Source organism: Euprymna scolopes, chromosome 40 (assembly GCF_053919585.1).
Source record: "Euprymna scolopes isolate OS-2025 chromosome 40, ASM5391958v1, whole genome shotgun sequence".
Taxonomy (NCBI): Eukaryota; Metazoa; Mollusca; class Cephalopoda; order Sepiida; family Sepiolidae; genus Euprymna; species Euprymna scolopes.
This window is the reverse complement of record NC_136521.1, coordinates 14576230-14648318: the sequence shown is the minus strand read 5'-3', so window position 1 is coordinate 14648318 and position 72089 is coordinate 14576230. Positions and strand designations below refer to the sequence as shown.

At 33.8% G+C, this 72089-nt stretch overlaps 1 protein-coding gene across 1 annotated transcript; it reads left to right on the top strand.

The window, feature by feature from the left end:
• Nucleotides 1–13375: 13375 nt before the first annotated feature.
• On the top strand, nucleotides 13376–59877 carry LOC145265718 (S-crystallin SL20-1-like). The gene is made up of 6 exons (XM_080121773.1): nucleotides 13376–13508; nucleotides 30955–31050; nucleotides 44522–44641; nucleotides 45988–46013; nucleotides 49286–49393; nucleotides 59713–59877. The coding sequence occupies exons 1-6, from the start codon at nucleotides 13376–13378 to the stop codon at nucleotides 59875–59877; spliced, it is 648 nt and encodes a 215-aa protein (XP_079977899.1).
• The last annotated feature ends 12212 nt before the right edge of the window (nucleotides 59878–72089 follow it).

Below are 72089 nucleotides of genomic sequence, written 5' to 3'. Positions count from 1 at the left end.
AAATTTTCCAGCTAGAAGGGAACAAATATTTAGGCATTTTTGTAGAGTTTGGATAGAACAGGAGCTACGTTAACAGAACATTTATGTATTAATATAACAAGAGTATGATCAAGAACGTATGTTTATGTGTAGGTTCTCAAAGGGAAATTTGGGAGGGAGTAGTTTGTGAAGATTAAGGCGAAGTTATAAGCGAATCGCCGGGAAAACAGTTCAGCCGTCTTAGCTTTTGTTGAATATTGTTTACCATTTCGATAAACATATTTAGTCATCCATCCTCCAACATTTTCAACCAGGTTCAAGTTTGGTGAGCATGCAGGATGTCCCAAGAGTTAGACCCAATTTTCTTGCAAAAATATCAAAGTCTGTCGTGCAGCGTGGATTGCAGCATTATCCTGTTGGAATAACCATCCATCTCCACGCAAACGATGGCCCTCCGTCATCAATGATGCTTTTTATAGCATGCTAACATAATCAGCCGCTCTGACAGCCATGCACCACCTAGAGCTCCAAGGCCATATAGATTGAATTTTTTCTCATCAGAAAACTAGAGTTATGATTGTTTGAGTGTGAAGAATTTATTTTTTTATTTATTCCATTTTCACCCTAAACAAGGCACAGTGCCACTTTGATGTAGGGAGCTATTGTCTGGGACAGTAGTTGCAGGGATATTATGTAGTGAGTCGACCATAAAGATGTCTATTCATATTAAAGTTGAACTTCTGCATGTCAGTACAGTTGGGAAAACATGAACGCGGAAGGGATTTCCAGAGTCTAGTTAGGGGAAGAAACTATTAGAGTAGAATGCCTTCTTACATCTAGAGATCTCTACTGTGCAGGAGTGGGACTTGACTGCTTGTCGAGTTTGTCTGGGGTATTTACGTCGAGGGGGTACAAGTGTCTGTAGTTCGTCAGAGAGTCCACCATTAAAATATGTAATTTAAATTTAAAATTTCTGTAAGAAAAGGCACCCTATATCATTAGAAACTATTACGCGTGGATAAAATGTTAGGAGGCATGTTTTTGTTATGCCAATATTGTTGGAAGCCAGGACTATCTAGATTAAATTTTTTCTCGTCAGAAAACAGAACCTTTTTCCACTTCTCAACGTCCCATGTTTAATATTCACGACCAAACCTTAAGCGGTCTATCTTGTGACGTGGAAAAAGCGAAGAATTTTTACACTTTCTATTTACTATGCCTTTTTGTCATAAGTGTCGCCTGATGGTTACTGGACTGCAATCAGCATCTGTGACTGCCTAAATTTGACAAGAAGAAAGTTCCGTGCCTTTCACAACAACCAGGTCTTATAATTTGGATCAAGTATAAAATGCCTCATTTTATATAAATTTAAATTTCTGAATTAAATATTTAGAATGTAGCTTTTTTTATAACCTTTTAGGTTATATTGGTTATATTGGTGTGGTTATATTGATTGTGTTAGGTTATATTGGTGTGGTTATATTGGTTGTGTTAGGTTGTATTGGTGTGGTTATATTGGTTGTGTTAGGTTATATTGGTGTGGTTATATTGGTTGTGTTAGGTTGTATTGGTGTGGTTATATTGGTTGTGTTAGGTTATATTGGTGGGTTATATTGGTTGTGTTAGGTTATATTGGTGGGTTATATTGGTTGTGTTAGATTGTATTGGCAACATTAAGTGGAAGGAGTTTAAAAGCAATCCTTAAAAAAAGGTTTCTTTTAAAAAAATTTTAAGTGGTATTAAATTTTTGATCAGGTGTGTATAATTATTTACGGATATAAAATTTATTCATAGGCGTGCGTTTCTTGCTTACTAGGCGCATGAGTAGACTTTGGCAAAAATCGAACACACAAGTACATTATCCGTGTCTGATCTTTTACCACAAGGCCGTACTGATGACAGCAAGGAACACGCATGCATAGATAAATTTTATACACGTTATAATTATTATATATATGAGTGCGACGACTACTAACGAAAATGAAACACGAAAAATTCTGTATAACCTTATAGCCATATATATATATATATATATATATATATATATATATATATATATATTCAAAACTTACTACCTAGCTCTACCTTTACATATTCAGTACTGTTGCAGTACATAAAAAAATAAATACATAAACTATAAGTACATGAATTATATATATATATATATATATATATATATGAAATTGTATGTTTGTGTGTGTACGTGTGTGTGTCTGTGCGTGTACATTTCCATTACAAACTACTCTGTCAATTTTCGGTCTACAGACTCGCGATTTCCAGCTACTATGGAACAAATATTCAGGCATTTTTGTAGGGGGGTATTGAGATTTGGGAAAATCTTTTTAGCCGGTTTTCGGCGATAAATGTGGCCATCAGGGGGTCAAAGTTCAACGATTTGACCTTAGAAAACTCTATCAAACCCCTCCGCCAATTTTGCGTCTAAACACTAGAAACGTTTGATGTAGGTTACTTGGACATGGATCAAACGCGCTTGACCTCCATAGAGTGGAAATATATGATAAAGTTTAACAAGGGTTTTTAATACAGATCCACATAAGACTATTTTTATAAGCATGTTTCAGTTTGAACAGGTGTGGTATAATAAAATTATGGGGCTTGCATCTGGCTTCCATAGAATAGTTTAATTTTTTTTTTTTTTTTACTAAATTATAGTTTAAGAAAAATAAGTTGTTTGTGAGTAATGTCCAAACCAATTTAGGTGACTGAAATAGGATTTGACTAATATTCATATACTTTATAATAAAATGGAAGGGTAATATTTTATAATAAAAATAGAAGGGTTTAAATTTTATAATAAAAATGGAAGGAGTGAGAGACTACTAGCAGATGCACCAGCGCAAATATGACTACAATACTCCATACATGGGCGAATGGTGGCCTTATGGAGGTACAGGATACTTTCGGACGTTAGTAGCTTTCTAGCACGGTAGAGATAATCTACCTTTTTCGCAACGGGGCTGGCAATGCTTTCAATGTAATTTTTCCAACTCATGTTTCCTGTGAACGTTAAGCCAAGGAGTTTGAAAAATGTACCCCCAGATAAAGAGTCTTTGGTCATTGCTATTGGTGGTAGAGAAGGTTTCTTGTAGTTATTGAAAGTAAACAAGTTTAGTCTTGGCAGCATTGAATGTGACCATCCATTTGTGTCCCCATTCTACTACAGATTGGAGGTCGTCCTCTAGTGTTTCTGCCATTTCTTTAGATATGTGTTCATTTGTTTTTAGAGCGAAGGTGTTATCAGCATATATACCCATTTCAGAGACAATTTTGTCAGGGAAGTCATTTATGAATATTAGGAATAATAAAGGTCCATGGCTAGACCCTTGAGGCACTCCCCCATTTATATCATATTGTTTAGATGTACGAACATCGAGGACAACCTAGATTTTTCTCTTATCTAAGAAGGATTCAATTATATTAAGTATTCTTCCAGTGATACCGTATGATACCCTGTCAAAAGCCTTAGATATATCTAGAGCTACCGCTCTACCCTCCCCTGCTTTTCCAAGTAAATGCTATATACGCTCAGAGATTACGGTTAGGATGTCTGTCGTGGAACGGCTTGCCTAAATCCATAATGTTGGTAAGTCAGAAGTTTAGCATCTGTAAGATTATATATATATATATATATATATATATATATATATATATATATATATATATATATATATATAAGCAAGGAGACCCGACGTTGTCCGAGATTGAATGATGATCAACAAATGTTACACACGCCAATACTTTTATTGTCATCAAACTTGGTTTAATCGCCCATTTTTAATAAAATCGATTGTCTGCTTTATTTAGGAACCCCCTCACAATGTACTGAGAAGATGTTTGACATGACTCCCTGCAGTGAATTACTTAACACTGCACTGTAGTTTATATTGCACAGTAGAGAACCTACTGTTGATATTATAAATTTATCTGTAAATATTTTAAGTTTTGGTGGTTATGTATTTTTGGTACCGCGCTATTTTTAAATAGTTTAAATTCAAATTTCACGATATCTTTTTTTTTTATCAAATTGTTGGGTGGAAGCGTAGAATAGTTACAAAACAGCCTCCTCTCCCCATGTTAAAAATGTCTTTCGAAATAATAACGTTATTATTTCAGCGCGACACCAAAGATACATAAGTACCAAAGTTTGAAATACAAAAAATCAAGTATCATGGTTCAGTTATGCTCTAAACAGAAACATCCCTTTTCGAACGCGCCCCTGTCTTACCAAAGAATCAACTGTTGATTTTATGAAATTATTTTTATATAATCACTTGAATTTAAGTTAAATGTACAAAATCCAAGTACCATGATTCAATTGTGCTTTTAGATACTTTAAATTCGAACGCGTCCTTGTCTTATAAAACAATCAACATTTGATTTTACAAGTTGGATCTTTATGCTTGAGCAATGATAAAACTTCTCAAATACACTTGTAATGTTGGGTTGTATAAAAGTGTTAACTCTGCTTAAAATCGGCCTTTCTTCTTTAATCGCATTTTTTCGATTATCGATTTCCGATTCTTATCAAACGCATTCCGATACAAAACCTACGTAAGAACACTCTCAGGCGCATCAAGTACATTCGTGTGAAATTTTAAAAAATCAGCCCAGTTGTTTCCGAGTCCATAGGGAACGGAGTCACATACACACAACGTTCCTTAGATAGATAGATAGATAGATAGATAGATAGATAGATAGATGATTGTAACGTCTTGTCAGACGAGTGCCACTCCCTCAGGTACTGAAAGTCCATGAGCCGAAAATGACTTTAGTCCTGCCGGCAAAATTCACACGCGCAAGCAGACATGACACTGAAGACGGTCACTGGTGTATATATATATATATATATATATATATATATATATATATATATATATGCACGCATGCATACATATATACACATACATACACATACACACATAGAAATAACCCACATATATGCATACATACACATTACATATATGCATACATAGACATACTTATACATACATACATAAACATACACAAGACGGTCATTGGCATACATATATATATATATATATATATATATATATATATATATATATATAAATGCAAATATACATATCTACATATACACACATACATATCTGTAAACATACACACATATATACATACACCATGAATAATACACATGCATACGTATACAGACACACATGCATACATACAGATATACATACATACATATATACAAATACATACACACATATACAAACATATACCCATACGTACACATATGCGGATCTTTGATCTCGAGCGCGTGGTTCAGTGGGGGAAGGCGTGGCTGGTTACCTTCAATGCATCTAAAACCAAACTCCTATCCTTACATCATCAACGCTCTGATCCCCATCTGGCATCAATTGGGATGGATGGCTCTCGTCTGGGAGAGGCCCCGTGTTTTGACACGCTTCTGGCTTTGACCTTTACTCCTGATCTGAAATGGAACACGTACATCAAGTCTGTTGCCAAGGTCGCTGGAAAGATGGTGGGATCCTTCTACCGCTCCAGAAGATATCTCACTGCTGATGCAATTCTCTATCTATATAAAAGCCAAGTACGTCCAAGGATGGAATACTGCTGCCATATCTGGACAGGAGCTGCTAAAAACAGCCTATCCTGCCTTGACAGAGTACAAAATAGACTTCGTAGCTTAGTGGGGGATGCCCTTTTCTCTACCCTGCTACCTCTCTCCCACAGAAGAGACGTTGCGAGCCTATTCTTGTTTTATCGTTATTTCCATGGCAGGTGCTCGTCTGAACTCCAATCTCTGGTCCCCCCTCGCCAATCTTTCACGAAAAACACCCGTCTAGCCGAATCCACTGTGAAAAGCTTCCCCCACTCTTTATCTGTGCCTAAATCAAAACGTGGATTCCATAAACAAGCTTCTTTCTTAGAACTACACGCCTGTGGAACTCTGTTCCGTCTGCCTGCTTCCCACCTGACTACAACTTGAATGTGTTCAAGTCCAACGTTAACAAATTCCTAATGAACCGCCCCCTTAAGTAAACACTTAATCAAATCTCCACACTAACGTAATGTACTTGCAATAATCCTTATCCCTGAGTGGCTTCCGGTCCTTGATAAGTGGTGACCACTGTGTAAAAAAAATCAATCAATCAATCAATCAATCAATATTCCTTAAATTTAAATTCCTTTGGAATATTTTAATGGATTTCACTAGGCATAAGCGTAGAACACTGTTTATATAGCGGCGTGCGTGTATATAAACAGCGCCAATTTAACAGATGTCTCTTTAACGTTATGATATATATACAGTGAGTCATCAAGTGGTTAGATTGTAGGAGTGTATATACGTTTGCATAATCACGTTGACACACCAGTTCTCACCGGATCACCCAAGTTAAGCAACGTTGAGCCTGGCTAGTACCAGATGGATGACCATTTGGGAATGCCAGGCGCTATATGTGCTTTCCGCTTACTTCAGCATTGTGTTGACCACTGTGTAAAAAAAACATATATACATACACTTACCTACATATACATACACGTACATAAATATGCACTCATACACGTACACATACATGCTCATACATACATACACATATATATGCATACATACACATGCATACATCTACATACATACACATGCATAAATACACATACACACGCCTATATACATACATGCACATACATGCATATATACACATACATACATACACACACAAACATATATACACATACATATATACATACATATACACATAGATATACACACATATACATACACATGTACATAAACATACATGCACCTATACATAGATACATATAATGATGGCAGATCAATTATTACATGCTTCCAGCATTTCAGACCTACACACAACTTTTCCATCGCAATAGGACAATTTGTTTTTGTTTTATATAGTCAAATGCCTGAGGGAGTATCTATACCTGATGGTGTCAAAGAGTTTTAGCTTTGTACGACAGCTAAATCTCTCTCTCGGTTCAAAATGTTGACATCCAGCAACAAGCAAGAGCAAGATAGCCAGCAACAAGTCAAACTGCAGACCAGCTTAATGCGGGTAGTGGTCTCCCGCTTTATGCTTTTTTAACTCAGAGATTTGCTTGTATAGATAGATAGATACATACATACATACATACAAAGATAGATAGATAGATAGATAGATAGATAGATAGATAGATAGATAGATAGAAGCTGCTTATTTCTATAGTGATTTATTTGGCTTTTATAGAGTGAATTTTTCATTATTTTTTTTATTAATGACGTACGATATTATTGTGCGATCAAAAGAATGCCTCTATTGTATAACTCTTCTGGAAAACTAACGAAAGCGAGATACAGAATGTCTGTGCAAATAACTTGACGCAATGATATAAAGAATGAAATCGTTAGTCAGAATCAAATATCAATACGTTAATACATTACTTGCAATTCTGTTAAAGACCAATTTCGAAAATTCCGTCAAACTTTACTTTTAATTTTAGACAAATGTTGAACATTTTATTAAGATCGGAAAATTCGCTAATTTGTCGTAGAAAATTCAACTATCATTTTAGGGGTTAATTAGTTACTTTCACTTTCGCTGTCCGTCCCGGCGTAAATATTAATACTTCAGCTCAATAATATATAGTAAACGTTTATCAAATTAAAGGCACCTTCTGAAATGTATACACGCATGAATTAACTGAATTCTTCCTTTCTCTTCGCTGTTAATTTTTGTTGTTTTAAATTAGTATCCTTGCAGAAACGAAACAGACGCACTAATTCCTTTTTTTCTATTCACCGTTTATTTGTGCGTTTTGTTTTTAATTGGTACCTTCACCGAAACGAAACAGACGTAACAATTCTGTTTTTCTTTTTACCCTGCTGTGCGTTAATGATATTGATTAAACGTGACTTAGACAAATGGGTATGCCTCATTCTTTTCTAGAGTATCCCCCCACACACACTTCCTTGGTTATTATGAGGCTTGAATGCTAACAATTCTCTCGCCGGACGTTTTCGCTCGACTGCACACAAGATTTGGCCAATTTTAAATAGCCGACGTCCTGTTTTTTATCCAAATAGTGATTGTTGCGGACAACTAAGTTTTTAGTTTTTCATTATTTAAACAAGCAGGGAGACCTTACGTTACCCGGATTTAAATAATAATCAACAAATGTTTCACACTACCATATTTTTTTGCCATCGAAATCGGTGCAATCGCTAATTTTTCAATCAAGTCGATTGATTGCCTGTCTTAGTTGGGAGCTCATCACGGTGCAACAAAAGGAAGCTTCACATCTCTCTTAGTGACTTAACCCATAATACATTGTAGTCTACATTGCACTGTAGAGAACCTACTATTGATTTCATAAAATATAATTGCTTGAATTAAAATTTAAAATACAAAAATCAAGTATCATGCTTCAATTATGCTTTAAACAGAAACATTCATTTCTTACGCGTCTCTGTCATATCAAAGAACCTACTATTTACTTTATATGTTTGTTGGCCTTACTACTTGTGCATGATAGTGGTTTCAATATGTTTAAAATATCAAGTATCATATTATTTGGATTCATCGAACTACTGTTCTCATCTTGAGTGTGATTTTCACAACGTTTAGGTCGATATAACCTCCGACCTTCTTTAGGTGTACCTTGTCGAACTCGGGAATGTTTCTGTTGAACTCGGGAATTTGGACGGAATTTCGAGCGAAACCCTTTATTTACTTCACGGGGGTAGCGTGCTCTTGTTCCGTACGCCATGACTGGGTAGAATCCTAAGTAATTCGCAATTGTATTTTTTGGTTGCCCACACTGAGGAATGAACCTTCTACCTTCAGGAGAATATCACTTTTTTGCCATTGATTTTTCCAAGTACTCTAACCACTGCGCCACGGGTCCTTGCGGACGAGGAGGTACAAGGGTCTGTTGTTAGTCGGTGCATACACTATTAAAATATTTGTAAAACAGGCAGAGGAACATTTCGTTGATGGGACAGAGGTTGAAGCTTGGATGACAGTTCAGGACCTATCAGGTCAGCGACTCTCTTTTGACCCCTGTCCAGATGCACCGGCCCAAATGTGACAATAGTACTCCATACATGGACGAATGGTGACCTTGTAGAAGTACTGGAGACTTTCAGGCATAAGTAACTTTTTAGCACGGAAGAGAGAGCCGACCTTCTTCGCAGCAGTCTCGGCAATGCTCTCGAAGTATCTTTTCCAACTCATGTTCACTGTGAACGATAAGCCGAGGAGTTTGAACAGAATACTTTCAGGTAACGTATCTTTAGTCATAGCTAATAGTGGCTGAGAAAGTTTCTTGTAATTATTAAAGGAAACAAGCTTAGTCGTTGCAGTATTGAACATTACCATCCATTTTGACCCCATTCCACTAGAGACCGGGGGTCTTTTCTAGGGAACCCCACATTGCCTTGGATATCTTTTCATTCGTTTTCCCCTCGTGCCTGTTATGGAGCGTGGTGTCGTTAGCAGTAGGATGTATCTGACTCATATGGGAAGAGAATTGCGTCCTGGGCGAGGTACTTTCTATCGTAGTAAAATGATCCAACCGTTTAATGTTTAGAGTGCGGGCGACACTCAAAATATAATTGCAAATTAATTAGTACTTCTACCTAGTCATGGCTGACGGAACAAAAACATGCTACTCCGTGAATTAAAAGAAAGAGTTTTCGTTCGAAATATTCGCATATTCCTTAGTTCGGCAGAAAGATTCCCGAGATCGACAAGAGCTACTTGAAAAAGGCCGGAGATTACATCGACTGAAACGTTGTGAAAATAACAATCAAGATGAGAACATGAGATAAATAATACGAGAACTATTACAATTTTCATATGATTTAATGGAAATCGTTTCAGACAAAGCATGAAGCCACTTGATGTAAAATACTTTTTTAAAAAGTTATCAAAATAAGTATTAGATGGATAGATTCTGGCCCAGAAAGCAGTAATTCTCTCAACTTAGTCAGAAACTTTGCTCTTGCAATGTAAGAACAAAAGGAGAAAATAAGGATAATTAGGTAATCAGATATGTAGATTATTTATTCCGGTAAATCTCGAAAAGTGCCTATGACTTAAGAAATGACCAGGCCAGATATAGAAATATTTGAAACGAAAATAATACGGGGGTCGTTCCAAAAGTAAAGCCTCCTATTTTTTAATTCAAAAAATTTAAAGAGCTGTGTACGACTGTCGAAGACAACCTAGATTCTTCTCTTATCTTAGAAGGATTCAATTATGTTAAGTATTCTTCCAGTGATACCGTATGATCTGATTTTCCTGAGGAGACCTTCATGCCATACTCTGTCAAAAGCCTTAGATATATCTAGAGCTATCGCTCTACCCTCCCCTGCTTTTCCAAGTGAATGGTATATACGCTCAGAGATTACGGTTAGGATGTCTGCCGTGGAACGGGCTTGCCTAAATCCATAATGTTGGTCGGTCAGAAGTTTAGCATCTGTAATAATTTATGGAGCGCATATATATATATATATATATATATATATATATATATATATATATATATATATATATATATATATATATATATATATATATATATATATATGCGCTCCATAAATTATTTTTCTACCACCATTCCCAATGTACTTTTCCAGCTTTCTGTACAACATAATCACGCTGGACACACCGGTTCCCGTCAGATCATCAAAGTTAAGCAACGATGAGTCTGGTCAGTACCAGATGGGTGACCATTTGAGACTTCTCTGAGGGGTTCTGTATGTTCTCTCCGTTTATCTTGGTACTGCTTCCAGTTGTCCTGGACTTCTCCTTGCCACTGGACTCAAACGGTGCCGATTCAGACGAGGTGTAGTTGGATTGCGCAACCCTTGCCGCACAATTACACGCGCAGCTGCCCCTACAGGGAGTATCCTTTGCCTTTCGAGACCGACGGAGACATCGCGTTTGCCAGCGAATAACGATGGCTGTACATGGGCGTTCGGAGCTCTTTTTGTCATACGAGGTTTGTGCCAAGAGTAAAGCCCTCTATTTTTCAACTTGATGAACTACGAAGATAAGAGTAGTACCATAAAAACAGGCTCCGGAATTTTTATTACATAATCACCGCCATTCTTGATGGAATTTTGCCAGGAATTCAATGACGCATCTTTGCTTCTAATGTCCATGACAGGGGTTGTGTTTTACGCCAATATCTACAACAGAGATATGAAACTTTCAGATCATGAATGCATAAGTTCATTCATCATAACAACGTAATTTGCAACCCCCTCTTATTAATTCAGGCGGAAGAAAAACAGGGGGCATTACTTTTTGAACGCCCCTCGTAATTTGCTAACAATGATGCTGTCCGCGTGGCGCAGTGGATAGAGTACTTCATGAAATTTTCCTGAAATAGCATTCCTAGAGATTGAAGGTACAATCTTCAGTGCGGGCGATCCAAAAATATAATTGCGAATTATTTAGGACTTCTACTAGGTCATGGCTGACGGAACGAGAACATGCTATTCTTGTGGGTTAAATAAAGGGTTTGTTCGAAATCCTGTGTAGATTCTTGAGTTCGACGGAAAGATTCCCGAGTTCGATAAGATACACTTGAAGAAGGTCGAATTTTACATCGATCGAAACGTTGTGCAACTAACACTCAAGATGAGAACTATAGTCCGAATAATCCAAATAATACGAGCAAGGATGCTGCTCGATAGAATTTTTACTTTCATTTTAGTCGTATTACCTCACTTCTCTACCATAAGACGCTGAATGTTTTTGAAAGGATGCGTCAATTGCTTCTTTTTTTTTTCCTGTAATTTGAACCTCGGTCTCCTGGTCCATTAGTAAACGCTCTAATCAATAGGCGAAATGCGTCAGTAATCTCAAGTGCATGTGTGTATGTAGTATGTGTGTGTTTGTGTGTGTATGTGTTTGTGTGTTTGTATGTTTGTGGGTGTGTATGTACTATGTATGTGTATGCTAGAATATATATATATATATATATATATATATATATGTATATATATATTTCAAATTTTAGTCATTCAATAAATGTACTTTTCCAGCTTTCTGTAGAAAAAAAAAATTAAATTAAAATTAATAAAAAAAAAATTTAATATCAAAAATTTTTTATTATTCAAGGAATACATTTGAAATATTATAATTACTTCTCCTATAGGATTTCGATGTCTACCATCTCTTCAGAGGAGAAATATTAGCAAATAGTTATAATGGTTTACACCTTATTTGCTAAAGTCAGTGAGACATGGAAAATCACAATTAAAAGTTATTTAAGTATTTAAATGTCATAGAGTAAGGGAACGTAATGAAAAGGATATAAAAATTTACACCCAAATTGCATGGTAAAATCCGAAGTGATATATATATATATATATATATATATATATATATATATATATACAGGGTGGGCCAAAATAAGGGTCCTATCTTTAAATATAATCATATATATATATAGGACCCTTATTTTAGCCCACCCTGTATATATATATATATATATTAATATATATAGTCATCCACATACAGTACTGTTTCGCTGTTTCACTATAAGTGCGGCTAGACAAGCAACTACCTTAAGCCATGATCGAAACCCGATCGCCCAAACAACAGTCGGAACTTCTAACCGGCTGCTCCTATGCGGGCAGTGAATTAGCACTGTTTTGATATTGTTCAAAGTACCTAAGCTCAATTTGTTTTAACAAAGAGCATCGCTTTATACGCTAATGGTACGTACACACACAGACACATAAACACATACACACACACACACACACACACACACACACACACATATATATATATATATATATATATATATATATATATATATATATATATATAGGGAATCTTACATTCCATAATAAAGAACAATGTGTATATTTTTGTATATATATATATATATATATATATATATATATGTATGTATATACACATTGTTCTTTATTATGGAGTGTAAGATTCCCTAAATACATCGATCAGTTTAAAACAATTATCCTCGCTAGCGCGAGGCTTTTTCTCTGCACGAATGTTAATACGGTGTTAGGGCCAATCGGCATCATTAATCATTATAAGGTTTTAGGGTCACAGGTACCTGCACACACGTCACTAAAAATAAATTACCTACAGTGTAATCAAATAACCATCGACTCCTTAATTTCTGCTTGAGGTCTCTATCTAACGTTTGCCCTCAGAACTTGGCACCAAATAACCCGGGTCTTGGAGGTTAACTGATTTTTTTTTTTTTTTTTTGACTGACTCAGAGTGGAGTATAAAAAGGAACTGGTTCTTTGGGATCTTCAGCCAGAGTAAGAATAGCTTGCTATCGAAATACTCATTCGTAAAAAAACAATTCTTTGTTATTTTGGATCTGTTCGCTAAAAAACGATATGCCTTCGTATACTCTATATTATTTCAATGGCCGCGGTCGGGCCGAGATTTGCAGGATGCTGTTTGCAGCGGCTGGTGTCCAGTATACAGACAAGAGGTTCGAATTTGACGAATGGGATCGTTACAGGAATGGTAAGTACTTACTTGTAGATGTATATAATAATGCAGAGAGGCATTCATGTTTGTACGGACGTTATCACCTTTCACCCATGTTTAAAATTTATATAATCGTACATCAAATAATTCCATGTTTGTTCGTACGTTATCACCTTGACCCATATTTTAAAATCTGCATCATCATACACTAAAGCAGTTCGTGTTTGTACGTACGTTTTAACATCTCACACATATTTAAATTTATAAAATGATAGACTAAGGCGTTTCATATTTGTGTGTACGTGATCACCTTTCACGCGTATTTAAATTTATAAAATAGACTAAAGCATTTCATTTTTGTACGCATGTTATCACCTGTTACACATGTTAGAAATCTATATAATAATGCACTAAGGCGTTTCATGTCTCTAGTACTTTATCATCTTTCACACGGAAATGTGAAATATAATCAACAAATATGTTTTGATAAAGTTTATATTTTTCTAGACATCGCAAAAAATTCGTGTTTTTGAAAAAAGAAACAATAACACACAACAAATACGTGTTCATCAACATTTCTATTAAAATAATGTTCATTGTATTTTAAAAATAAAACTGAAACAAATGGGATAAATTAATAAGCAGTAATAAATACACAGAAAATAATATTGTGCTACATAGTTCAATACAAATAATAAAATCACATTGTAAGAGACAAGCTTTAAGTCCATCACTTCTTGGCAAACAATGTTTTTGCCCAATTTCTTTTGACTTACCTTTTTATGTAACGTTTTGCTGACTTCTTTCTTTCGTGAATTAACACTGCACATTGAAATTATTGCGTTCCTTTCTCTTCTCACGCCATTAAAACAATGATCATGTATTATTATAATGATATTCGAAAACGAGGCCATGTCAAAGGGAAGTCACTCTCATATTCTTGTCCAGGTTTGGAAGATTTGCCTTTTTATGTGAAATTTCACGAACTTTGCCGTTATTTTAAAGCAGTTTAGCCTTCAAACATTGAAATTGTCTTTTTTTTTCGAGGCGTGACTACTGACGAACAAAGGAAGGAACAAGCATAATATTATATAGAATAAAAAAGACTGAGACTAGCAACATCACGTCTGCGGGATAGATGGTGCAGAGAAGAAAATGAAAAGGCCAGTCAAATTACAGATACGTTTCTGAATCTCATCAAGAAAATTTGAAATTAGACAGAGAATCACCAGCCCAAATATAGCAACAATGGAAACATACAAGGTGTACTTGTAACACTAGTGAATAGCTTCTTTTTTTAAGATGTTTGTTCACGTTACACTTGAACTTCTGCACGTCAGTACAGTTGGGGAAGCAGGAACCTGGAATGGAATTCCAAAGTCTAGCGGTTCTAGGGAAGAAACTGCTGGAGTAGAAAGATCTTTTACATCTAGAGATCTCTACTGTGTGGGTGTGAGATTTAGCTGTCTGCCGGGTTTGTCAAGGGTGTTTACGTCGTGGGGGCACAAGTGCTTGCAGTTCATCAGAGCATTCTCTATTAAAATACTTGTAGAACAGGCAGATGGATGCAACATTTCGTCGATGGGAAAGAGGCTGGAGCTTAGATGCCAGTTCAGAGCCTATCAGATTGGCGACTATCTTTTGAACCTTGTCAAGGAGCGAGAGACTAGTAGCAGATGCACCAGCCCAAATATGACAGCAATACTCCATACATGGGCGAATGGTGGCCTTATAGAGGTACAGGATACTTTCGGGTGTTATTTTCTAGCACCGTAGAGAGAGCCTACCTTCTTTGCAGCGGCCCTGGCAATGCTTTCAATGTAATTGTTCCAACTCATGTTTCCTGTGAACGTTAGGCCAAGGAGTTTGAAAGATGTACTCTCAGATAAAGTGTCGTTGGCCGTTGCTATTTGGTAGAAAAGGTTTCTTCTAATTATTGAAGGAAACTAGTTTAGTCTTGGCGGCATTGAACGTGACCATCCATTTGTGTACCCATTCCACTACAGATTGGAGGTCATCCTCTAGTATTTCTGCCAATTCCTTAGATATGTGTTCATGGTTCAAGTGTGAGAAAGTATTTGGAGTGATAGAGAGATCCGACTTTACGAAAAGCAGAAAGAGCAAATAATCCGATGTATTAACTCCAAGAAAGAGTTGATGAGAAAAAAATACGTTTCAGTGTCGATTTCTCCTCAAAGACACAGCCATCCATAAGAATCACAGCAAAAAATTGATTGAAAGACATGCTAAGTATTAATAAGATTAAATGAAACTGCATATTATAACAGCGCGGACGCGCGTATGTTAGCAGCAGCAACAGTAATATGACGAACCATGTGCGAGGTGACGTCACGGCAAGGAAAAAAAGATTATAAAAAGAAGAAGACCGGAGATCATGTCAGAAGAAGAACAGAGATAGGCGTGTTGTGCACGGTGACCGAGGGCGACAGTAAAATACTTGTAAATAAATGTCTGTAACTAAATGTCGGTTGTTTACTAAGGAAAAAAGCCAGTTGAGTTATTTCTTGTTTTGATTTTCTTGCAACTGTATCTACATGTTAAAATGTGCGTAAAACATTGTGTAACGTTAGAATATTTCAACTGATCTCAGGGAGATTAGGTAGAAGCAACATTAGAATAGAGAGTGATGTCATCAGCATAAATTTTCTTAATAATATTCCTAGAATGATCATTGATGTTGAGCTCACAACGGAGTCTGGTGAAGATCAGCATTGATAGCAAAAAAGAATAAGGAGAAACCATGTTGCGAGTTTGTCTCTGATGTATCGTTATTTTCATGGAAAGTGTTCGACTGAGCTTCAATCTATGGTCCCCCCTCGCCAAACTTTCACAAGAAACACTCGTCTAGCTTTAAACACTATCAATAATTCCCCCCACTCTTTATCTGTGCCTAAACCTAAACGTAGATTCCATGAACAAAGCTTCTTTCTTAGAACTGCACGCCTGTGGAATTGTCTTCCGTTTTCCTGCTTTCCGGCTGACTACAATATGGTTGTCTTCAAGTCAAACGTAAATAAGTTCTTGCTGAGCCGTTCCATATAAGTTATCAAATTTACCGAATTTTCATTACTAATGATTACTATATTGTCCAATTTCTACTGTACACTCTTTAACCCTTATCCTTGAGTGGCCTCTTGGTCTTGATAATGTGGTGATGCCTATGTAAAAAAAAACAAAAAAAAAACATGAAGTGTTTCTCACAAGCTTTGATTATAAAGAAATAACACACTGATGCCAAGAACATTAACACTAATACGATACTCCGGAAGTTTGTGTATGAGACCCGAATGCCATACGCTATCAAAAACCTTCGAAATGTCCAGCGCAATGACCATCCCCCCTAGTGAATTATGCATAAAGTAACAGATGCGCTCATTTACAATTGTTACAAGAAATCAAATTTATAAAACTCACTATGTCTGTCTGCCTGCCTGTCTGTCTGTCTCCATATTTTCAAACTCTATCTCCCCCGAAACTAAAAGTCGCACGGAGGCGCTAGGGACCCCCAACTGATTGGATTTTTTTAAGAGCCGTTTTTTATGGGTCTTAAGCCGGTGAAAATAGTTTTAAGGAGTAAAAAAAGGGGCAAAATTGAAAAAATCCTTATACATTTTGTCTATTCATCTTAGTTTATTTTTAATTAGTTCATATGCGTGTCACGCGCGTTCGTTACGTGGTAACGTCAACAGCTTTGTATGCTACAGTTTTGCTTTCGGTTTCGATTCTAGCTGATGGGAGTATTTGACTTTTTTTTTTACTTTGGAAATGAAGATTCTATAATAATATATACGGAATCTGGACAAATTAAAATATCATAGTTAAGCGTATTTTACGACCAAGCCAAGCCGGGCGCCTCCCTGCTTGTATGATGTAACTTTCGGTTTGGGAAAGTGTTTGTAGCAATAAAAAGAATTGACTATATGAGAAATAAAAAAAGCAATGGATCACACCGATTAATCCTAAGAGAAAGGAAGACCAATAAGTTTTAGAAGCGATTTCTCTCCAAGAACGAAACAATCCTTGACAGGCTCATGACGAAATATACCGGAATTCCGGCATATTTCTCGAGACATTCCATTCTTGCATTATTTATAGATGATAGGGCATCCCCGACGAAACATCTTCCAATAGATATTTTAACTGAAGAAATGCATCACATTTTTAGACGAATTACTATTATTATTATTATTATTATTAGTAGTAGTAGTAGTAGTAGTAGTAGTAGTAGTTTGGCGTAAGAATGATACTTATCCGTAAAAAATATGTTTATCTTAATTTAATAATGTTACAAATAAAAAAAACAATTAAAAAAATGACTATTACATATTTATTAAATAAAAATATGAATTGTTCACATTGTTTAACTTATTTTCATATAAAATATTAATAATAAATAATATTAAATACTATTATGATATTACATATTATAAATTATAATACATAATATCTGTTGGAAGATGTTTTGTCGGGTACGCCGCATCATCTATCACCATCTAGAAAACAGGGGAGCTAACGCAATACAACAGACAGTCTCGAGAAATATGCCGTATAAGCCAAAATACCAATATATTGAAAACAATTTTCTTGCTTGAGATTGAATGAGAATCACGACTATGTATTTTTTTTTCAATATATGCTCAAAACACCATATTACTATTTTTGTTTTTACTGCACCTCCCTCCAGTTTTGCCTCCTAATATAAAGGAAAGAAACTGAAATTGAAATTCAACCATGTAACAGATCGCGGACACTCGTAAGCAAATGCATACGAAATGCAAACATGTTAAAATGTGCGTAAAACATTGTGTAACGAGAATATTTCAACTGATCTCAGGGAGATTAGGTAGAAGCAACATCAGAATAGAGAGTGATGTCATCAGCATAAATTTTCTTAATAATATTCCTGTAAGGAAAAAGACTATAAAAAGGAGAGAGCCCGCATTAGAAATGACGATCACGTGAGAGACGTCACAGCCGTAACGAGAAGTCATGCGTGGCGGCCGAATGAGGAAATAAATGTCGTTGCAACAAACAAAAGGAGTTGAGTTATTTCTTGTCTTATGTTCCTTGGGATGTAGACTGCATACAACGTGTGGGCCCCGTGTGTAAACGTCTCTACTTCGGTACATACGTACATATGATTTGAATATCATTAAAACCGGTTATATACTTATTAGAAGGTTAAAGGGCGTTCTGTCTTTATGGATCACTTAGAGGTAGAAGCATTTGCATGTTCGTCCCATAGGAATTGCGTAGAGATTTTTTTGCATTGTCTTCCTCGGTGAATTTTATGCATATGATTTAAACGTCATCAAAATAGGGTACATTAAAGTGTTAAAGGAAGTTTGGCTCCATAGTCGTTTTACGTTAACAGGATACTTTTAAAATAAGGACCACTTCCGTTGTTTTCTCCAGAGAATTTTATTTTATTTATATATTTATTTATTTTTACATAGGATGGTTGGTTGGTTGTTTTTGTTTTACGGCATATCAACCCTTTTCGGGTTATTTAATGCCGAATCCAAAGATTTTGAAGAAAAAATTTTTTAATAGAATATATTTGTTGTTTTCACGTCGGTTTCTATTTAACCCTTAGTTGGGACCCTAACAGGCACTACCACTCCGGCCCAGAGTGGACCTGGGAGCAATGGTAATTAAAGGCTGACTCCACACTCCCCAAAGCCCACAAGCTGGGGCCTCACCACTGGATATAGTTTAAGGTCATATCCAGGACCCCCATTGAGGGACTATTACCCTCTGCAGGGGGGGCAGTAGGCGTATTCTAATACCCCACCGACAGGGCCTTTTACATAGGAGTAATCGCTTATCAAGGCCACTCGGGGATAAGGGTTATTGCGTGTACAGTAATCAATGAGATAATATCGTAGTAATCGTTAGTTGCAGAAATTTGGTAAATTGGATTGCTTAAGAGGACTGTTCAACAAAAACTTGTTTACGTTGAACTTGAAGACTACCAAATTGTAGTCAGCTGGAAAGCAGGCAAGCACAAGGGAGTTCCACAGCCGTGCAGTTCTAAGAAAGAAACTTTGTTCATGGAATCTACGTTTAGGTTTAGTTCCAGATTAAGGGTGGGCGAAATTATTGATTGTGGTTTCAGATTGACGACTGTTTTTCGTGAAAGATCGGAGTTCAGACATATGATCTAATTATTTATAATATGACTCTCACCTGTCTGTTTTAATGTAAGTAAGTATGTGTGTATGTATGTATGTATGTATGTATGTATGTATGTATGTATGTATGCATGAACCCTTTTTCGGGGTCAACGGCCAACTAGCACCGTGTGTGTTTGTGTGTATGTCTGTGTGTGTGGGGGTGGAGAGGATTCCTGTAAGCCGTGTTGAAGGCAACCTTTCTAAGAGAAGCAAATCTCTTATTTAAAAAACATAAAGCAGGAGACCAGTACCCGCATTAAGCTGTTCTGCAGTTTAACTTATTGCTTGCTATCTTGCTCTTGCTTGTTGCTGGATCTTTTGAACCGAGAGAGAGACTTAGCTGTTGTACAAATCTAAGACTCTGTAACATCATCTGTGTATAGATACTCCCTCAGGCATTTGTCTATAAAAGTGGTCCTGTGGTGATGGAAAAGTTGTGACGCGTGGAGGCTTGAAATGCTGCAAGCATGTAATAATTGATCTCAATGACCATCTTCAGTGTTATGCCTGCTTGAGCGTTTGGATTTACCGGTAGGACTAAAAAAAAGTCATTTTTGGGCTCATGGACTTTAAGTGTCTGAGGGAGTGTTACTCGTCTGACAAGACGTTGCAATCATCATGTATGTATGTATGTATGTATGTATGTATGTATGTATGTGTGTATATATGCCTAAGACTTTCGACAGAGGTAACGGATTTTCACAATTTTGAAGTGCGACTCTTCGGACGACAAATATCGAAAAATTGGACAAAAACATTTTTATCAATTACTTCACTCTCAACTGGGCACTTTTCTACAAAGAGGGGTCGCTTTTTCTGCCGATATTTTCGGAAGTTACCCCTCTTTTAGATTGACTAGCCTTAATTTAAGCCTTCGCCACTTCCGGTTGGCGATGGACGCAACGGCTGAGATGTCACTTTTTTTACGTCCTTTTCCTCCTTCGCGGTACGGGTTCGAACCTGCCTACCTACTACCATATATTTTTTTTTTGTTCAACACACACCTCCAAACACCTGGGCAACGCCGGCCAGCCAGACTAGTATGATATGGACGTCATCAATGTAACATTACAGTCAAAAATAAATAGAGGCGAGAAAAGAACATTTAAAACAAATAAATTTAAACGCAAGAAAATGTAATCTGCTATCGATCTTTGTAAGTTTTCAGTTTCGGAACATTTTTTTTTTTTTCTCATTTTTATTTTCCCTTTCTGGAAAAAGTTTTGTAAAAATAGAATTCCAAGATGGTTGCCATTCTTTACTTGATATGAAAATTCGATGTCTCAAATGATTTCAAAATACTTTGAACGATACCAAACCATTTGATCTTACGTGACATTTTGTCTTTCAATTCATTCTCGATAGCGATACATCAAACAAAATCATTTTCTTAAAAACGTTTTTAACTGAAAAGCTACGCAAATCGATAGAAGATGAATTTTTTTTCTTATATTAAGTAAAAGTTATTTGTTGTAAAATTGTTTTTTTTTTTTTTTAGTTTCACCTTCCGCTTTATTTGTGATTAGCATGGGGGGGGCGCCCGACCTTGCTGGCCGTAAAATACGCTTAATATATTTCAATTCATACAGATTCCGTATTCATTATTACAGAACCAATTCCCTATTAAATATATCAATAAATTATATATATATATATATATATATATATATATAGTAGAAATGGTAATTAATAAAAACTGAAGAAAGTGCTCAATAATGTTGTAGAGCAAATATGCGTTTTATTCTTTATTACCGTATCTTTCTGTTAAGTTACATAACGGCCGGGTAGCTGAAACAATAATGTAACTTAACAGAAAGATACGGTAATAAAGAACAAAACGCATATATATGTGTGTGTGTGTGTGTGTGTGTGTGTGTGTGTGTGTGTGTGTGTGTGTGTGTGTGTGTGTGTGTGTGTGTGTGTGTGTCAGAGATGTCTCGTGTTGCGGGGTTCGAATCATTCAACTGGTGTTAATCGTGACACCCTGCACTGAAGATTCCCGAAAGGATGAAACACTAGTGTCTGTAGGTACTTAATTATTATAGTAAAAAAAAATATTTATGACAGCCCGTGTAAGAAATTCGTTTCTTCTCGTTGAGCACTTTCAGTTGAATTAAAGTCGGTCAATTTAGCTCTTATGCATAGATCATAGTATAACGATTAGATCACTGTCTGACTGACGTAAATGAACATTTAAAATTAAAATGTTTAAATTCAACGTTATTTCAAGCGGTTAATGGTAGCCGAATTGATACGGTCTTCGCTAATCGAGCCAGAGATGTCTTGTGCTGCAGGGTTCGAATCATTCAACTGGTATTAATCGTGACACCCTGCACTGAAGATTCCCGAAAGGATGAAACACTGGTATCTGTAGGTATTTAATTATTATAGTAAAAAAAATAATTATATATATATATATATATATATATATATATATATGTGTGTGTGTGTGTGTGTGTGTGTGTGTGTGTGTATTAGTGATAGGACGATTCTAATAAATAAATTACTTACTGATTTCGATTCTAATAAATAAATTACTTACTGATTTCGTGCTAAATTCCCGATTCCAAAAAAATTCCCGATTCTGATTTCGATTCTTTATAAATCTCTAATTATTTAACTATAAGATTGTTATTTTCCATCGATTTTCGTAAAAACACATGTTAAATATGCAGATATTTCCATGAACGTCAAAATAATCTTGTGGAGGTTGATCTATCGATTTTAGCTTTGCTGGTAATTTACAATCAATAAATATTTTAATTATATCATTATTATCAGCAATGGAAGTGTTTGGTTTAAACAAAATCGAATAAAAAAGACAAAAGAATCGTTTTGGCATCGGAAAATAGGCATCAATTTTTCCGATTCCGGTATCGATTCCGATACTCCCAAATCTTCCGTTGTAGATAATACGTATTTTATTTTATTCAAACTCAGCCAGTTCTTCTAAGGAACGAAAATCTTAACGTGAATCCCACGTGACCAAACGTACCGTTCCGAGACTTTAAAAAAATGCCGTAAAAACAACAAACGGACTTATACTTTCTGATTCTCTGCTCCAACAACAACCTGCAAAAAAATAGAAAGAAAGACATACTGAAGATGAGGTTTTGCTTCGAAATATATAAATAAATTTATTATTTGTAATAATGCGTTGTTTTTGGCTTCAAACGTATATAATACGTATTTCATTATATATATATATATATATATATATATATATATATATATATATATACGAAAGTATAGATTTATGCGTAAACTTTAAGTATTTACTTCAAAAGTGCTCAATACGTAGGTAGAGCTAGTTAGTAATTTATAAAATATATATGGCGATTAAGCTACACTGAATATTCTGCGTTTCATCCACTATAGGATTCGTCAGGCTTATGCGCGAATTTTGTGGTTGCTTCTTGTTTTTATATATGTTGAGGATTTTTAGTTAGCCAATCAGCTTTCTAGTATCCACCGCGCCCCCTCCTATCAGCCAATGGGCATGCATTTTATCGAACAAAGGATCTGTTTTAGAACTAGGTTAGTGGTTTAAGGTAGATCGTTTCCTTCCTTTTATATATATATATATATATATATATATATAAATATACCCATGTGTACACACATACATGCACATATATATACATATATATATATATATATAAATATATGTGTGATCGTTTATGTATATTCATGTTTATTTAATTTATTTATTTGTTTGTTTTCTATTGTTATTGTTAGTTTTAAAGCTATTTTGTATCGCTATCCTAGAGTAAGTTTTATTTTGTGAACACAATTGTTTGCTATTTCTCGTCTAAAGTTTAATAGATTTTGAGGTTCTTTAAAGTACAGGATAGCAAATATTTCATATAGGCATAATTTACATGGGTCGTCTTAATGTCTGCACGTGGTATCTTGTCTCATTATTTTCCATTCGACTACCGGCGAATGTCCGCTTTCTTTGAGTTCCCAGTATTTATTCGCTAGTGTTGTTTTTATACGGTGTTTTTTATTTTTTATTTTTTTATTTTTTATTTTTGAATGTACTTATATATATATATATATATTATATATATATAATGCTCCCCATCTTGGGTTGATCATATTGGGAAGTGATATAGAAACTGCCATTAGCGTATTAAGCGACGCTCTTTGTGAAAACAAATCGAGCGGAGGCATTTGGACGATGTCAAAAACATAGTTAATTCATTACCCACTCAGCGGCAGCCGTATAGCGTAATGGTAAGAAGCCTTATTTTCATTTGGACCGTTGTGTTTCGATCCTGGCTTGAGGCAGTCTAGCCGCACTGTGAAAACAGCGAAACAGTATTGTATGTGGATGACTATATATATATATATATATATATATATATATATATATATATATATATATATATATATACCGAATTGCATTTGGTATCCACGTGTATTCTTTTTAATATATGTAAATATATATGAATAAAAAATCAATACGAAAAATATGTAAATGTTTATATCTTTTCTGTATGTATTTCCTATGTGTTGACGTGTAGGATATGTGGCGTGACGTGTCTATGCCCGTGCCCCTGCCCGCCCTACACTCATGTTTCCATCATTCACACTGAGGAAGACCGAAGGATCGGTCGAAATTATGTGCTTTTGAAAGAAACATTCTTGTTTTTTTCAAAAGACTTTTTGTATTCCTACACGTCAACACATGATTTTTTATTCATACATATTTACATATATATATATATATATATATATATATATATATATATATATATATACTTCAAAATAATGAAATGCAATAAATCCACTGGTATCGAAATTTGAGACCTTAGTAAGTTCAAAATATTTTTACTAATGCTGATTTTTAAATATAACTTTAATCACCAAAGTTGAATCTGATTTTTAATGACTATTTTGCTTTGATTTATAAGCAATTCTTTTATTTCATTTTACTTTGAAAAATAAATCTTTACCCGATTTATAATAATCAAATATTTGCCTGATATCTCATCCAACCAAAGGAGAAACGAAAGAAAAAAATGACTATATTGGATTTTTACCTGGTACCTTGGAAGAATTATAATACGCGTTGGATCTTTTTACCTTCCGACCACCAAGAACTTTCATTACAAGATTTAGCATACATTTTGGATTTGAATTTCAATATCCATTTTTTGAATCAATATCACATTTCCCTTACTCTATGTAGCTAAGATGATTTAAAAACTGTTAATTTTCTATGTTTATTATTTTTAGCAAATAAGGTGCAAACCATTTATAATATTTGCTAATATTTTTCTCTGAGGAGATGAATAAACATCGAGAACTCATGGGTTAAGGAAATATATTAATTAAACTGCATTCTTTGTTTTGCATATAATAAAAGTCTATATTTGAAATTGAACTTTTTCAAATAATAAACTTTAAATTCATAAATTATGATATATATATATATATATATATATATATATATATATATATAGTAAGTAGTAAGTTATAAAATGCATATGGCAATTAAGCTACACAGAATATTCCGCGTTTTATTCACGCTAGGATTCATCAGGCTTATGCGAGGATTTTGTGGTTGTCTCGCGTTTTTATATACACACCTTCTATTGAGTTTTTAGTTAGCTAATCAGCTTTCTAGTTTCTACACCACACTTCCTAATCAGCCAATGAGCAGACACTTACAGGACAAAGGCCCAGCTGACCTCCGGTTCACTCGTTCCTTTGTGTGTGCTATTTTTGTAGGGAGCATCCTGACCTATTTTAGACATGGGTTAAATGTTTTTTTTTATGTTAGTTTATATATGCATACATATATATATATGTACGTATGTATGTATGTATGTATGTATGTATGTATGTTTTACTCTTGTATTCATGTTGAATTCACCTATTCGTAACACGCATCATCATCGTCGTTATGAACGTTGAGGATTTGTGCCGTTATGAACGCGTGTTCATTTTAAAAGCTGTGCAACCGGTGAAGCGAACGTTTGTTTATTCTATGTGCTATGTATTTTCGGATTGTTTTACTTTATTATTCATGTTGAATTCACCTATTCGTAACAACCACCATCATCATCATCATCATCATCATCATAAATGCTCCGCCATGTATATTCCACATGTACGTGTATGTGTACATGTGTGTGTATTTGTACGTACATGCGTGTATGTATGCATGTATGTGTATATGCATGTTGTCATGTGTGTTTGTGTGGGTTCTTTCGTATGTATGTTTGCGTGCATCTGTTTGTATGCATGCTTGTATGTGTATGTGTATATGTTTATTTCGATGTGTGTGGGGTGTAGATGACTCCCAAAAGTTTTGCTAAGGCAACCCCTCTGGGTGAAGCAAATCTCTGATTTAATAAAAAAAAACATAAAGCGGGAGACCAGTACCCGCATTAAGCTGGTCTGCAGTTTGATTTGTTGCTGGCTATCTTGCTCATGCTTGTTGCTGGATCTCAACATTTTGAACCGAGAGAGAGACTTAGCTGTCGTACAAAGCTAAGACTCTGTAACATCATCTTTGTATTGATACTCCCTCAGGCATTTGGGCTCATGGATTTTAAATGTCTGAGGGAGTGGCACTCGTCTGACACGACGTTGCAATCATCATATATGTATGTTAATATATGTATCTATTTATATATGTATGTATATATGTATGTGTGTATATATTTTTATTTATTTATTGTGTATATATGTTTATGTGTGTTTGTACGTGGATATGTATATATATATATATTTGTGCGTATGTATGTATATATGTATATGTATTTATGCACATATATGTATGCGTATGGGTGCATATATGTGTATGCGTATGGGTGCATATATATGTATGTAGGTAACTTCATGTGTATACATGTGTACGTATTTGTATGCGAATATGTATGTATATGTGTGTATGTATTTGTATATGTTTGTATATATGTGTATGCATATGTATGTATATGTGTGCATGTGTCTATGTATATGTTTGCATGTATGTGTTATATGTATTGTGTATGTATGTATGTATGGATGTGTGCATGTGTGTATGTTTATGGGTATGTATGTGTACGTTTGTGTGTATATGTATATATATGTATGAATGCCAAGGACCGTATGTCATGTCTGCTTGAGCGTGTGGATTCGCTGGCAGGACTAAAAAAAAAATTTTTTTAAATAAAAATTAAAAAAAAAAAGGTTATCTTCGGGCTCATGGACTTTCAGTGACTGAGGGAGTGGCACTCGTCTGACAAGACGTTGCAATCATCATGTATGTATGCACATATATATACATATATGATGTATGTATGTATGTATTATGTATGTATGTATGTATGTATGTATGCACATATATATACATATATGATAATTTATGTATATGTATGTTTATTTTATTTGTTTATTTTCTATTGTTATTGTTAGTTTTAAAATTATTTCGTATCGCTATCCTAGAGTAAAGTTTATCCTGTGAACATAGTCGTTCGCTATTTCTCTCCTACAGTTTCATAGATGTTGGGGTTCTTTAAAGTATAGGATCGCAAATTTTTCATGGAGGCATAATCTACATGGATCGTCTAGGTCTCTACATGTTTTTACTTGTCTTGCTATTTTCCATTCGACTACCGGCGAACGTCCGCTTTCTTTGAGTTCCCAGTATTTTTTTCCATTCGGTGTTTTTTTTAATTTTTTAATGTATTTTTGTGGTCATAATATATATATATATATATATATATATATATATATATATATGTCATAATGTCATAATATATATGTGTGTGTGTGTGTGTGTGTGTGTGTGTGTGTGTGTGTGTGTGTGTAATACTGATTGCAAAAATTTTCATAAACAAATGACTTGCATGCCACCAGCTAGAATCTGGACCAAAACATTTAGCGCTCCAGCCGCGTTCGCTACCGTTTTAGCTAACCCGACAGGTAGAGAAGAAAATTATAAAATTAAACCTATTGTAGCTATGATTAGTTTACGCATGCGCAAACTAATAGAAATGCCGGCAAGTTGAAATGAACAGTTTGCATTTCAAGTTGCCGACTTCTGTACGTGTTTATTCCCACCCCAAACAAAAGTTTTACTCGTTATAAACCATCCTTGGCGTATGATTACAATTTCCTGGTAATTTCAGTACCGGTTAAATATTTACAGACAGACACACATCCATCTACTGTTTTGATTGGCGATGTAACGAAGGTAAATAAGTTCGAATTTACTTTTTTCAAATGATTTTTTTTTCTGAAATCAAATCATGTTTTTTTTTTACATTTTCACCAGGCGCATTGCCACTTTGGTGTAGGGGGCTACTATCAGGGGCAGCAACTAGTGGGGCACTATGTTGGGATTTGAGCAGCAAGATGTCGGTTCACGTTGCACTTGAACTTCTGCATGTCAGTACAGTTAGGGACGCAGGAACTTGGAATGGAATTCCAGAGTTTAGCGGTTCTGGGGAAGAAACTACTGGAGTAGAAAGATCTTCTACATCTAGGGATCTCTACTGTGTGGGGGTGGGATTTAGCTGCCTGTCGGGTTTGTCGAGGGTGTCTACGTCGTGGGGGTACAAGTGTCTGCAGTTCGTCAGAGCATTCACCATTAAAATACTTGTAGAACAGGCAGAGGGATGTAACGTGTCGTCGATGGGACAGAGACTGAAGCTTAGATGCCAGTTCAGGGCCTATCAGATTGGCGACTCTTTTTCTAACCTTGTCTAGGAGCGAGAGACTAGTAGCAGAGACATCAGCCCAAATGTGACAACAATACTCCATACATGGGCGAATGGTGGCCTTATAGAGGTATAGGATACTTTCAGGTGTCAGTAGTTTTCTAGCGCGGTAGAGAGAGCATACATTTTTCGCTGCGGCCCTTGTGATTGGAAAGTAAATCTATTTACTTCTATATACGTATAATGAATACTATTACTACTACTTCTACTACTTCTGCTACTACTACTACTAATAATAATAATAATAATAATAATAACTAGTGGGTACTGTGGAAATTTCACAGCTAACTCTTTCATATATAATATATTGATTTTGGCATTCTGTGGATATTCACCGTAAATGGTGATGCCCTGATATTAATGTAGCTACTTCGTTAAAACTGTAAAAGTATTTATCTAAGCTAGCAGATCCGCCAGAATAGCCCGATCGTAAAATACGCTTAAATATGGTATTTTAAATTTTAGATGTCGTATATATTATTCAATATTAGTCAATTTTGTATAAAGTTGTGATTTCAACAATGAAAGTATATCCTTATGACGTGGGTGCATCAGCTTGAATCGAAACCGAAACTAAAACTTACGGAGAATTCTTGGTAAAATTATTTATTTTAAAAAATAGATGACTTGAGTTCTTTCAGATATAATCGAAACCGAAACCAAAACTTATGAAGAATTATTGGTAAAATTATTTATTGCAAGAAATGGAAGTTCATAACAATTTTACTCGGAAGAAAAATGATGTAACCATGACACACAAAATAGCACACACGCTACCGTATTAATATCTAGATAATAATTGCAGACCTCCATTGGATAGATGCGGAGGGGACTGGGACGTTGGAGAGGCTTATTGCAGACTAGGAGAAAAATATGATCAGAGGAAAAACTGGGATCATACCACCTACCGTAAAGATTAAAACAGTTGAAATCCAAAGAAAAATCCTCGAATGCAGAAACCGCTTCACGTAAATCATGAACACCGATCAGACACACATAAATTGAAACAGAAATAAATTGAAAAAATATAATTGAAAGAACATTATACGAACCCGAGAGAATTGAGACCGCCAGGAGTTTCATAGGGTTTCATAGCACCGCACACACACACACACACACACACATATATATATATATATATAAATATATATATATATATATATATACATTTTAAATGTGGAAATTGATGAATCGCACAGGTAAGAAATTCATTTTTATAGTATGAAAAGGTTAGTAATTGCTATTAAGAATAGGAAATTGGATCAAATGTTTGTAACATGTCTTCTTCCTAAGATTAAGGGTGGTGGTGTTTGATCAACACTGCTGGGGAGCCATGATGTAATATACATTTTTGTTTTTAAATCCCCGAAACAGTGTTTCATGGTAAACAACTGATGATCCCTTGAAAAATAAATTATTGGTATTATAGTAAATTCGAGAGCAAGTTGATGCAGTGATTGCAGGTGATTAAATGACTTACTGACTAGATGGTTTTCTAACGAATGATAAAAAATATTTTTTGTATAGTTTTAAAGGTTAAAAACTTCAAAGACTATATATATATATATATATATATATATATATATATATATATATATATATATATATATATATAGTGGTACGAGCCCTGACAGAAAATGATCATAACAAGTCAAGGACTATCGAAAGACATATGAGAGACAACACTGACCAGACCTTCACTGAAAAGGTGCAGGGAGTACTGAGCATCCCGAGAAGACTAATAGACGATGCTAATGGTTAATCAACGATAAACAAATGTTGCGATAATGTTGAGTTATATGGAACTGTTACTGAAAAGCAGTTGAGAGTGCAGAAAATCTGCTGATACTTGTTGTCACTTGTATTCTAGAGGAACCACTGATAATAGCTTGTGTGAAAACTCCTAGTGAGTAACTACATCTCAGTTTATGAATTTCCATATGAAATCAAATACAGGGAGTATTTTTGCCACATCTGAGCTGGTGTATCCACCATTAATCTCCAACTCCTAGAACGAGTTAGAAAACAGTTTCAAATCTAATAGATCGTGCACTTTCAACAAAGCTCCGGCTTCTGACTCATCACTGCAATATTGTAATCCTGTGCATGTTTTACAATTACTTTAATGTACATAGATAGACTCATAGCACTTGTGTTATTGTCGGCGTACGTACTTTCGGCTAACCCGACAAGTAGCAAAATCCCTCTCCTTTAAAATTGCGACATCTAGTTGCAAAAAAAGCCCTGTACTCTAATAGTTTATTCTCTCGGACTTTGGAATTCCCTTCCTCTTTCCTACTTCCCTGGCACTTCTAAACTGCAGAAGTTTAAATGTAATGTGAACAAGAAATCTCGTTGCTAGATTCCCCACGGTCCTCTGTTTGACAGTCCAAGTTGCAATCTGCTTTGTTTGCAAGGAAAATGAGTAAAAAAAAAAAAAGTAAAAGAATAAGCAGCGTTAGTTGTTCTGACCCAACGGGTCAGGGTTATGTCCAGCATATACATATTGTTATGGTGATTATATTTGTGTACGCTTTTCAAACTTTTATTTGTATATCGTTCCAGACATGCCGAGCTACTGCGTTCCTGTTCTGGAAATCGACAACAAACACAAGATGCCTGAAACAATGGCCATCGCCCGCTACTTGGCCAGGGAATATGGTGAGTAAAATAAGTCGCAGATTGTTTGAATTTTCCTCCTCATTAGTAAAGGAATCGGTGACATGGAACAAACTACGCCGGTTTTCTCGGGGGATTGTATTCTAATGCCGTGAAGATAACAGCTGTTGCATTTCAACCTTGTGTCATACATGGGAGTTCTTAATCTTACTTTGTGCTGCTTGCTCCCGTGTGTCACTTCAGTTCATTTTGCAGACTAAGTAAAACCGCTTACAACTGTTTTCTTCTATGCCTTAAGAAAAAAAAAAGGGAAATTATTCCGATCCAGTCAAAGTATTTTATGTAAGGAGAAGATCGACTTCTGTCTTATCGCGTGTAACAATGTAAACCAATGTTTAACAAAATGAAATAGCTATTCTGAATCAAATATTGATTTGTAGGAAGGAACGAGAATCCGTCTGATGTTATGTCATAAAAAAATCGAATCGTTCTCTTTATTTTTATAATTTATTATTTTCATTCATATTTCCTCATTTGGAATTTTGTTATCACAGCATTTGGACATTTTTTGTTTTGTTTTGTTTATTTTGCAAGGCTGCTGCAAGGAAGGTTGGCTCCCTCTACCGTACTAGAAAACTACTTACGCCTGACAGTATCCTATACCTCTATAAGGCAACCATTCGCCCATGTATGGAGTACTGTTGTCACATCTGGGCTGGTGCATCTGCTGCTTGTCTCTCGCTCCTGGACAGGGTTCAAAAGAGAGTCGCCAACCTGATAGGTCCTGAACTGTCATCTAGGCTTCAGCCTCTGTCCCATCGACGAGATGTTGCATCCCTCTGCCTGTTCTACAAATACTTTAATGGTAAATGCTCTGACGAACTGCAAACACTTGTACCTCCCCGACGTAACTACCCCCGACAAAACCCGACAAGCTACTAAGTCTCATCCCTTTACAGTAGAGATCCCTAGGTGCAAGAAAGCCTTTTACTCCAATAGTTTCTTCCCCAGAACTGCGGGTCTTTGGAACTCCCTTCCGGGATTCTGCTTTCCCAACTGCAATGATATGCAGAAGTTCAAGTGTAATGTTAACAAACATCTTTCTACTCTTTTCCCTTCATAATGACCCCGCTAACTAAGTCCCTAATAATAGCCCCCTGCTTCAAAGTGGCACTGTGCCTTGTTTGGGGTGAAAATTGAATTAAAAAATATATATATATATTTTTTTTTTTGTTTAAAACAAAGGGAAGTAACTCTTTAACGAATACAGATTTTAGCAATATTTTGTAAAGATATCGTCTATAGAAAAATAATTCCGATTCGATTTCGCGAGAAAACGAGCAAATCTAAACAAAACTGTTGCAGGTAAAAGAGGTCCATTCGTTTTCCTTGTGATAATTATACTAGACGGAGCACTTGTTGCTAGAAATACAAACACCTTATTTATACTTGCAAAAAGGGTCAAAAGACAAAGCTATTGAAGGGAGGTTTAATTCGCCTTGTGTTTTCTTTGGGGGGGGGTGAAAAATAGATGACAAGTGTTGAGGCGAGAGGTATACAGAAAATGTCGATAATTACTGTTTAATAGCGCGGGGCATTTTTCCCGTGTATATAAGCACCAATTTACATTTTGTCAAAATAATTCCTATTAAGAATAATTATTAAAATATTAATTGAACCAAATTGTTATTAAACTTTAATTACCTGTAAGGCAACTGGGGTCCAAAAAAAAAAAAATCTTAAATCTAATAAATCCAGCACCATCAACGAAGCTCCAACCTCTGTCCTATCATCGCAGTGTTGTATCCCTGTGTCTATTTTTGCAAGTACTTAAAAGGGATGTGCTATGATGAACCAAATATGCAGCAAAATCCCACCTCTTAACTCTTGAGGTTTTTACACGCTTAAGGCATTTCACTCTAATGATTTCTTCTGTCGAAATAGATAGATGCGGAGGGGACTGGGACGTTGGAGAGGCTTATTGCAGGCTAGGAGAAAATGTGATCAGAGGAACAAAGCTCCAATCCCTGTCCCATCGCCGCAATATTATCATCCCTACCTCAGTTTTACAAGTATTTAAATGGAATATGCTCGTACGGACTCGTAGCACTTAAACGACATAAATAACTCGACAAGCACCAAAATCCCACCGAAGAGGTCACTATATGCCGGAAAGCCTCCTATTCTTATAGTTTCTTCTGATAAACTTTGGAATTCCCTCCCGGTCTTTTGCTTCCCTGACTGTACTAGCATTGATAAATTTAAGTATAATGTAAACATACATCTCGCTCTTCAACTCTCTACATAATATCCATGTAGATATCGTCCCAAATAGTAGACTCTTACGTCCAAAAATAGTAGACTCTTACGTCCAGAAAGGAGGGTATGTGGTTGCCTTTTTTTTTTAAACTGAATATACAGGGTGACCCAATTAAAATAAGCCCGGAAAATGTAGTAGAGAGGAGGAACATTCTTTTACTGTTTAAATTACCTGTAGTGTTATAAAAGAGGCAGGAAGTGCTCCCGTTGACATCTATGCATTTTGGGGCACGTTTACCAACGTTTGCAGACACTGCCTGTAAATTTTATCTGGTGATTCTCGTGATAGCCTTGGTAATGTTCTCTTTTAGTTGGTTTAGATTGTGAGGATTATTTGCATAAACATTTTGTTTTGAAGTCCCCCAAAGATAAAAGTCGTATGATGACAAGTCCGGGGAACGTGGTGGCCATGATCCTTTGCTTATTGTTCTCTCTTGCGTAAATATGTCATGAACTCGTGTCAGTGATCTGTGAGAGATCTGTAGCATATAGTGCCATCCTGTTGGAAAAAGAATTGCATTTTGTCTTGTGGTGTCAGTTTGTCACTAAGAGAAAGGTTAGAGATCGGGCTACGTTTAAGTGAGCCGCTTCATCTAATAGAAATGATTAGAGAAAGATTATAGATCGGGCTACTTGTAAGTGGACCACCCTGTATTTTACTAGTATTGATAGAAATGGGTAATGTTGTATATAAGCACCAATTTACATTTTGTCAAAATAATTCCTATTAAGAATAATTATTAAAATATTAATTGAACCAAATTGTTATTAAACTTTAATTACCTGTAAGGCAACTGGGGTCCAAAAAAAAAAAATCTTAAATCTAATAAATCCAGCACCATCAACGAAGCTCCAACCTCTGTCCTATCACCGCAGTGTTGTATCCCTGTGCCTATTTTTGCAAGTACTTAAAAGGGGTGTGCTATGATGAACCAAATATGCAGCAAAATCCCACCTCTTAACTCTTGAGGTCTCTACACACCTAAGACATTTCACTCTAATGATTTCTTCTGTCGAAATACTAAACTTTGGAATTCTCCCCACGTTTCCTGCTACCCTGACTGCATTAACCCGTAAAAATGTGAATGTAATGTGAACAGAAATCTTGCTGCTCAACTCCCAAAAGTCTCTTGCTAAACACGATGGCAAATAACAGATTCTTACCGCCGACTGGCAATATGCTTTATTTTCTGTTAATAAGAATTTTTTTAATGTCGAAAAAAAACTGTTAAATTAAGTTTTGTTTTCTTCGCAAAAAGTGGAAAATTTAAACTAGCATTATTTTTTATTATCTTTCATTAGTTTTACTGTGTTTCATTATTTTTAAGTGCATTTCATTATTTTTACTGCATTTCATTATGTTTACTGCATTTCAGTATTTTTACTGCATTTCAGTATTTTTACTGCATTTTATTATTTTTAAGTGCATTTCATTATGTTTACTGTATTTCATTATTTTTACTGCATTTCATTGTGTTTACTGCATTTCAGTATTTTTACTGCATTTCAGTATTTTTACTGCATTTCATTATTTTTAAGTGCATTTCATTATGTTTACTGTATTTCATTATTTTTACTGCATTTCAGTATTTTTACTGCATTTTATTATTTTTAAGTGCATTTCATTATGTTTACTGCATTTCATTTTTTTACTGCATTTCATTAATTTTTACTGCATTCCATTATCTTTACGGCATTTTATTATTTTTACTGCATTTCATTTTTTTTACTGCATTTCATTATTTTTTACTGCATTCCATTATCTTTACGGCATTTTATTATTTTTACTGCATTTCATTATTTTTACTGCATTTCATTATTTTTAAGTGCATTTCATTATGTTTACTGTATTTCATTATTTTTACTGCATTTCAGTATTTTTACTGTATTTTATTATTTTTACTTCATATCATTATTTTTACTGCATTTCATTATTTTTACTGTATTTCATTATTTTTACTTCATATCATTATCTTTACTGCATTTCATTATTTTATTGCATTTCATTATTTTTACTGCATTTCATTATTTTTATTGCATTTTATTATTTTTACAGCATTTGATTATTTTTACAGCATTATATTATCTTTTACAGAATTTTATTATTTTTTAATGCATTTCGTTATTTTTTACTGCATTTCATTATTTTTGCTGTATTTCATTATTTTTTACTGCATTTCATTATGTTTTAATGCATTTCCTTATATTTTAATGCATTTCATTATATTTTAATGCATGTAATTACTTTTATTTTTATTATTTTTTTTTATTAATTTTTTACTGCATTTCATTATGTTTTAATGCATTTCATTATATTTTAATGCATTTCATTATTTTTTAATGCATGTAATTACTTTTATTTTTATTATTATTTTTTATTATTTTTTACGGCATTTTATTATTTTTACTGCATTTCATTATGGTTTTACTGTATTTCATTATTTTTACTGCATTTTATTATATTTTACTGCATTTCATAATTTTAACTGCATTTCATTATTTTATTGAATTTCATTATTTTTACTGCATTTCATTATTTTACTGAATTTCATTATTTTTTACTGCATTTCATTATTTTACTGAATTTCATTATTTTTTACTGCATTTCATTATTTTACTGAATTTCATTATTTTTTACTGCATTTCATTATTTTGATTGAATTTCATTATTTTTACTGCATTTCATTATTTTACTGAATTTCATTATTTTTTACTGCATTTCATTATTTTTACTGCATTTCCTTATTTTACTGAATTTCATTATTTTTTACTGCATTTCATTATTTTACTGAATTTCATTATTTTTTTACTGCATTTCATTATTTTTTTTACTGACTTTCATTATTTTTTCCTGCATTTCATTATTTTTACAGCATTTTATTATCTTTTACTGCATTTTATTATTTTTACTGCATTTCATTGTGGTTTTAGTGCATTTCATTATTTTTACTGCATTTTATTATCTTTTACTGCATTTTATTATTTTTTACTGCATTTCGTCATTTTTTACTGCATTTCATTATTTTTTACTGCATTTCATAATTTTAACTTCATTTTATTATTTTACTAAATGTCATCATTTTTACTGCATTTCATTATTTTTACTGCATTAAATTATTTTTTACTGCGTTTCATAATTTTTACTGCATATCATAATTTTTACTGCATTTCATTATTTTTTACTGCATTTTATTATTTTTTACTGCATTTCGTCAATTTGTACTGCATTTCATTATTTTTTAATACATTTCATTAATTTTACTGCATTTCATTATTTTTTACTGCATTCCATTATCTTTACGGCATTTTATTATTTTTACTGCATTTCATTATTTTTACTGCATTTCATTATTTTTTACTGCATTCCATTATCTTTACGGAATTTTATTATTTTTACTGCATTTCATTATTTTTTACTGCATTCCATTATCTTTACGGCATTTTATTATTTTTACTGCATTTCATTATTTTTACTGCATTTCATTATTTTTTACTGCATTCCATTATCTTTACGGAATTTTATTATTTTTACTGCATTTCATTATTTTTTACTGCATTCCATTATCTTTACGGCATTTTATTATTGTTACTGCATTTCATTATTTTTACTGCATTTCATTATTTTTTACTGCATTCCATTATCTTTACGGAATTTTATTATTTTTACTGCATTTCATTATTTTTTACTGCATTCCATTATCTTTACGGCATTTTATTATTTTTACTGCATTTCATTATTTTTACTGCATTTCATTATTTTTTACTGCATTCCATTATCTTTACGGAATTTTATTATTTTTACTGCATTTCATTATTTTTTACTGCATTCCATTATCTTTACGGCATTTTATTATTTTTACTGCATTTCATTATTTTTTACTGCATTCCATTATCTTTACGGAATTTTATTATTTTTACTGCATTTCATTATTTTTTACTGCATTCCATTATCTTTACGGAATTTTATTATTTTTACTGCATTTCATTATTTTTACTGCATTTCATTATTTTTTACTGCATTCCATTATCTTTACGGAATTTTATTATTTTTACTGCATTTCATTATTTTTTACTGCATTCCATTATCTTTACGGAATTTTATTATTTTTACTGCATTTCATTATTTTTTACTGCATTCCATTATCTTTACTGCATTTCATTATTTTTTACTGCATTCCATTATCTTTACGGAATTTTATTATTTTTACTGCATTTCATTATTTTTTACTGCATTCCATTATCTTTACGGAATTTTATTATTTTTACTGCATTTCATTATTTTTTACTGCATTCCATTATCTTTACTGCATTTCATTATTTTTTACTGCATTCCATTATCTTTACGGAATTTTATTATTTTTACTGCATTTCATTATTTTTTACTGCATTCCATTATCTTTACTGCATTTCATTATTTTTTACTGCATTCCATTATCTTTACGGAATTTTATTATTTTTACTGCATTTCATTATTTTTTACTGCATTCCATTATCTTTACGGAATTTTATTATTTTTACTGCATTTCATTATTTTTTACTGCATTCCATTATCTTTACTGCATTTCATTATTTTTTACTGCATTCCATTATCTTTACGGAATTTTATTATTTTTACTGCATTTCATTATTTTTTACTGCATTCCATTATCTTTACGGCATTTTATTATTTTTACTGCATTTCATTATTTTTACTGCATTTCATTATTTTTTACTGCATTCCATTATCTTTACGGAATTTTATTATTTTTACTGCATTTCATTATTTTTTACTGCATTCCATTATCTTTACTGCATTTCATTATTTTTTACTGCATTTAATTATTTTTACTGTATTTTATTATTTTTACTGCATTCCATTATCTTTACGGCATTTTATTATTTTTACTGCATTTCATTATTTTTACTGCATTTCATTATTTTTTAATACATTTCATTATTTTACTGCATTTCATTATTTTTTACTGCATTTTATTATTTTTTACTGCATTTCGTCAATTTTTACTGCATTTCATTATTTTTTAATACATTTCATTAATTTTACTGCATTTCATTATTTTTTACTGCATTCCATTATCTTTACGGCATTTTATTATTTTTACTGCATTTCATTATTTTTACTGCATTTCATTATTTTTTACTGCATTCCATTATCTTTACGGAATTTTATTATTTTTACTGCATTTCATTATTTTTTACTTCATTCCATTATCTTTACTGCATTTCATTATTTTTTACTGCATTTCATTATTTTTACTGTATTTTATTATTTTTACTGCATTCCATTATCTTTACGGCATTTTATTATTTTTACTGCATTTCATTATTTTTACTGCATTTCATTATTTTTACTGCATTTCATTATTTTTTAATACATTTCATTATTTTACTGCATTTCATTATTTTTACTGTATTTTATTATTTTTACTGCATTTCATTATTTTTTACTGCATTCCATTATCTTTATGGAATGTTATTATTTTTACTGCATTTCATTATTTTTACTGCATTTCATTATTTTTACTGCATTTCATTATTTTTTACTGCATTCCATTATCTTTACGGCATTTTATTATTTGTACTGCATTTCATTATTTTTTACTGCATTCCATTATCTTTACGGCATTTTATTATTTTTACTGCATTTCATTATTTTTACTGCATTTCATTATTTGTTACTGCATTCCATTATCTTTACGGCATTTTATTATTTTTACTGCATTTCATTATTTTTACTGCATTTCATTATTTTTTACTGCATTCCATTATCTTTACGGCATTTTATTATTTTTACTGCATTTCATTATTTTTACTGCATTTCATTTTTTTTTACTGCATTCCATTATCTTTACGGAATTTTATTATTTTTACTGCATTTTATTATTTTTACTGCATTTCATTATTTTTTACTGCATTTCATTATTTGTTACTGCATTCCATTATCTTTACGGAATTTTATTATTTTTACTGCATTTCATTATTTTTACTGCATTTCATTATTTTTTACTGCATTCCATTATCTTTACGGCATTTTATTATTTTTACTGCATTTCATTATTTTTACTGCATTTCATTATTTTTTACTGCATTCCATTATCTTTACTGCATTTCATTATTTTTACTGCATTTCATTTTTTTTACTGCATTTCATTATTTTTTACTGCATTCCATTATCTTTACGGAATTTTATTATTTTTACTGCATTTCATTATTTTTACTGCATTTCATTATTTTACTGTATTTCACTATTTTTACTGCATTTCATTATTTTTACGGTATTTCATTCTTTTTACGGTATTTCATTATTTTACTGCATTTCATTATTGTTTAATGCATTTCATTAGCTTTTAACTGCATTTCATTATTTTTTTGCATTTCATTATTTTTAGTGCATTTCATTATTTTTTAATGCATTTAAATCTTTTTAATGCATTTCATTATTTTTTAATGAATTTCATTATCTTACAGCATAGCATAATTTTTACTGCATTTCATTATTTTTACTGCATTTTATTTTTTTTACTGCATTTCATTTTTTTTACTGCATTTCATTATTTTTTACTGCATTTTGTTATTGTTTTACTGCATTTCATTATTTTACTGAATTTCATCATTTTTACTGCATTTCATTATTTTTACTGAATTTTATTATTTTTTACTGTATTTCGTCATTTTTACTGCATTTCATTATTTTTTACTCCATTTCATAATTTTAACTGCATTTCATTATTTTACTGAATTTCATCATTTTTACTGCATTTCATTATTTTTACTGCATTTCATTATTTTTACTGAATTTTATTATTTTTTACTGTATTTCGTCATTTGTACTGCATTTCATTATTTTTTACTCCATTTCATAATTTTAACTGCATTTCATTATTTTACTGCATTTCATCATTTTTACTGCATTTCATTGTTTTTACTGCATTTCATTATTTTTACTGCATTTCATTATTTTTTACTGCATTTTATTATTTTTTTACTGTATTTCGTCATTTTTACTGCATTTCATTATTTTTACTGCATTTCATTATTTTTTACTGAATTTCATTAATTTTACTGCATTTCATTATTTTTACTGTATTTTATTATTTTTACTGCATTTCATTATTTTTTACTGCATTTCATTAATTTTACTGCATTCCATTATCTTTACGGCATTTTATTATTTGTACTGCATTTCATTATTTTTACTGCATTCCATTAATTTTACTGCATTTCATTATTTTTAATGCATTTACATAATTTCTTACTGCATTTCATTTTTTTTTACTGAATTTCATAGTTTTTACTGCATTTCATTATTTTTTACTGCATTTCATTATTTTACTGTATATTATTATTATTTTTACTGCATTTCATTATTTTTACGGTATTTCATTATGTTTACTGCATTTCATTATTTTGACTGCATTTCATTAGTTTTTACTGCATTTCATTATTTTTTATGCATTGCAATATTTTAGTGCATTTCATTATTTTTTAATGCTTTTCAATATTTTTAATGCATTTCATTATTTTTTAATGCATTTTATTATTTTACTGTATTTCATTATTTTTTAATGCATTTCATTGTTTTTTGTGTATTTCATTATTTTTACGGCATTTCATCGAGATTTCCATGTGTTCCTTTGCGTTACACTTTATTCCATTCTGCTTTTTTTTCAATTTTATCGTCCTAGTCGCATACGCCGCATAATCTTTGGAATAGTTAATCACGTGACAAAAAGATTCTGTTGTGATTCTTCTTTTTCTTGTTTTGCCGTTATCTATCTACTATATCTACATCTGTTGCCATGGTATTTGCTGCTCATCACTTCCAAGAAAGTGTTAAGAACAATACCAGGACCTTTACACAATACTTTCCGATTTGATTAAGGTTTTAAACACTGTAAACCGGGCAGGTCTATGGAAGATCATGACCAAATTTGGTCGTTCTAACAAATTCATTTCACTCATCAAACAATATCCTTCTTACAAGAACAGCAGCCTGTTCTTGTAAGTGAGTAAATATGAAATAGGATAGCCAAGGATTCGAACTTGCGAAGCTAGATTTGGAATTGAGAATTCCAATCATAAGTTAAAATAAATACAGAATGTTATTGAAAATAAGGAATGTGTAATTGCCATTGTTTAGCTCATACAAAATAGTTAGATATCTGTTTATTGAAAAGGGATGTAATGATGAATTTTGTTTCTGTTATGGAAATGAAAATTAAAATAAGGAATTTAAAAACGGACAATGGAAAATGTTATTTGTAAAGTGGGTTACGAAAATTAGGTTAGAGGGTCGGCTTTGTAAGAAACATGTGAATAACAATACGTGCCTAAACACGGAGGCATGTCATGCCATGTGTCTGAGAGGCACGTGCTGGTCATGCAGTGCCGTCATGAGTTATGAATTTAGTTAGATAAATCAGAATCAGTATCAGTCAGTTAGAAGAAGCGAGAGGAGTTAGACGGGAGAAGCTAGAAGAGTCAAGGCACCCTCTGGGAAGCGGGAGGTTTTAGAGGTAACCATGTAAACAACTTTGAATCCCTGAAATACAGAATCATGTCCGACCGATCGAAGAAATAAACATATCATCATGTGGTTTTATAACTGCCGTCTTGTGTTGTGTCATTCTACCAAAACAAAGGTAAAGTGAAATTGTATTAATATAAACTTTGTGTTTATAAAAAGGTACAACTGTCAAAACGTAAATGTCAAACGCACTCTCGGTCTATCTATCAAGATATTCATAAATCTCCTCTCATTGAATTACATGCTCGGCTCAGCCTGTATTAACATGTACCCAGCGTCTTTATATATACAGAACTGTCTCTCTCTTTATATACACGCGATATATCATTCACACAAGACTCTCTCTCTCTCTCCCTCTCTCTCTAAGACTCTCTACAAAAATGAACAACAATAAATATAGTACATACGTCATCTTCTAAAATATAAACCTCTACGTAACATCCTGATGGGATGATGGCTCGTGTCATAGATGATGGAGAAGATTCCGATGACTTCCCAGTCAATGGCAGTGTAAAACAGGGCTGCATACTTGCACCACTGCTCTTCAGCATGATGTCCTTGGCGCTGCTAATTGACAAATTAAACGCAAAAGATCCCGGAGTAGGCATCAACTACTGGACAGATGGCAAATTGTTCAACTTAAAACGACTTAGTGCTGTCACCAAGATTAAGACCACCATCATACGAGCCATTTTGTTTTTTTGCTTATGACAGTGCCCTCAATGCCAACACAGAGCCAAACAGGGTGAAATCTAGATGGGAAAAGAAAAAAATAGTGTTAGGCAGTTGGGGATTATGTGATGTCTTTCCAAGATATAATTTGAAGGAAGCTAGGAGCCAAAAATAAAGAAATATCATGAAGGCTAGACCTACTTTTACTATTAAAAAAAAAGAAGTGTTAAAACGAACTTCTTGATATACTCACTCACGGTTATGCGAACGACTACATAAAGATTAACTAATTTGCATACGCCTTTGAAAAAACGCGCGTTCATTAATTAATTATTTATTTTATGGTTTCTTGTGAAATGTTTGGTTTCATTTAACTATTGTGCTGAATTCATTTAAGCATAGTGTCTATATTCTGCATGATTGCGTAGAATTAAGGTGAAACGGCCCTATTACATGGATATATATATATGTTTGTGTGTGTCTGTGTGTGCACGCGCGTTTGTGTGTGTATTAAAAAGACCTTGTCAGTGTGTGTGTGCGTGTGTGTGTGTGTGCAAAAATCTTTACCAAAGTCCTCTCTGAGTTTATTTTATTTAATTATTTGGACTATCATCCTCATCTTCTAGTTCTTGTTTTCACGACGTTTCGACCAATTATTCCTCTGGCCTTCGTCAGGTTAACCGCAACAGGATAGGAATGTCGAATTCTCCAACTACATCCACAACAATTACTGCTTTCAGTAGTTGTTATCTCACCACGGTTTGGTCAACTGATCCTCTGACCGACTTTTAGTGGAATTGAAACCGCTACCTCCAGACAACACTCACTTGGAATCATAGATATTCTGTATCTCTATCCATTGCACCACGGGCCCCAAAGGGCAATCAATGTTGGATTTTAAGGTCTTATAAATCCACAATCTCTGAGTATTTGGTTTACAGAGTTTAAATTTTATATATAGGATATTTAGACGTAGCACACTTTCGATTTATTTTATAGTCTGTAAAAATAGCGACTAAAGTATCTAAATTGAAAAAAAATACAGTTAATCTTGGTAGAGGTAAATCAACTATCTTCTGAGCATGAGTACATATACATTTTTATCATCAAGTCGCTTAATTTTTAGCTTTTTTTATCATTTGACAATAGCTCAGATAGTATCACCGGAGGCTAAAGCGCTAAATAACGACTATGGTTAAAGAGCTGAATGTTTTGGTTTTAATGCCAGCTAATGGCACAATGTCATTTTTTTAAGTTTTGAAATTATTACTATATATATATTAGGTACAATATACTAATCAATAAAGAATTTACTCTTTAATAAGAAATAAGAAATCTGCATGAATTAAAGCATCCTGTTTAAACGAATATTACGACTGAGCAACGCCGAGCGGCCTGCTAGTTCAATATATTTACAATCTCCATTTTTTTCTGTAGATCCTAACGAAACTGGTAAATATGTTTGTTTTCGTGTTTTTTTCCTGTATTGAATTTGTTTTCCTTTCATATTTTTCATATATACTGTTGTAGCATTATCAGTCGGCAATAATCAAAACGAACGCAGTTATATAATTAACGAAAAGTGAAATTAGCAAAAATATGTTACAGAAGTACACGTCGTGATTCTGAGACCATAACTGCCACGAATTGTTACACAATAACGCAGAAAATGTAGCTATATATATATAGTCTCTGGATAAATCCACTAAATCCCAAGTAGGTAGATCAGCTTATCTGTAACATGCATATAAAGTATTTAAAGTAAAATCAATCAATTCGTGTAAAATATCTGTTTCAAATTTGTATTGATGCGTTGTACGGCTCCGAGTGCTGACCGTAATCGAAGGAAACTTTAAACGTGTGTGATGAATTGTTTAGCATGTCTATTTACCTCGTTAATGTATATGTTTACAAAGCGCGCGCGAAAGAGAGAGAAAATTTGCTTCTTAATTTGTTTATTATGCAGCAAGTTAATATGATTGTTATTTGAATTTTCAGGCTTTTATGGAAGAAGCAATATTGACATGTTCCGGATTGACTACATCTGCGATTGCTTCTATGAAATCATGCACGATTACATGAGGTACTACCACTGGAAGAATGGGCGCTTCAGGGTGAGTTCATTACTAAAAAAAATTGCTAGCAAACTTATGCGCTCAATATTTTAAATTACTCTGAGAATTCAGAAAATAGACTCGGACTTAGATTTGGTCACAGATATTCAGGAGAAAAACACTTATATATTTTTCTTATTCATTATTGACTAGTGGGATCTGTGGAAATTCCACAGGGGACTCATTTATATGTAATATATTGATGTTGGCATTCTGTAGATGTTCAGTGTAAATGGAGACGCTCTGATATTATTGTAGCTCTTTTGGTAAAACTGCAAAAGTATTTATCTAGGCTAGCAAGGACGTCCGACGTGGCCCGGTCGTAAAGTACGCTTAAATATGATATTTTAATTCTTGCACATTTCGTATATATTATTATAACGTTAATGTTCTTACGATTTTTTATATATTATAAAGTGGGGATTTCAAAAATAAAAAAATATCTATATGACTTGGTGCATCAGCTTGAATTGAGACCGAAACCAAAACAATATATATATATACATATATACATATATATATATATATATATATATATATATATATATATATATATATATATATATATATAATTTATTGATATATTCAATAGGGAATTGGTTCTGTAATAATGAATACGGAATCTGTATGAATTGAAATATATTAAGCGTATTTTATATATATATATATATATATATATATATATATATATATATATATATATATATATATATATAAAACTTGAGTTTCTTCAGCTATAATCGAAACCGAAGCCAAAACTCGTGAAAAAATATGTTTTTTTTTGTTTTTGTTTTTTTTTTTTTTTACAAGGTGGTCACCACTTATCAAGGCCCGGAAGCCACTCAGGGATAAGGGTTATTGCAAGTACATTATGTTAGTGTGGAGATTTTTTTTTTATACATAGGCATCACCACATTATCAAGGCCAAGAGGCCACTCAAGGATAAAGGTTAAAGATTGTACATTAGAAATTGGACAATATAGTAATCATTAGTAATGAAAATTTGGAAAATTTGATAACTTATATGGAACGGCTCATCAAGAACTTATTTACGTTAGACTTGAACACAACCATATTGTAGTTAGCCGGAAAGCAGGAAAACGGAAGACAATTCCACAGGCGTGCAGTTCTAAGAAAGAAGCTTTGTTCATGGAATCTACGTTTAGGTTTAGGCACAGATAAAGAGTGGGGGCAATTATTGATAGTGTTTACAGCTAGACGAGTGTTTCTTGTGAAAGTTTGGCGAGGGGGGGGGGCATAGATTGAAGCTCAGTCGAACACTTTCCATGAAAATAACGATACATCAGAGACAAACTCGCAACATCTCTTCTGTGAGATAGAGGTTGCAAGGAAGAGAAAAGGACATCTCCTACGAGGCTACGAAGTCTATTTTGAACTCTATCAAGGCAGGCCAAGTCCTTTCTAGCAGCTCCTGCCCAGATGTATATGTATATATATATAACTTGAATTACTTCAGCTATAATCGAAACCGAAACCAAGACTTATGAAGAATTCTTGATAAAATTATTTTTTTAAAAAATAGATAACTTGGGTTCCATCAGCTACAATCGAAACCGAAACCGAAACCAAAACTTATGAAGGATTCTAGATAAAATTGTTTATTACAAGGAATAGAAGTCTATAACAATTAAACGACAGTCACTCAGGTGAAAGCGTGGCACACAAAATATATAAATAACTAGGGCTATGACAACAGCATATTCTTTTCATTGTTTTAACTTTTGAGTATATACCCGGCACAGTTAGACACATTTAATCAACCGAGAACCACATCACTCTATATAAAAGCATATAAGATATCAACGGATATACACTCGAGAGTCAAAACAATGAAAAGAATATGCTGTTGTCCTAGCCCTATAAATAAATAATATAATAATAATCCTATTAATATATAGATGTGAGTATTTTATTATGTACATATTGAAATAGTTACGTTCGGCAGCGTCCTTAAATTGAAACGAGTTTGAAAATATTACTTCCTCATTTTTCCTGTCATATGCTTTAGTTTAAATGTCAATTCACACTATATGTATTCGTCAATAACACTGTGCAACACTAAAAGTATAGAACGTCTGTGGCCATTTTTTTGCGCACAATGGCATGGAAAATCCATTTATGACCTGTATTTTTTGAATTAGGTAATTTGCTTTTTCAAAATTGTCATTTTCCAGAATTTTGCAGAGAACCTTAGTGATGTGAGTGATGAACATGGCAAGAAATTCCATCAGGATATGTTAGTGATGGGGAAACATTTTAAAAGAAAATGGAACCCTTGCATGTTGGCAGACTATTGCTGGAATATAAAAAAAATGGAGGATGACACTCAACACAAGAGGATTAAGAGGACAAATGTTGCTTAAACTGAAAATCTGTATTTTTCATTCATAACCAATAATAATAAAAAAAAATTAATTATAGTACATGAAAACGGTGCATAATCTGGAGAAATAAAGATCAGATTTGGCATCAGGATAATTTTCTTACATTTTTTTATGTAGCATGTATTTTTTATATGCGACATAATCACGTTGACACATCGGTTCCCGTTGAATCACCGCAGTTAAGCAATGTTGAACCTGGTAATTACTAAATGAGTGGCAAATTTGGGACTTCCAGGTATTCTATGTGCTCTCCGCTTATCTCGGCATTGTTTCCAGTCGTCCTGGACTTCTCCTTGCCACTGGACTCAAGCTGTGACAAACTATGATATTTCGTCTTATGATTTAACTTTCATATTTCGCTTTATTATTTAACTGACATTTCGTTTTATGATTTAACTATGACATTTCGTTTTATGATTTAACTATGACATTTCGTCTTATGATTTAACTTTCATATTTCGCTTTATTATTTAACTGACATTTCGTTTTATGATTTAACTATGACATTTCGTTTTATGATTTAACTATGACATTTCGTCTTATGATTTAACTTTCATATTTCGCTTTATTATTTAACTGACATTTCGTTTTATGATTTAACTATGACATTTCGTTTTATGATTTAACTATGACATTTCGTCTTATGATTTAACTTTCATATTTCGCTTTATTATTTAACTGACATTTCGTTTTATGATTTAACTATGACATTTCGTTTTATGATTTAACTATGACGTTTCGTCTTATGATTTAACTATGATATTTCGTTTTATGATTTAACTGACATTTCGTTTTATGATTTAACTATGATATTTCGTTTAATGATTTAACTATGACGTTTCGTCTTATGATTTAACTATGATATTTCGTTTTATGATTTTACTATGATATCTCATTTTATGATTTAACTATGATATTTCGTTTAATGATTTAACTATGACATTTCGTGTTATAGTTTAACTATGACATTTCGCTTAATTATTTAACTTACATTTCGTTTTATGATTTAACTATGACATTTCGTCTTATGATTCAACTATGACATTTCGTCTTATGATTCAACTACAACATTTCGTTTTATGATTTAGCTATGACATTTCGTTTTATGATTTAGCTATGACATTTCGTTTTATGATTTAGCTATGACAGTTCGTTTTATGATTTAGCTATGACATTTCGTTTTATAATTTAACTATGACATTTCGTTTTACGATCTAACTATGATATTTCATTTTATGATTTAACTATGATATCTCATTTTATGATTTAACTATGATATTTCGTTTTATGATTTAACTATGACATTTCGTCTCATGATTTAACTATGATATTTCGCTTTATTATTTAACTGACATTTCGTTTTATGGTTTAACTATGACATTTAATTTATGATTTATCTATGACATTTCATCTTATGATTTAACTATGACATTTCCTTTTATGATTTAACTATGACATTTCGTTTTATGATTTAGTTATGACATTTCGTTTTATGATTTAGCTATGACATTTCGTTTTATGATTTAACTATGACATTTCGTTTTATGATTTAGTTATGACATTTCGTTTTATGATTTAGCTATGACATTTCGTTTTATGATTTAGCTATGACATTTCGTTTTATGATTTAGTTATGACATTTCGTTTTATGATTTAGCTATGACATTTCGTTTTATAATTTAACTATGACATTTTGTTTTATGATTTTCAGTCCGGAATGAGCGGCGATGCGATGTCTCTGCCTGGGGCGGGCATTGGCTCCACCACAGCGAGTGGCCGAATGATTTCCGGAGAATATACGGTAAGTAACTCTTCACGCCATCTTTATAACTATTCAAGATCTACTTTTTATATCTATCACAAGAGACCCCACCCCAAAAGTCGTTGCTGATATTTAAAAAACTTTTCTGCAATTCAACCATATTTGATATAAATAAAAATCAGTTTATGCCTGATTTTTTTTTTCAAAAATTTTAAGCTACGAATGGCTGAATTATCGCAATTCAATAATCTATGAGGAACACTTTGATAATCGTCTCATTAGTAAGTAGAGTAATTCTGACTGGGATTCCATAAGTGGATTTTTCATGAAGGGGCATGTCATCATTTAATAAAAATTCGATGTATAACTATCAAAGTTATTCCGATTAATCCTCCCAGCACTAGTATCAATATCGAGTTACGTGTCGCGTTAAAATAGACAAATGATTGTTTTGTTTGTTCTTTTTTTTCACTTTTTATAGCCTGAACTACGAAACAGGTACATTGAAACGTGTCGCAGAGTGCTCCCCTTCCTAGAGAGAACACTGGAGATGCGTCAAAGCGGAAAACAATTCTTCATGGGAGACCAGGTACATATGATTTTTTTTAACACTTTTGCTCCCAGACTTTAGCGTAATGCACTTTTATTATTACATATAAACCAGATAAATGATACTTTTTTTTTACATAGGAATCACCACATTATCAAGGCCAAGAGGCCACTCAAGGATAAGGGTTAAAGAGTGTACATTAGAAATTGGACAATATAGTAATCATTAGTAATGAAAATTTGGTAAATTTGATAACTTATATGGAACGGCTCATCAAGAACTTATTTACGCTAGACTTGAAGACAACCATATTGTAGTCAGCCGGAAAGCAGGAAAACGGAAGACAATTCCACAGGCGTGCAGTTCTAAGAAAGAAGCTTTGTTCATGGAATCTACGTTTAGGTTTAGGCACAGATAAAGAGTGGGAGTAATTATTGATAGTGTTTACAGCTAGACCAATGTTTCTTGTGAAAGTTTGGCGAGGGGGGACCATAGATTGAAGCTGAGTCGAACACTTTCCATGTGCTGATTTTAAAACGGACGTATCTAAATATCCGCTCAGCTTTGCCCGGAACATTATGTCAACCGTTCGGGTTTGCCTGTAATCTGACGTAAGACGTCGATCAGTCAATCACAATGAGCGGTGACAAGCAGACGACTTTCGGATTTCGGATGAATATTATATAAAAAATGAATAAATAAATAAATAAATAAATAAAAAGCTATAGATGCTACATAGAAATACATGGAGAATGGTCTCCCAAACATCCTTACATCATTCGTAGACATTTATGCTGACGACACTACCATCTATGGCAACACATCAAAGATCGTAAACGACCAAGTTTTCTCTGGTTCTCTCTCCTCTGATCTTGAACACATGGTACAATAAGGAAAGAGGTGACTGGTTACTTTTAATGCATCTAAAATCAAGCTTCTATCTTTACATCATCAACGCTCTGGTGCCCATCTGGCATCAATTGAAATGAATAGCTCTCGTCTTGGGGAGGCTTCATGTTTTGACAAGCTTCTGGGCTTGACCTTTACTCCCGATCTGAAATGGTACACGTATATAAAATCCATTGCCAAGGTTGCTGGAAAAAGGGTGGGATCCTTCTACCGCTCTAGTAGATATCTCCTTCCTAATGCAATTCTCTACCTATGACCAGGTATTGTCAACGATGGAGTATTGTTGCCACATCTGAGCAAGAGCTGCTAGAAGCAGCTTATCCTGCCTTGGCACAGTATAAAATAGACTTCGTAGCTTAGTGGGGGGGTGCTCTTTTCACTTCCTTGCAATCTTTTTTCCACAGAAGAGACATTGCGAGCCTGTCTCTGCTTTATCGTTATTTTCATTGCGAGAGCTCATCTGAGCTTCAATCTATGGTCCCCCCTGGCCAAACTTTCACGAAAAACACTCATCTAGCCGAAGCCACTATCAATAATTTCCCACACTCTTTATCTGTACCTAAACCTAAATTTAGTTTTCATGAATAAATCTTCTTTTTTTGAACTGCACGCTTGTGGAATTCTCTTACGTTTTCCTGCTTTCCAGCTGACTACAATCTGATTGCCTTCAAGTCCAACGTAAATAAGTTCTTGATGAACCATCCCCCTAAGTAATCCAATTTACAAAATCCCCACTACTTGTGTTTACTACACTATAATCATAATGGCTAATGTTTACCCTTATCCTCGAGTGGCCTCCGGTCCTTGATAAGTTGTGATTCCTGTGTAAAACAAAGCTAAAAACACTATTAATTTATCAATGTTAGACAAACAACTGCATAGGCCCGAAATAAGATTTTTCCTGTTTTTCTTTTGTTTTGTTTTTTTTTTGTCAAAATAAGAAATTAAATGTGGCGTTAAATGCACCATTGCAAAAAAAAGGCTTCTTAAAAAATTTTTGACAAACAAAAAAGAAAAAAAAAATTGAAAAAAAATACTTGAAAATAAAAAAATTGTTTTAAAAATCTTTCAAAGACCAAAATAAAAATGCATAATGTGTTTAGAAAACAAGATTTTGTGTTTTAAACATTATCTATAAAAAATGAACTAAAAAATACAAAAAATTGTCATATGTGTGTGTGTGTGTGTGTGTGTGTGTGTGTGTGTGTGTGTGTGTGTGTGTGTGTGTGTGTGTGTGTGTGTGTGTGTGTGTGTGTGTGTGTGTGTGTGTGTGTGTGTTTGCCATGGAAAGGTAACTGAATAATAAAACAATTTTACAATAAGTTTTTTATTTTTCATTTTTTTTTTTTTTACGATTTCCGTTTATTTTACTATTTCTATTTCGTACCGTTAAGATTTGATCATCGGCGACGCTCGGTATAATCTGGCGGTGGATGTTATATTCCGAGCAAAGCCGAGTGGGCGCTTAGATACGTCCGGTTCAAAATCTACGCAAGTACTCAGATAAATATCCGTCCCAAAATTAATTCGCCAAGCCGAACGGTTTTGCATTTTATGGCCCCTTACGAAGATTATAATTAAAACATAATGAAACTAAAATCCTTTTCTAATTCTGAGCAAAAGCCATTAATTTTGATTCCATAAAATTTCCAAAATTGACACTCAAGCTTAATGGAATGTGCTCGGATGAACTCATTGCACTTGTGCCTCCTTGACGTACATATCCCCGACAAAGTCGCTTAGCAACAAAATCACACCCCTTCTTTGAGGTCCCTAAATGTCTGAAAGTTTTCTACTCAAATAGCTTCTTCCCTAAAACAGCTACACTTTGGAATTCTCTTCCTGCTACCTACTATTCAAACGGTATTGACATGCAGAAGTTCCAATACAACGTAAACCAACATCTTTATCTTTCTTAGACATGGTCCAAATTAGTAGACCCTAAGTCCAAGTGGCGATATGCCTTGTTTGGGGTGAAGATGAGTAGAACAAAAAATCGGTCTTAATACGAAATTGGAATTTAAGGCATCTTGTTTCATTAGTGTATAATGTGCATTTATGCAAATGTGAAATATGAAAATGATCAAATAGGAGGTTGTGCCTATATAATTCCTTCTATAACCCTTCTCAACACATTCAGAGAAACTAAAAAAAAATGTGAGGAATATTTATTAATTAATGTCTAATATCAATTGTTAAAATTTCATAAAATAGGCTTTGTCTGAATTTTGAAACCCTTTTTACACACTTTGCTTGAAATTAAACTAAATATAGTCTACATTTGGACCCTTATGCGTAGCAGCTGTGTTCTTAAATTCGTAATTGTCGGTTAAGTAGTTTAGGAGAGAATTTTGTAAATAAAAACATACCAGCATATCTAACTTTATCAAAATAAAGGCCGAACTATCCTTTAACAATTTCCACTGTGCTTATATGGATCTTTTGAAAAATCTTGATCCAAACATGTTACTCGCGTACTGCAAGTCACAAAGGGCCACACTTGTTAAATTCTGATAACTAATCATACTTGGTACAAATCAATTAAATTGTCATTCCATCTAGTTAATGTTGGAAAACTTAGCTACCAAACAAATGTTACTGAAGTAATGGACGCCACAAAATGGGGCTATGTATGCTGGATTTGTACACATTGATAAACGTGAGAGGAAACCTGCTATGCGAAAAGACAGTGCAGTCAGCATCCCTCAGGTGCCCCACGTGCGGGAGATAAGTCATAGCTCAAATTGAACAGACAAGCCATCTACGGATCTAAAAAACAATTACATGATAAACGCACATCATAATCTCTCTCTCTCTCTCTCTCTCTCTCTCTCTCTCTCTCTATATATATATATATATATATATATATATATATATATATATATATATATATATATATATGTATATATATATATATACATATATATTTGTGTGTGTTTGTGTGTGTGTCTATGTGTGAGTGTGCACCGATGTGTGTGTGTGTGTGTGTGTGTGTGTGTGTGTGTGTGTGTGTGTGTGTGTGTGTGTGTGTGCACGTATATTAGTGATGGGACAATTCCACTATTTTTCCCGATCCCGATACAAATACCGACTCCGTACTAATTTACCAATTCTGATACAATTGCCGATTCCGATTCTTTATAAATCTCTATCTAGATAACTATAAAGTTGTTATTTTTCCCGATTACCATAAAACACATATTAAATATGCATATATTTTCTCAAACGTAAAAGCACACTTGTGGGGGTGAACTATAGCTTTATTGGTAGTTCAAAATAAACAGTTATTATTTTATTATTACTACCAGCGGTAGAAGATTGTCTTTTAAATAAAGTCAAATAAAAAAGATAATTAAAAAATTCCTTTTTTGCTTCGGAAAATAGGCACAATTTTTTTCAATTCCTACCGATTCCAATGCCCCAAAAAGTTCCGATTTTTCCGATTCCCGATTCTGAATACAATACTCGTTCCAACACTAATATATATATATATATATATATATATATATATATATATATATGTGTGTGTGTGTGTGTGTGTGTGTGTGTGTGTGTGTGTGTGTGTGTGTGAATAAAGATAGAGAGAGAGGGTGAGAGAGAGAGGATGAGTGAGAGAGAATTCTCTTTTTAATCTTAATCTTGTTTCCTTCCGCGCTTAACTCCTAAAAATCCCGCCTAAAGTCAGGTCATGTACATTGCTTATTTTTAGTAAATTCTTCATGATGAACCTTTCATCGGGATAATGCACGAGGGTCGTCCAGAAGGTGAAGTCTCCTATTTTTTAACTCCAAAAGTTGATGAGCTACGAAGGCGAGAGTGGCACCTTTAAAATGGGTGTCCTTTTGTGCTCTAGAATTTATTTTCCACATAGTCACCACCGTTCTTAATGCACTTTTGCCAAGAATTCATTGGCGCATCTCTGCTTCTGACACACGTCCATGACAAGGGGTTGATTTCTTACAGTATCACACCGTAAATATCAGAAACAGAGAGGTGAATCCTTCCGATCATAAATGCATGTTCAGTCATCAGAACAACGCGATTTGCAATCCACTCTGATCCATTCGGGTGGAATAAAATAGGAAGGATTACTTTTGGAACGTCTCGTATAACAAATAGGAGATAACTAATATTTTAGATATCTACCTATTTCTAGGGGATACGGGTTCGTACATTTCTGACCTAAGAGGAAGTAACTATTTTCTATATTTACTTATTTCTAATGGAAGTGTAATGGTTTCTCTGTCTTGTCCAGCGCTACAAAAACAAAATAGAACATATTAAAAGGCGAAGCATATCCCTATTAAACATTCTATCTTGCTATCTGTACTTCTGCTCTATAGTCGGCCGGTATTTAAACAGCGTCTATTTAACAAATGTTTCTTTAACGTGATGATATATAAAGTGTGACGTCTAGTGGTAAAAATGTTCTTTCATTGTTGCATGTTTTGTGTTTCACATGATAAAACAATTCATTAATATTCAGTCTGTCAAGTGCACAGACAAATAACATCTCTCTACCTGTTGTGTCTTCGTCTTTTCTCATTGTTCAAGTTCATCTCTTTCCGAATGGAAACCAAACAACAATAGATTATATCTTTGATATAACTTTATTCTTGGTCAGCCCACTGAGAGCTGCACGGCGTTGTATTTTCTAAGCTATGTCAAAGGTGCGTTTCTCCCAGCTTTCGAAACGCGGAGACGATATCTTTTGTGTCAACTTGTCCGACTTTTTCCGTCTCTTGCCAAACAGTAAACAAAACCGATTGCTATCTCGTAACGTCATTAACTCCACATGACAAAGACACAAATAGGATGATCTACCTTCCTCTTGAATTTTCTTTATGTGCTCGCATTGTTTTTCAGCAAGTTAACATATATATATATATATATATGTGTGTGTGTGTGTGTGTGTGTGTGTTAACTTGCTGAAAAACAATGCGAGCACACACACACACACACACACACACACATATATATATATATATATATATATATATATATATATATATATATATATAGTAAGTTATAAAATGTATATGGCGATTAAGCTACACTGAATATTCCGCGTTTCATGAAGAATCCTAGAGTGGATGAAACGCGAAATATTCAGTGTAGCTTAATCGCCATATACATTTTATAACTTACTAACTAGCTCTACCTACGTATTGAGCATTTTTGAAGTAAATGCTTAAAGTTTACGCATAAATCTATACTTTCGTATATTAATTTTATGTGAGTAAATTAAGTAGTTATATATATATATATATATATATATATATATATATATATATATATATATATATAGGGTGTACCAATAAAATGTATGCACTCTTTAAATGACCATAAAACTAAATTTGTTATGAAAAAAAAAACAGTTTTATACATCAAAATATTGTGAACAAATATAGAAACCAGTTAATTATCAGAATGTTCAAATTATTGGCCATTGTTGTCCATGTGGGAATCAAATCGGGTGAGCGTGGACAGTACTCGATACTTCCTCTTCGTCCTAACTATCTGTTTCGCAGGTGACTATCAGGATATGCTCTTACGTCATGATGATAGTGGGGAAGTGCTCCATTCTGCTGGAAGTGCCATTCTTTATTCCTAAACATCTCTTGGGAACGTAGTATAGCGTATTCATGTAGCAAGTTCTGCCTTGACAGAGTACAAAATAGACTTCGTGGCTTAGTGGGGGATGCCCTTTTCTCTACCCTGCAGCCTCTCTCCCACAGAAGAGACGTTGCGAGCCTATCCTTGTTTTATCGTTATTTCCATGGCAGATGCTCGTCTGAACTCCAATCTCTGGTCCCTCCTCGCCAATCTTTCACGAAAAACACCCGTCTAGCTGAATCCACTGTGAAAAATTTCCCCCACTCTATATCTGTGCCTAAATCAAAACGCGGATTCCATGAACAAAGCTTCTTTCTTAGAAGTGCACGCCTGTGGAACTCTGTTCCGTCTGCCTGCTTCCCACCGGACTACAACTTAGATGTCTTCAAGTCCAATGTAAACAAATTCCTAATGAACCGCCCCCTTAAGTAAACACTTCATCAAATCTCCACACTAACGTAATGTACTTGCAATAACCCTTATCCCTGAGTGGCTTCCGGGCCTTGATAAGTGGTGATCACTGTGTAAAAAAAAAAAAAAAAAAAGTTGAGATAATTTAAAGAGTGTATACATCTTATTGGGACACCCTATATATATATATATATATATATATATATACTAAAAGACGTACCCGGCGTTGGCGGGAAAGAAACTGAGACATGTGCATGCGAGTATTATGGGGTTTTTTTTCTAAACAGTTCGCTTCTTGTAAGTAAAAAAAAAAATTATTCGATCTGAGATGGAAACCAAAACCTAAAGACATTTATTCAAGTACGATAACCATTAGCCCAGCTTGACAGGATTTTAATAAATGTTCTTTTTTTTTAATTTCGTAAAACAGATGACAAACGCATAAAAATCCGATGACCCCCCCCCCCAAGTACCCATTTTTCAATGTTCACCACTTAGCAGCCCGTTTTCTCCGGATGAAAACCGATTAAAATTTTTAACATATCTGACTACACTATATGCCAAATTTCAAGCCTGTACATCAAAAATTCATTGAATAGATAGGTTGAGAATTTTCCTCAGACACACACACATACATATATATATATATATATATATATATATATATATATATATATATATATATATATATATATATATATATATATATATATATATATATATATATATAAACCTACCTATTCGGGCGTTAAAGTCGCCCAGCACAACAAGCTTGTCATTGACGGACGCTGCCTGGATGGTGCGGTCAAGCTGGGTGTAGAAGGTAGCTTTGTTTTCATCGGTAGAGGATAAAGTCGAGGCGTAGATTGAAATGCGCGTAAGGTGTCTATCTCGCGTGATGGGGATGCGGTCAATCATCAGGCGCTCACTGATGGCTTTGGGAACGAGGTTGTGTTGCTGCACCAGCTGGGAATGGTAGATGGCAAAGCCGACATCGTGGATGCGTGGCTCCTCTGGGGCCCTGCCTCTCCAGAAGACGTTGTAGTCCGTTCCAGCCTCCCTGATGTTGCCCTCTTCGGGTAGTCGGGTTTCACTTAGAACCGCCACATTAACATGGAAGCTGGTAAGCTCTTTGCAGACGAGGGCTGTTCTTCGTTCTGGGCGGTTTGTGTTCGCCACATCTTGAAGGGTGCGAATGTTCCATGCACCTATGGTTAAAATCTTCTTGTTTTTTTGCAACCGCATTAGTGGGATATCCGCCCGTCGCGGTAAGCTGACCAGACATGAACGAGATTTACCCCACCTTTTCTAGGGCTCTCCCCATATGGGGTGGGCTGCGGTGGTCCTAAACAGGCCAGCCCAGTCACGGATAAAGCTGCCGAGCTCTGGTGTCACGGCACTGTCACCAGAAAGCGACCATCTTAGATCCGCCGCCTGAGTGCAGTCGCAGGCTAAGAGCTTCCAGCTTATCCAGGCCTGCCCCCTTCACCAACAGCACTGTCGCCTCAGGAGTTATTTTCTTTCCTTGTTTTCAAATTATTGGCCTATGGGAGGGAATCATCGACCACCACGGCATTGGAAGCTGCAACGCCAATGGCCAACTCCTATATCACGCGGGTTTCGACCTTCCTGGGGGACAGTGGACATGATTTTCTGTGTGAGGCAACTACAAGAGAAAAGCCTTGGACAGCAACAGCCCATTATGTTCGTCTTTTGAGTCCTTAAAAAGGCTTTTGATAAAGTGCCACGACCTGCCATGTGGGCTGTCCTCGCGAGATACGGTTGTTCACCGGATTTCGTTGAACTGGTGCGCGCCCTTCATGACGGAATGGTTGGAAAAGTTTGTCATCAGAACTCTCTTTCAGACCCATTCCCCATCAACGGTGGTCTGAAGCAGGAGTGTGTTTTGAGTCCAATATGTTTCTCGTTGTACATCGCAGCAATGCTCAGCGAGATTCCGCCAGACATACCCTCAATTGGCCTGCAATTTCGCTTGGACGGAGGAATTGTCAACCTCGCACGACTCCGTGCCAAAACCAAAACCACCTTATGCGAAGTGCGAGAACTACAATATGCTGACGACAACGCCACTCCAGGTCAGACGGCAGAGGACCTACAGTCGTTAGCAGACGCATATAACTCTGCATACGAAAAGTTTGGGATGACAAGACCAAGACCCTCGTCCAACATCCGCCAGGACAGACGCTCCCAGCCCTTAATGTCACAATTAACAACCAACAACTAGAGGAGGTAGATCAATTCTCTTATCTTGGAAACATTTAAATATCTACTCCTACATGCAAGAAGGACGTGGAGAACAGAATAAGAGTAACCCATTCCGCCTTTGGACGACTCAACTGCCGCGTATTTAACAACCACGCACTTACGATGACCACGAAGATAATGGTGTTCCGGATAGTTGTCCTCTCCACGCTCCTGTACGACTGTGAAACGTGGACACTATACAGAAGTGAAATAAAACATCTGGAACGCTTCCAACAAACAAAATTAAGGCAAATTATGAAAATACCCTGGCAAGGCCATACCTCCAACTCTGAGCTACTGGAATGTGCCAAATTGACAAGTGTTGAGGCCACTATTATCCGCCACCGCCTCCGCCGGACAGGCCACGTCGAAAGAATGCAAAATTCAAGGCGTCCCAAGAGAATAATGTACGGAGAACTGGCAAAAGGAACCAGACCACGAGGAGTACAAAAATGCGCTACAAAGACCAGCTGGAGCGCACTCTGGCAGCAAATGACATCGACCATTCCTCGTGAGAAGAGGCTGCCAAGGACAGGAAGGCGTGGAGGAACGCTGTACACCGTGGCAGTGCTTACTTTGAGGAGGGAAGGATAAGAAGGGAAAAGGCTGGGAGAAGAAGGAGAAGGGAGCGAGAGCAAACCCATTTTCCTCCTCTCCCCTGTGAGCACTGTCCACGGCTCTTACATCATAGAATCGTACTGTACAGCCATGTATCACATAGGCACTCACCCACCTGACGGTAGGACCCAATGCTTGGACGACGATATATATATATATATATATATATATATATATATATATATATATATATATATAGAGAGAGAGAGAGAGAGATATATATATATATATATATATATATATATATATATATATATATATAAGATTCGAGCAAGCAAGAGCGCCCAGAGGGTTCACAAAGTTGCATAATTATTAAGATTTAGCCGAGGTTTGGTGGTGTTTGTTTCGTTGTTCTTTTTACTTTTAGCCAGGCGTACGCAAACCAACTGACAGCTTTTGTTTTTTATAAAGGGTATTTTCCAAAGGCATTTATTGAAAAAAAGCTATATTTTAACATGAGATAACCATCAAATTACGATATCAATTACGTGATATCTTATTCATTTTTTATTCGTTATTCTCTTTATCGTCTTTTACAGATGAGCTTATGTGATATGATGTGTTATAGTTTCCTGGAAAACCCAATGATGGAAGATCCTACCCTCTTTAACAACTACCCGAAACTAATGGCCTTGAAAAACCGCGTGGCTTGCCACCCGAAGCTCTCCATGTACCTGAAGAGACGCACAAACACCAACTGGTAGACGCGTCCAATTTTGCACTTCAACAACAGTGACCGTTTTCGCAGGTTCGTCGGATTGGGCTAAAAACCGGAATCCAAAACAGTTAATTCTAGACGCAGAAAGGAGTGAATTATTTGTGACTGCAAGTCCAAGTAGCATTCTATCATCATTTTGAGACGTCCTCAAACCTGGATGGCGTTCTTCTAAATTTTCGAACTTGATTACTGTTAGAAATTAATTGCTAGAAAAACTGTTTAAATAAATGCATCAAACTGAAATACGTACTCGTTATCTTTGTCATCTGATTTCGTCTAACAATTTACCTTTATATATATATATATATATATATATATATATATATATATATATATATATATATATATATATATATAAATGCAACTTTGTCTTTGTGTGTGTATTCGTTCCTTATAGACTCCGAAACAACAGAAGATATTTTCTTTAAAATTTGCAGAACTTTAAGTCTGGGAATGATCTTAGTTAAGTTTTGTCTCAGAATACGCCATATAATTACCGATAATCAATAATCAAAACTGTTATTTTAATTTAGCTATCTTCGGTAAAGCCATTTTCCCATGTCGTTGCTTAGCAACAATGATAGAACAATGGTCCGTGAATATATACTGTGGGTAAATTTATAGCGTGTTTATAGCGTGTTTTTTTTTGTTTGTTTTTTTTTGTTTTTTTGTTTATTTTTTTTTGTTTGTTTTTTTTTTGTTTTGTTTTTTTGCTTGTTTTTTTGTTTGTTTTTTTTTTGTTTTGTTTTTTTGTTTGTTTTTTTGTTTGTTTTTTTGTTTGTTTTTTTTGTTTTGTTTTTTTGTTTGTTTTTTTTGTTTGTTTTTTTGTTTGTTTTTTTTGTTTGTTTTTTTTGTTTGTTTGTTTTTTTTGTTTTTTTTGTTTTTGTTTTTTTTTGCATAGCGTGGTCTGTAGGTTCACACTCCGCGCGTAAATTTTCAATTTTTTTTTAACTACAAATATATAATACTTGAAAATTTTCTGTTTTGTTTTGTTTTGTTTTGTCTTGTGTGTGTGTGTGTGTGTGTGTGTGTGTGTGTGTGTGTGTGTGTGTGTGTGTGTTGCCTGACGTGGTCAGTAGGTTCAAACCCCGCACGTAAATTTCTTAATGATTGTTTCCGTTAACTGGAAAGAAGTTTATATAAAATAATTTTATAAAAGAAAAAGTAGGTTCTCTAGAGTTCAATGTAGAATAAAATGTATTTTGGACTAAGTTACTGTATGAAGGCATGTGAAGCTTCATCCCGGGCGATTTCACGGATTTCAATGACAATAAAAATATAGAAGTGCGAAATATTCGTTGATCATCATTCAATCCTGGGCAACGTCGGGTCTCCCTGCTAGTATATATATATATATATATATATATATATATATATATATATATATATATATATATATATCGGATACGAGTATATATTTTGCTCATTAGGATTGGAGTGTTTTAGGTGGTCCACGAGGCGCAACTTGAAGTGTTACATAATAAAAGGGCTGTTCCCTTTTCATGTAAGTAAAAAAATAGGGAATCAGTTAAATGTAAATATGAAATAAGATAGTCAAGGATTCGAACTTGCGAAGCTAGATTTAGAATGGAAAATGCCAATCATAAGTTAAAATAAATACAAAATGTTATTGAAATAAGGAATTGCAATTGTTTAGCTTACATACTGTTTATGGAAAAGGAATGTGATAATGGAATTTGTTTCTGTGAAAATTAAAATAAGGAATTTAATCGTCAATTGAAATCGTAAACATATTTTGTAAAAATGTTATTTGAAAAATAGGTTACTGGACTGGGGGTCATGTCAAGTTTGGCAACGTGACGCATGTCACCAACGTGCTTTATGAGCACATGTTTAATCATGCGATGACGTGACGAGTTCTCAATATAGGTAGAGTTTTTAGATGCAGTCTGGGAGAAAGAGGGGAGAAGAGCCTAGAGAGACATGCTGACAGCAAACCTTGGAAGCTGAGGTTAGAGAAGAAAAAGCCATGTAAAGAAACTTTTAATTCCTCAAGCGAAATCATGGACCGGTCATGAAATAGAGGACGCCCTCATATTTGTGTATCTGCGTCTTCGTGTTGTGATTAAACAGAAAAGGTATTGTCCATTTATATTATAAGAACTTTGTGAAAATCATCATCTCAAAAATAGGTAAGAACTATATGTATCAATATTTATAGAAACACTCCCGTTCATACAGAACTGTCTCTCTCTTTATATATATATATATATATATATCTATTTATGTCTCTAATATGCTATCTCTTACAACATGAATATCTTAAGACGTAGGAACACTCAACACATGAACACTCCTAAGCTCTAATCTCTCACTAAGACTCTCCTAAAACGAACAACAGCAACAATACAGAATATACGTCAATACCACCAGTATATAACATATACACATGTTTAGTACCTTCTAATAATAACACCCACCACGTAACAGAAGGAATAAATTGTAAGATGGTCAACATCATGAAATTTGGAATATGAACTTTTGTCACACATTCATTATATATTTCTTACGGCTAATTTTTTCATGTAATATGCGAACTCCACGGGTAACCCATGTTGCATCAGTGTGTATAGCAGAAATGCCTTCTCATTGTCAAATATATATGATCATCTAGAAACCTTGTTGCTCTCAAAACAAGATTATCAGTTTCTTAACGAACGCAACAGGAACTATTGCTACCTATATGACAGCAGAGTTTATGATCAATATTTACTCATCGGCCGTATTCTGTCTATGTTCTTGCATATTAACAGAGTAACCTCAAGAAGGGTGTGTTTCTTGCTATGCACGGACGGTCAAGAAAGACTATATTTTGCGCATTACATACTGCTAAAACGGATAGAGATCAGTTGACGCTACACTCGGAAAGTTAAGCAGAATGGGGGGGGCAGGACGGGTACAGATTTCAGCAATACAGCGCAGTGACGTGCTCGTGGTTATCGTCGCACTCTGACTCGCTTCACTTTCTGTCCCCCTTGTTTATATCGACCTGTTCTCTTGCAGGTGTTCAACTCCGACAGCTATGAGGTCATTTACTTGACCTATTCACTTCCGGCGACGTCAGTTTTGACAGGTTTGCACTCATGCCTAATTACTTAGCCTGCCGACCGCTTGTGTGTGTGCTTGTGCGCACACAGTCTCAACACGCGACATTGACCTCTGTATTTATTCATATTAAATGTATTTATTCATGTATTCATGTATTCATTCATTTAAGTGATGCCCTGCTTTGTACAGGCATTGATGCCTATGGCTCCCTATCCATCTCTCTCCCTCGAAACATTCATGAATTTATTGTTGCTCATCATTTTTTTATATCAGTTTATTCTATCTTCTTTTCGTTTATTCTTTGCTGGCTGCCAGAGAGTAGTTTAATGACGATCAAGTGACATCTCATCTAGAACCCTATTCACGTTGTTTCTCGAATAAATAGTTTGATGTATTGCTATAGCTTTCTTTGTAATTGTACAAACAGTAGCTTGCAGTTTCTTTCTGTCCGAGCAGTGCACATACTGGGCGATCGTCCTGATCATTGTACACGGAGCACAACAAAATACTAAACCATGAATAGAATTGTTTCTGTTTGCTTCCGTATTACATCGGTCACCTGCTTTCCATGACGTCACATTACTCTGATCGGGAGACTAAGAGGATTCTCGACCATGCTCAAGGATCTCCCACTGACTACAAGAGGGAAGGAGACGCCTTACTTTTCTTTGACAGTAGTGTTTTCCCGCTACTCGATCATATTGAATGTACATGCCACCCTAAATACAGGAAAACTTTCTACTCTAATCTTTTCCTCTGATCGCTCGGAATTCCTCATTATTCACTACTCCCACCACATGCAAGACACTCTATGCCACTATGACGTAAAGGGTTACTGTGATAGTGGCCAGATTAAGAGAGGTATTTAATTACACTGGGTAACAATTTTTTACTTTTTGAATTTTGTCTACATTTCTACAACTAATTTAGCACTGCTGAATAAGGAAATTGCATCCGTGTCTGTTCGTCAGATTATGTTTTTGTGCTGAGTTGATTTGAAAAAAAAATCAGATCCTGTGACAAAATCGATAATATTTTTGTGGTATTATCATTTGATTTTCGTCAACATATATCATCCTAAATGTTTTTTAAGAGAAAAAAAAAAGCGTTTTGCCAACAACATATATTGGTTACCTCATAAAGACACCATAAACTTGGTCGTAGCTATTGATAAAAGTAATTATACGTAAATTGTATGTGGTTTCACGATTGTTCAAACTTCAGGACTTTAACTTTCGTTTCTCCGATGAGCTACTGAATCTGAGGATCGTCAAAGATGTCAACTTTCAACTTCTCCATGATCAATCCTGAAAAAGCCTGGCACAAGTAAGTGAATCAGTCACCATCTTTGTCCAGAGCCTTGGTGAACTGCTTGATTAAGCTGAGCTTGATGTGCATCTGTGGGAAGAGTTGTCTGCCCTTGTCTGCTAGATGATCGTTGATGGCGCTGCTTTCTTTGCAAGGCGCCAATTCCTCACGCACAGGCCAGTCCTTCTTGTATGCTGAGCGCTAATGTTTGCAAGATTTCGAGGGGTAATTGTGCATAAAACGGGAGCTTAGCTTTTATACACGCCGATAGGTGGCGTCCGTGTTTGTCAGTTAAGGTATGGAAGCGCAAAATGGATACAATCCTTCCGCTACTTCAAAATGGATACAATATATAAAAATGCGTAAACTTTTTTTATCAATTTTTTAAAAAAATTTATCGCATATCTAATCCAATAACTATGTTTATTTAAATTAATACGTTATATATATCGTCGAGCTATTTAGATATTTTAAACTTTTTTTATCAATTAATATTTTATTTTTTTAATCGCATATCTTATCGGTCCTGGATATGACCTTAAACTATATCCAGTGGTGAGACCCCAGCTTGCGGGCTTTGGGGAGTGTGAAGCCATCCTTTAATTACCATTGCTCACAGGTCTACTATGACCCGGAGTGGTAGTACCTGTTAGGGTCCCAACTATGGGTTAAATAGAAACCGACTTGAAAACAACAAATATATTCTATTAAAAAAATTTTCTTCAAAATCTTTGGATTCGGCATTAAATAACCTGAAAAGGGTTGTTATGCCGTAAAACAAAAACAACCAACCAACCTTATCTTATCAAATAACTATGTTTATTTAAGTTAATATGTTATATATATATTGTAATGTGCAATATTCAAAGTTTTGAAACTACTAAAACTGTAAAAAAAAATGTATAACATTCAATTCGTTTAATGTTTCTGGAAATAAAATATATATATATATATATTTATTTTTTTTTAATTACATTTTCACCAAAAACAAGGCGCATTGCCACTTTGGTGTACGGGGCTACTATCAGGGGCAGCAACTACTGGGGCACTATGTTGGGATTTGGGCAGCAAGATGTCGGTTCACGTTGCATTTGAACTTCTGTAAGTCGGTACAGTTAGGGAAGCAGGAACTTGGAATGGGATTCCAGAGTCTAGCGGTACTGGGGAAGAAACTACTGGAGTAGAAAGATCTTTTACATCTAGGGATCTCTACTGTGTGGGGGTGGGATTTAGCTGTCTGTCGGGTTTGTCGAGGGTGTCTACGTCGTGGGGGCACAAGTGTCTGCAGTTCGTCAGAGCATTAAAATATCTAAACAGTTTGACAAAATATCTAACATCTTAACTTAAATAAACATATTTATTTAAGATAGGCGATAAAAAATATATTAATTGATAAGAAATTTTTTTTTAATATCTAAAGTCAGATGGAAAGTAAGCCAGTACAGTCAAGCCAGCAGGAGTTACCGGAAATGTGTTGCAGTGCTTCACCATCCGGACTTATTTTTCTTTCCCGCCATATTCATGACTATTTTTCTTTTATAATATTTTCCTCGATTTAGCTTTGTTGAGCGATGAATGGAACCTGATTAGCTAACCTTTATTTTCATTTTTTAAACATCATGTTAATTGGTTAGCTACACCTATATATATATATATATATATATATATATATATATATATATATATATATATATATAGAGAGAGAGAGAGAGAGAGAGAGAGAGGGGAGAGATCTTATTCGTTTTTGTTTTTGCGATAGGTTTTGAATGAATTCAATTATTTACGAAAGTGCATTTGTACCTAAATGCAAGTTGGGAATAATTTTCCCTTTAACCAACTTGGTACCCTTACATTATATATATATATATATATATATATATATATATATATATATATATATATATATATATATATATATACATTGCAGAAGTTAAAATACTTATCGGTACCGGTTTCTAATCCAATATGAGGTAACCAGTTTATGGTTGCAAAAATATCGAATTCTCTTGATCCTCTCAAAAATATCAAATGCTCGGAAGCCTAAGAGTGACTGACGAACATCTGGTTTCCTTGTATTGAGTTTGAAACCGACGGTACCTATGTTGTCTGGCCTTCTGTTACTTTTTAGTTATATTGAATTTTCTTTATAATTGAGCACTTTGTTGGGGTTCTTTCCACACACACACACACACACACACACACACATATATATATATATATATATATATATATATATATATATATATATATATATATATATATATATATATATATATATATAAAGAGATGCTCTTTGTGTAAACAAAGCGAGCTTAGGTATTTCGGACGATGTCAAAACATCATTTATTCACGACTCTCTCAGTAGCCGCTGATTAGCGTAATGTTTAGGAGCCTTGACTGTCGTACAGGCGGTCGGGTTTCAATCATGGCTTGAGGTAGTTGCCAAGTTGCACTGATGAAACAGTACTGTATATGGATGACTATATATTTATATGTGCGTGTGTGTGTGTGTGCGCGCGCGCGTGGTGGAAAGAACCCCAACGAAGTGCTCAATTATAAAGAAAATTCAATATAACTAAAAAGTAATATTTGGTTTCTCTAAATTGTGACTATATTAAAATACGTAAGCACAAATGCAACCAATAATATTTGTATATTAATATATATACATATATATATATATATATATATATATATATATATAGAGAGAGAGAGAGAGAGAGAGAGAGAGAGAGAGAGAGAGAGAGAGAGAACGTCACAATTTAGAGAAACCAAATATTTTCTGGGACTCTAAACGGATTTTTTGTTGGGGGTTTTCTCCCAAATACCTTGCCTTTCCTAAGGCATTCACAGGGCAATGAAGCTATTTTCCTTAATCTAATTATATACTAACCTTAGCTCAAACTAACTCGTTAATATAGTAAGTGAAATTGTATCCCAAAACTTCCCAAACGAAAAGTTACAAATTTGATAAGAGTATCAGAAAAACTAGGTAATAAATCGGAACTTGATCTTTCGAATTGATTGTAACACAGTCATGTGTTGAATAACGTCGTACATTTTTATTTGTATATGTCGGAACTTAATTCAGCTTTCACCGCGCGAAGTCGGAAATTGCTTACGTCACGACTGCAAATCTATGGATATCTATTCGTAAAAAGAACCAAAACTTGTCATCTAATATATAAACGGCTATATGTCTGTCTGTTGGTCTGTTGGTCTCTATATTTTCAAACTCCATCTACTCGGAAAATAAAAGCCGCAGGGCCGCAAATGATTGGATTTTTTACGAACCGTTGTTTTATGGGTTTTCAGTCGGTTAAAATTGTTTTTACGGGGTCAAAAATGAGTCAAAATTGAAAAATCGTTAAATTTGTTGTACATTCACCTTAGTTTATTTTTTATTTTTAATTATATGCGTGTCACGATTGTATAGTGGTAACGTCACCAGCTTTGAATGCTTCGGTTTCGATTCTAGCTTATGGCACCCAAAAATGTTTTTTTTTACTTTTAGAATCACAACTCTTATAATAATACATACTAAATCTGGACAAATTAAAATATCATATTTAAGCGTATTTTACGTCCGGGCGTAGCCGTCCGCCCACCTCCCACCACCGACTAGTACTTATTATATAAATTGTATGTAGCAATCATCGATACGCATAAATTATTTTTCTCTTTTGTGTCTCTCGACGCCGTCGAAACTAATTTCATTTCACAAAGTCTGGTTGGCCAAATGTTTGTAATGGTGTTGACATGAGAATCGGTGGAGTCGGTAAATCTCCAGGGATTATTGTTATGAAGCAAGTTAACTGGATCAATTTGAAATTTTTCCCATTCGTCCTCTTCTGGTTTTTTTTTTTGTTTTTTTTTTTGCGAGAGGAAGAATTAATCTTAATTAATATCTCTGCTAATATTTCCCCAGACAATTTAGATCAAAATCAACAGTAAGCAACGAGATACTGGGCTTGTTTTCAACTATGCGAGAAGATCAAATATAGATAACATGATCACACACACACACGCACACACACACACACACATATATATATATATATATATATATATATATATATATATATATATACAGACACACTTTCTTTCTCCCCCTCTCTCTCTCTCTCTCTCACACTTTCTCTTTCTCTGTATATATATATATATATATATATATATATATATATATATATATATATATATATATAAATGTAACTCTTGGTTCGTTCGTAATTAATAGTCTAAATGACTAAATAAATGATTGCTTCGACATTTTGGAATAATACGTTTACTGTACCCATGCGTGTTTCTATATATCTCTTTTTAATTATAACATTATATTTAATTTTTCTATAATAAATAGGTGGTTTTCTTTGTACCGATAGGCCATTTTTATTTCTTTATGGACAATTATTTATCACCGCTTGCCGTCACGTGACCAGTGTTTCCAATTTAGCGGTTTCCCCGCTAGATCTGGAGATTTCGTTTGCAATCTAGCGGGGAATTCTAGAAAATCTGGATATATTTCGCACCCACGCACCCGCAATTTTAGATTAAAAAATAAAGAAAAGCGCTTGAAAATACTTTAAAACATAAAATAAACTCATTCATGTAAGTAAAAAAAAGTAGCATTTATTGCCTTTGGTAACAATTATTTATTGATTATTTATTTTGTTTTTCACCTTTTTTTCGGCTAACCATTCTTAAATCTCGCTATAAAATCGATTTTTCCAAGTACAATTTAGGGGCGTGCATTCCAACCTCCGTAGTTTAGTTTAAAATACGATCTAAGCAACTCCCCTTAGTCAAAAATTCTAAAAAGCAAGAAACAGCAGCAAAAAAAAACTTATACCAAACACAGTAGAATTTAATTATCTACCAACCTAAATATAGAATCTTCGTATATGCGGAAAAATTTATAATCTGTTTTCGTCCGAGTAAAAGGGCAGCTATGGGTCAAAATTGGAAAATTGGTACGTGGCGGTCATCGCATTTTTATTTGCTTCACAACTGCTTTACGAATGCGCATGCATGAATTATTCACATAATAGATTACTTATGTTAAGAGTAAGTAGGCTTCAAAACGCTTTTTAATGAAGTCACTGTCTTCAGGTTTTGGTTTCGATCTCAGCTCCTGTATGTTTTCTTTTTACTTACAAGAAGTGAGCTGTTTAGAAAAAAAATAATTCTCGCACATGTCTCAGTTTCCGTTTGTTTGTTTGTTTGTTTGTTTGTTTGTTTTTTACTTTGTTTTAGATGAATTTAACGTTATGTTTAGTGCCTACGGTATTTCTCTTTATAATAAATAATAAATTTGCATTAATTAAAATATAATATTTATGCGTATTTTACGATCGGGTAACGCCGGGGAGCCTACTAGTATTTTTATATTTGTATTACAGAAGATAGGAACAACATCGGACTCTCGCTTTCTAATCCAAACAATGGCCACCAATATTTGGTCGCTTATGACGGATTCTCTTCAGCCTCTGTTCATTTGATAAACAGAGGCTGAAGGACGTTCGACATAGGTAATCAGATATTGAACCCATTTATTTGGATTTGAAACCGATAGTACCAATGTTGTTTTGATTTTATGTAATACAAATATACATATATATATATATATATATATATATATATATATATATATATATAGGCAGCATTTTCTCATTTAGACAAATATTATTGAATAGCACGGAATTATTCTGTTTTACAAGTTTCCTTTTTAATCTTCTCCAATCTCCGAATAGTCCTTTTTGTGTTTTTCTCGAAATTGTAGTTGGATCCATAATCGCGAGCGCTTTCGACAGAAGTACTTCTATCATCCTCAGGCATATTGTAGAAATAAATGTAGATATTGCTTTTTAATTTACTTATATATACATTTTTTCCTAGTCACGTGGTAATTTGTTACAAGTTAGGTGGGCGGACTTTTTTTTTTTTACATATAATAAACAAATTTATATATACAAACACATATATACATTTTCAAACATTTATCCCAAACATTTCAAAACGTTCCGGCTGCACTCATAATTTATATTATTTATTTGAGGCTTCTTTGTTTTAATGTACAATGCTTCGAGTATTCTTAGCCTATTTACATTTCTCTCATATATATATATATATATATATATATATATATATATATATATATATATATATATATATATATATATATTAAGGGGATTAGAACAACAGTCTGAACAGCAGAGTATATTTTAATGTATTAGTAAGTTCATTAATACAATTAAAATAAAAGAAAACAGTGCTCGTTGAATTGTAGATATATAATAAGCTCGTTCGGCACACACACACACACACACACACACACACACACACACACACACATATATATATATATATATATATATATATATCCTAGAGCTATTTTAATATTGTGTAAGATGATTGATAATTTATAATTAAAATTAAAAATTAAAAATCGGTTTCATAAGCAAGAACAAACAAAATCAATAAATTATACGATCGTTTCAGAAATGTATTGGACAATAATTTTATCATTTAGTTTTTTGAAACAAAGTCTCCTCATCAGCAAAAATATTGGGTGTTTTTTTTTAAAGACATTAAAAATAAACCTTGTATCTTTTTTTAAGTAAGACAGATGCATCTGAAAAATATATATATTTTTTTTTATTTTACACAGTGATCACCACTTATCAAGGCTCGAAAGCCACTCAGGGATAAGGGTTATTGCAAGTACATTACGTTCGTGTGGAGATTTGATTAAGTGTTTACTTAAGGGGGCGGTTCATTAGGAATTTGTTAACGTTGGACTTGAAGACATCCAAGTTGTAGTCCGGTGGGAAGCAGGCAGACGGAACAGAGTTCCACAGGCGTGCAGTTCTAATAAAGAAGCTTTGTTCATGGAATCCGCGTTTTGATTCAGATAAAGAGTGGGGGAAACTTTTGACAGTGGATTCAACTAGACGGGTGTTTTTCGTGAAAGATTGGCGAGGGGGGACTAGAGATTGGAGTTCAGACGAGCACCTGCCATGGAAATAACGATAAAACAAGGACATATATATATATATATATATATATATATATATATATATATATATATATATATATAAAGGAAAATAGTTACTTTTTAGATGTTGATAAACAAAGTAAGATAAAGTGAAAATAAAATAAAAATTAAAAATAAAAATAAAATAAAATGAGTTGAAGGCTAAGGTCAAAAGAGGATGTTTTTTGAACAAAAAAAAATTAACAAAAATGTATATACCTTTTAATGTTTCGCCTTCTAAAAGTCGTAAGTATCATCTTCAAAGCATTCATTTGAATGGTAAATGTAGTTTATGAATGCTGGAAAATGTTGAAATATACTAAGTTTCAAAGGAAACGCCAATGGCATAATATTACCAGTTTGAAATCGTTAGTAACTCCAAATTTGAAATCCACTCAAATATTTGAATTATAAAGCGAGATAATTATATTCAACTAGAAAAATAAAGAATTTAACTGTTCAAAGGGAGATAACCAAATTAGTTATGTTGAATTTTTTAAATAATAAATGAATCTTTTCGGTAGTAATTAAATAAAAATAATATTTTTAATAGCAATTATAATATTTATAGAACTTACACTAATAAAAAAAATAGTAACATATAAATTTAAAGTAAAATAGATATTAAAATAAAATAGAAAATAATGGTAAAATATCAGATAAGATAATAATAATAATAATAATAATAATAATAATAATAATAATAATAATAATAATAATAAGTTATTAATTTATAAATTATAAATTTTAAGATAGATTAGTAATAAGAAATTTTTTATGATTTATGG

What these genes read in the sequence shown, in the direction of transcription:
- LOC145265718 (XM_080121773.1), top strand. Translation starts at nt 13,376, where the DNA reads ATGCCTTCGTATACTCTATATTATTTCAATGGCCGCGGTCGGGCCGAG. An exon ending in CTACTTGGCCAGGGAATATG is followed by an intron (nt 31,051 to 44,521) that starts GTGAGTAAAATA and finishes TTGAATTTTCAG; the next exon opens with GCTTTTATGGAAGAAGCAAT. An exon ending in AATTCTTCATGGGAGACCAG is followed by an intron (nt 49,394 to 59,712) that starts GTACATATGATT and finishes CGTCTTTTACAG; the next exon opens with ATGAGCTTATGTGATATGAT.